Consider the following 54,638-nt stretch of genomic DNA (forward strand, 5'->3'; position numbering starts at 1 on the left):
TAAATTATTTATACCATGCTTTTCGCTTTGAATGAAGTGGTAAATCAACAATTCTCAATCTTTAAACCTATTTTTCCTTTTCAACTAGTACAAATAAAATGGCCACAAGCAACAATTAGATATTGGTACTAAGAAATATACTTCTATCCAATAATATACTATTTGATTCCTATCAAATACTACAGTTTGGAATTTTATATTTATATCCAATAATAACCAATTAAATATTACAGTACAGAATGCTACCAGCACAACCACCTCTAACAGATTTTTGCAAAGGAATAAAAGCGAGAAGAGGGGTTACCAAAGCTTCATCAATCTCGGTCATCGGCACATGGGGAAGACACGTATGTAGCGAGAGTAGAGGGGTGGTGACGCAGTGCACGGGGCCAGAGGTGAGGGGTTGGGAGGGCTGCAGTGGCACGGGGCTACATTGCAGGAGGAGGAGGGGCTGCACTGGCGTGGGGCGCCGGAGGAGGATGGTGTGGGTGCTGAGGCCATGGGGCGCAGGGCTGCAGAGGCAGGAGGAGGGGCTGTGGTGGCACGGAGCGCTGGGGCTACAGGGCACACGAACGAGGAGAGCAGTAGGAGGAAGGAGAAAGGGGGTGAGCAGATCGGGAGGAAGGCTGGAAGGAGATGGGAACGATGAGATCAGGAGGAAGGAGGGCATCGCTCTTTTCTGTTTTAATCGCTAGATAAATTTTAACGTGCTCCGTTAGCCCTCCGCCTCTGTACAATCAACGCTAATCTAAATCAGATCTAATGGTTGAAACTGATGGCAGCATTTGTTTGAAGTGTTGCCGAAAGCACGGTAGCCGGACTCTATATATATATTAAGAATCATAAAATTTTTAATACGGAATAGAAGCAATATACGATAATCGTGACTTTTCGCTATCTATATCATATTTTAAAGAGTTGGTTGTTGGGATAAATTGATTAAAACCATTTTATTCTAAATAATTCCATTGACTCACTATCAATGCTAGATTATAGTGAAAGTTCTGTTTATTGAGACAAAGAAAACAGTCACACACACTCTTACGGCCAAGAACCAGAGGAGAAGATCACAAGGTTGGAGGCCTAAGGCTGGAGGCCCGACTACCGGACTGTGGCCAGGGTCCTAGGTTTCAAGGTCCTGAGGCCTTCGAGGCCAGTGTCTCGAGTCCGGGTACCAGGGGCTGAGGTCTCAAGGCGTCAGTTCGATCGAGAACTCAGCGGGTTCATGAGAACCTAAATGAGGGCTCAAGGTCTCAGGACCTGGCTAGGAGCATGTGTGTTCGGTTGGATGAGGTAAGAGATTATTCCACATAACGACCGAGTGTGTTAATCATGCATGAACCCAACTATTAAGGAATTAACGATCAGTGAGTCAATGACCCACTAACTCCTTATGCAAACTTTTCTTTCGATTATAAAATGTGTCAGAACCTTCATGGGTAAAGATAGAGACAAATACAATCTATTCTTGAGCTGCCTACTTGCACTCCCCGGTTCCGTACACCCGCGTGCATGGGTGGGTGGAATGAGCTGGCCTCCGAAGCTCCGTCCACCAGCGTATCTGCACGGTAGGTGGGTGATCAAGTTTCTAGGAAGCGTCTCAACGCGACTGCTCCGAAGCTCTGACCACGGCAATGACTTCGACCCCGGCGATGACTCCTACCTCAACGACGCGTTCTCTCGGCATGGCAATGACTTCAACCTCAGCGACGACTCTGACCCAAATGACGCCATCTCTCGGCGCGGCAACGACTCTGGCCCTGATGACACGATCTGTCGACTCTCGGTGATGGTTCAATCATGTCCACCGATGGCAGCAACAACGATGGCAATATAGGTGATAGCAACGGTAATGGAGGAGATGCCAACAACAACACTGCCTCATCAAGTCAGAAAACGGAGGATATAATCTTTTATCACTCTAGTGCTAAACATTTTTATAGTAAATGCTCTTACTATTTATAGCATACTTATGTTTAGCACAATTAAAAGATCATTTTATTAGATGCCATGCTCAGTATTTCTTTTCTTTGGATTAAAATATGCTAACTAATGACCATATTTTTAACATGGGTGACTGGATTACACTCATCCACGTGATGGCCTGGTTTGGTTCAAGGTCATATACGTATTGGCATGATTAATTTTGATAAAATAAAATTGTTTTTTAATCTTAAATCCATAATAGTTTGAGATAGATTTTGACTTTAACAAGTATGTTTTGGCATCATCCATTTTGGTAAGCTAAATTTGTGTTTTCATTAAATCCAAAGTAGACTAAAGTAAATAGAGTTAATCTAAAGAAACACTCAACACTATTGAAAATTATCAAATATTGGTAATGACAATTTATGCAAACTTTTTCCTCTTACGGAGAAGACGTGAGTATCAGGAGTAATTAATTTGGTAGGAGTATGACTTTTTACTAGAGAAGTGCAATTACACTATTATATATATATATATATATATATATATATATATATATATATATATATATATATATATATATATATATATGTTCTTGTTAATGTTTAATCTGTTTCTCTCGTTCTTTCTCTTGTTTGTGCAGTTGAGAGAGAGAGAGAGAGAGAGGAGTGAAATTGCTGGCGCACAGTTTATACCTAATCCAGTAGAGGATATGACGTTGGTACAAGTAGACCACTAATAAGACATGGGGAGAGACAGCCCTCACAGGTCAATTGTGATATGTACCCTTCTTTCACAACCATCCAAGACCTCAGTAGCCTTAGATCATGTCTGGGAGCTTAAGCCCCGGCCCCATCTTTTTCTTTAAGATTATAATTATAACCTAATTTAAATTTTCAAACCTAAATTTAGAGATAATTTGAGGTTTTTTATCGTAACTTATTTTTAGTATTTACTTTTAAATCACGAAGAACATGTATGTAAAAGTTTTATTCTTAAATTAATTTTTTAATCAGCAATAAGATGTTTTTTATGGTTATTTCAAGTGAAAAATGATGTTGTAAGATTATAAGAAGCAGTCGGTGATAATATGGCTTCTTAAAAATCTAGAGAAGTTAGAGAAGTTGGGTTTTCCGGTTTATGGTTTCTAGATTATTTTTTGAATTATACAATTGTATATTCCTAAAAGTTGAGTATTGTTAGGAAGAAAGCTAGATATCTGTGAGAAGCTGCAGCTACCATATACTCCCAAAACAGACTCACTAGTGAATGACTAATTAAGTACTAGCTATTGCAAATTTAAGAATAACTTAACATATATTTTAGCATTTTGGGGAAGTGTGTTCATAGGAAACGAGTTCCCTATCGCTTCGAAACAAACTCAGCCTATGAAATTCCAACGTTAGTGTTTTTGTGCTTGAGAGTTCATAACTTTCTCATGCTGAAGAGAAGATCAAGCAAGCCAAATATCCATTTAACTTAACATCAATCCACAAAACAATGGAAAGGAAAAATTCTAGTGCACAACTTTTACATGTCAGATGGACCATTAGCTCTAGAATGGCATCACTAAACAGATGAGGATCCATTCAAAGTGCTTTTGTCTCATCTTTTCGCTTTTGCTTGTAAGTTAAATTTTAAATTTAGAGTAGATTTTAGGGTTTTCATCATAATTTATTTTCTAACATTAGATTTTAGATCGCAAAGAACATATATATACAAGTTTTATTTACAAATTATTTTTTATTTATAAATATGTCGTTTAACTTTTTTACTGAATAAAGCCAAACAATCCTCTTTTTTTATATGGATAGCTTGTGATATGTATACATGGATCAATATTTTCCTCAACAAGACCGTAACTATTTGAACCATGGTAAAAGAATGATGATTTAACCGGTGCTACTAGTGTTACACTGCACCTGAGCCCCTCAACAAACTTGTCAATTGTCATCGTATCTTTTCGGTTTTGAGTCATATAGTTGTGTTGTGGGCTAAGCCTGGGAGGTGATGAACGCCCGTATGGATAATCCTAGAACGTCTTTGGTCATATATATTTAGTAGGCGTCATTGAGTTGGAACAAAGGTTTTGTTAGATTAAAAGTTCGCCATTGCTAGTTTGCTTGCAGCATACGAGTCGGCAAGATCGCCCATATGTTTATCTTTAGAAACCCACCTTATCGAGTGTTTTAATATATCATGGGCTTTAGTTTCTATTTGTAATTCAAATTGATGTTTTTTGTGCTTTTTAATTTGCTTACAAGAATAATGTTGATTTGTACTGACAAGATCAACAACTTATGGAGATGTGTGCTAAGGCACAATACAACAATGTCTCGTACAATTGAAGTCAGATTGATAATTTTTCTCATAAATCATAGGTATCTTGACCTCGCTGAAAGATCGGGATACCATTGTCCATATCAGTGTGCATAACAACTACTCAAAGTTGAGTCTTAGTATTATTGAAGAAATTTTGGTTGTATAGAGTGGACAAAAATAAAAGATGTGTAATAAAATATATTTTATTTATTAATTAAGAAACCATAACTAACTATATGTTTGTACATGCTCTCGTCTCTAGATGATATATATTGATTAAGAGACAATATCAACTATATCTTTACACATGCCATAAGACTTCATAACTTTATCTATAATTATATATATGATAATAATTTAGATAAGAATAGAAAAATCTTACAATATAAAACGGTATTTCATCGGATGTTATACGTATGTACGTATGTATGAACACATCTTTTGTGTGGCTATAAGCAACATATTTAAATACAAGTTGGTCACTAGTATAACCAGGTGTGTGTTTTGCCCACCGTAGTTAAGGTTAAATATAAGGATGGTCACAGGTTGATCCGAGATGAGATGTTTGATATAATTTAATATATTTATTTAAATTAGAATCGGCCACGGATTATTTGCAGATCATCCATGTCCATCCCCATTTAAATGCACGTACTTACCCACACCATACAAGAATTTAGCGTCCATTATCAATTTTGTTGTTGATTTAGTACGTGCTCCAAATTAATAATTAATTCCTACTGTTGGTGGCGACGGCGGCACCGATCAACACCGTCGTCGCCGGTGAGGGCGAGGTACTTGTCCCTCCTCGTCAGCGCCGTGCAAGTGTAGCCCAGCGCCTCCGCGATCCGCCGCTGCACCTCGTTCGCCAACTCTGGGCCGCCGCCGCTTTCCACGGCGACGGGGTCCAGGAGCTGCACGACGTACGCCGGCGTGGGGTTCATGAGCAGGTAGAGCGGGTCGAGGACCTTCCGGCCACCCGCCGTCGTGCCGTGGAACATGGACACCGCCGAGTGCATCGCCACGGGCTGCACGTCGGCGCCGAGCTCCGTGAACAGCGGGCTGAACCGAAGCAGGAACGGCTCCCGGCAGGTCGTGCCCTCGGGGCACACCACCAGCCCCCCGCCGCCGGAGCGGGACGACAGGTGGGCCTGCATGGCGGTGCGGTCGGTGGCGCGGTCGCGGGTGAGCCGGAACGTGCGCATGGGAGCCAGGATCTCGGAGAGGCGGCTGATGCTGTAGGTGGCGGCGGCGAGGTCGGCGCGGCCGGTGGCGGCGGAGACGTAGAGCGGGTCGACCAGGGAGCGGTGGTTGCTGACGAACAGGTTGTGAGCCGACGAGGGGGGGTACTTCCCGATGATGCGGCGGCTGTGCATGCCGAGGGCGGAGAGGAGCGGGACGGAGAGGGAGAAGGGGAGGAGGAGGAAGACGGCGGTGCGGAGCGCGGCGAGGGGCGCGCCCAGCGGCAGCCACATGAACATGGCGAGCGTCGCGGACGCCGTCGGCCGGAAGGCGGTGCGGGCGTCGTGGAAGACGAGGGGCTTGGCGTAGCCCCGGGGATGGAGCGGCCGCCATCGCCGCCTTGCACCCTTGGTCGCCACGTACACCTCCTGCATACACATTCATTGCACAATTTCAGAATAATGATTATGTGAGTAAACGAAGTAGTCCCGTTTTTTCGTTTGTCACCGCTAACTAGGTCCATTTTTAACTATTTATTATCTTATTCGAAAACTTTATATAACTAGTAATTATTTGGTTATTATTTGATTTATTACAAAAGAAGCTTTAAACATTACCTATAATTTTATATATTTACGAAAATAATTTGAATAATCCTAAAGATCAAAATCAAATTTAAAAATTGACAACAATCGAATAAAAAAACAAAAAGAGCATATCACTTTTCTACGGTGAGTTTTACGTGCTTTCATTTGCATTGATTAAGGTACGGTTTTAACTCCTTAAGAGCATCCTCAACAGCTCATCTAAATTTATTCATCCATATCTTTATTTAGATGATTATCTAAAATAATTTTATTCTTCATATCTCTGCGTACTCCACCAGATCATCTATATGACATCCTCTATATCTCTTTAGAGTATGGAGAGATCATCTAAATATGAGGTTCTCTCCTAATATGGATGACATCCAAAAATAAATGATAAGATAGACATTCTGTTGGAGCTTAATTTGTAGTCTTCATCCACTATTTTTAGGATAGAGGATGGAATAGATGAGCTGTTGGGATGCTCTAAAGTAACGTATGTAACGGAATCTAGAGTTGAGCTGTAGACTGATCTGATCCTCTTGTCTACAGTATTCCTCTAGTACATTTGTTACACCACTCTATTCTACTCCACTCCTTCTGTGATGATAAGGCTGAAATGTTTGATTGGCTCTACTATCTCCATGAAACATGGGTATGAATCTGATCAAGAGCTGTAGTCCTGCCAAATAGACCTTAAAATACATGGATAATCAAAGTTAAAACATTTTCTCAAGTCTATAGCAGATCGCACGTACACTGGACAACAGTTTACTACTTAAATTTTACTATATTTTTACTTTGCTCTTGATAAATTTATTATTATGAAGATTTAGAACATTCCGAACGACACTTCTTGCCATGTCAAACATCCTTTTCGCTAAATGTATGAACTGTATATAGATAAAAGGTCGTCGGTATATCGAAGCCGAGGTGTTCAATTAAGGTCGTTGATATATACATAATTTTTTATTTGGATGGTCTTAATAGCAATAATAGCAAACTATCTGGTACATAATAAAAATATATGTTTAAGTGTGGACCAAAGTAAAACATAGGTAATAAATACGGCTTTTGCAAACTTGCCACTGGTATTTTTTTTAATTGCAAGGATGCCACTCAAATAATAGTTCTAGTGGCAATTTCAGTTTTGCAATAACAATTCAATTCGATGGCAAATTTGTAATTGTCCCTAATAAATATGGTCTAAAGTACAATTAAAAATAAATTTTGTAATTCTGTATGTGCACATTCATCTGCAGTTTCCTGTGTGTGCGTAATCTATGGATTTATGGTCGACAACGACGTGTAGAGAACGATCGTTAATCGGTAGTTATTTGGTAAACTAATTGAGCAGTACTGTCTTAATCGATCTGTAGATGATTAATTGACTACTCCGGTGTCTTAATTAATTAATTGGTCCATTCTGTTTACACCGGTGCGCATTGTGTCGTTTTGCAGCACTAGATTTACACATATTTTCGTTTTTTAGTTGGTGTATTTTAATAAGGACTGCCTGTTGAACATTTCAAAAAAAAATTCCACTAATAATAGTCACTTTGAACGGCCGATATCACTTTTAGATTCATGCACTATAGCAACCCCATCTTACCTCTTATTCCTATCATTTCTCCTCGTCCATTTCGTTTGCTCGAAGCCTCAATCCAGCTTGTATTGTAATTTTACATGACGGAAAACATAATTTACACAAATTTTATCTATGGCAAAGATCGAATAACCGGAGGTGTAAATCGATCAGCGACAATTCCTTACATTACATGCCTTCGAATATTCGTGCCGTCTCTTATGTGTTCTTGAATTTTGTCTTATCCAAAATTCATAGCTGACTTTTCATTTTCATCTCTTATCTATGCTAATTCCATTAGTCAAACATAAGTTGACCACAGGAGAAAATAGATCTGGATGATAAAATAAACCACCAGAGAAAAATCCGATCTCTCCTGCTCCGAATTATGTGCATATTAATGCAAACAAAATAAAACTAAATATTGCATCGTATCTCTCGGTTATCATTGATCACTAATAATGTTATCTTTTCATTTCTACTTACTGTTATATGTTAAAATTTAAATTTTTTAACGTTAACTTTAGAGATGATTTTCAGGTTTTTCATCCTACCGTAAAAAAATATTTATAAATTATTTTTTATTATAAATATATTGTTTTGCTTTTTTTTTGGAACAAACAAAAAAATATCACCCAACGCTAGCTAGAAATGCATCCATGCATATGCATGCTGACGTGGTGACGTACTTGGGCTAGCTAGTTTGTGACCAGAGGGCTGTGAATTCAGTGTGGGGCTATGGAGGCTCGAGCTCTCCTATTCGCTTAATCCCATAAAAAATTTTAGAGAAGAAGACAGAGTGCAGACCGAAGGAAGAAGAGGGTAACCAGCTCCAGCTCCTCGTCCTGTGCTTTCTGGATTCGTGACCGGTGACACGTGCATGCATATATCATATGTACGTTGAACTACTAACCTTGCAATACTTTTGGAAGAGCTGATTGAACGATCTCCCAAGTCCGCCGATGCCGACGACGACGAGGCCACCACCACCACCGTCGCCGCCGCCGCCCCCGATCACCTCCTCCATGTTCAGCCTCCGCAGCACCTCGGCGTCGGACTCCATGAGGCCGAGGAAGTACCCGCCGAACGACCTCAGCTCCGGCGCGACGACGGCGTCGACGCCGAGGTAATCCTTCAGGAACGGCTCCACCATCTCCCTCGGCATGGCGCTCACGCACACGCACCGGCGCCGCCGCCGTCCTGGTCCCGCCGCCGCCGCCTCGAACACCTCGGCGCTCACGTCCTCCAGGAGCAGCTTGGGCATCACCGCGCCGCCGAGCCGGAGCCCGTCCTTCCTCACCCCGGCGAAGCTCACAGCGGCCATGACCCTGATCGCCCGGTCGTGGCCGAGCAGGCGCAGCGCCGGGTACAGGAGCAGGAGCAGGAGGCCGCGGAGGAGGCCCCCGGGCCCGGCCTCCAGGGCGGCGAGCATGAAGTACTGGAACGTGGACGGCGACATCAGCAGGCCGCCCTCCACCTTGCACACGCACACGGTCGTGGCGCCGCCGTCGCCGTCCGCCGTCGTGTCCGGCGCCGGCGGCAGCTCGTCCGACGTCGATAACCACCTGATGCTGCTGCTGTCAGCTGCTTTCCTCTGGCCGGCCAGCGGCTCATGGACGAATGGTCTGATGAGGCTCCTGACGACCTTGTTGGCGTACAGGAGGAGGGGCTTGGCGAAGACCTTCGCCATGGCCGCCGGCCGCGCGGAGCTCGATTCCATGAAGCGATCGAGCGATCGTGAATATTTTGCACCTGAATTATGCGTGTCGCATGCGAGCGTATAAATTGCATACAGACGGGTAGGTGGTCGGTGAGACGAGGATCGATTAATTAATAATGGAAAAATATACTAATATCATTTTCACGTATGTGCTAAACCTAGCTTAGCGCCTTCTGCAAGCAATATGTTTTAATTAGGGCATAAATATTATGTGACGTTTAACGAGAACCTGCAATATTTTTTTTACAACTTTTACCCTCATCAATTTTATGTTAGAATAATTTTATGATATGATGGTAGTATTTAGAGCACATTTTGCATATAATTTATTTTTTTAAACCAAGCATTTGTGGGTTATTGATGATCAAAATTTTAAATATTTCATTAATTCTTATACTAAACGTCAAATATTTAGAATTTTTTAACATACTCTCAAATTATTATGAGTCGTTCGTTGCTTTAGTTCCAATATAGGGATAAAATGGGAACTAAAATAGATGAATTGTTGAATATATATTACCAAAGTTTCAAATAAAATTTTTAACATACTTAAAATATATAGTTTATACTACTACCAGTAGTAGTGTGATGTATCGTAACATTGCCCAATATTTATGACCAAAGTTAGAATGAATTAGTAGTATTATTTTGAAATTTAATTTATACCTATTTTTGAAATACCATCTATTCAACAGCTAGCAGAGAGAACCATATCTTATATCCAATAGCCTTCTGGCATCTACATCTCCTTCCCTTAATCTTCAGCTCCACTAAACAGAATATATATTCTCATTCTAGATTATCAGACTTGCAGTTATATATGTAATACCTAGCTACAAGCTAAGATTATCCAACTCTTCTTCAAATTAAATTTTCACCAGCTAGCTGAATATTTAATTACCACGAGCATCTCAAAATCCCCATCGCCGTCTTAAAACAAGACCAAAAAGTATGAAATGACATCGGTTTAATATAGACGATCGATGTGTACCTGTACTGCTGTACATGCATTTGTTGGAAGGGCCTGCGCCGTACGTCGGACGGCAGTTGAGCCCTATATATCATCTTTTTCTCATCTTTCATATGATGATGACGACGACGATGATGATTAATACCGTGGTAATTATAACCATCAAGGATGATGAATTGGTTAAAATTGGAGCAAGTATTAATGAAGAAAGATAAAATGAGTTTTATGGAGATAAAAACCTTGTATATACAGTTATCTAGACAGTTTATGTCTTACATGTAACCTAGAAAACAATAATAGATGAATATATGCATTGAGAGAGATGTTTTATCCTAGTTTCAAATATTTTTATGACATGGCACCGTTGGTAATCGTTTCCATAAAAATTACTTTTGAGAATAGCCTAAATTGGCGGCAATTAAGCACCTTTCTAGCTATAGCTAATACGTACTCTCCTTTCTAGGGTCATAATTATACGATGTTGAGATTACAATTAATTTCTGATCGGAATGGGCAGTACATATATATGTGTACAAACAAAAAAAGGACACGTACACTGGCTGTAACAGCCCGGTTGTTAAATTCACTACGTCGACGTTACAAAACGGGTACAGCTGCATTGTTGTTAAGAGCTTTTACGGTATTTGTGGCAACTTGCAATGCTACTTCTAGCCCTGTTGTTACGTTGGGTGGTCATGGATATAATGAACTGGATTTTGATTTGGATTTAATTTGGTAAGGTGTGGAAATAGACAGTAAAAGAGTACATAGCTGAGTAATTATACTGACCTAAGTAGCACTTAAGATTATGGGAGGTCTCGCCTGACCTCCTCACCTCCCCTGCCGATCGCTAGGCCAACGACCATGCCTCCCAGTCCTATCTCACATGACTGGGTCAACCTCGTCTGGGACAGTGTTCACATGGCCACTTGCGAGCACGATAACAAGTTGTCTCCTAATCGTGTCTGTCTCTAAATCCGTGGACACCAAGCGTGCCTCGAGTTTATCATGCAAATGACTATCGACAGCCACACCGAGCTCTAGCACATCATTATCATGGTAGCCCTCGCAGAGAAATGCCTTAGAGAAGCTATCCCTCACCAGGTGGTCGACATCATGGATGAACACATCGTTGACGTCGGTGTCATGCATCCTGGCGTGTGCCGCCATGCCGGTGGCATAGATGGTGCCCATCCCTCTTAGGCCTTGTTCAGCTGTTTGGAATTTAATCCCAAATGGAATCTATCCAGGAGGGGATTGAGTGAATCTATGTCACTCAAACCCTGTGGAGATAAAATCCCTTGCTTTCTCTAAAACCCTCCCTATAAACCCTGTGTTTGGTTTTGGCTGGGATTTTCCAAATATATAAACAAACGTATCCCTTCCGCAATAAGAATAGTCTCCGTGTGACAGAAACATATTGTGCTGCGAAGTTTGTAACGTCTTTTCAGTCTCAACCAAGTAACATACACAAGCAATATCCTGTGATTACATCAAACAAATTCTGAGAAACGGTTGCTTAGTAGCTAGCTTATGAGAATCTAGAAAAGCTCATAAATCCAGCTTCTGGATTCTTAGTTCATTTTCTAGAATTTGTAACTACAGATTCTCAGAAGCTGTGAATTATTCGGGACAACATCTGATAGAAGCAGCTTTTGGAAAAAAAACTGCAGCTGGGAGAAGCTCCTCCAAACATGCCCAAAGACACATTTGTTTCTAGCATATCACAGCACAAAACAAGATCAGTAAACATGTTCGGATGCTACAGAAAGTCTGAACATGTTCAACTACTACTGAAAGTCTGAACCAACCATACTAAAGTCTGAACAAAAAAGAGCATTGAAATTCATCTTACACATAGTTACACATTTACACTACGAATTAAACAGGTCCAAGATGAGTGGCATGAGCTGATGAGCAACAGAAGGTACTACACTTGCCTTGAATTTCACCATACAGTACGAGGTAATAAAGCTTCTGAAACAGAATTTGAGTGCAGAGAAAGAAGTGGGCATAACCTAAAAAACATAAGCAGTATAAAGCCTGGAAGGGAAAAAGAAGTTTCCTTTAGTTTTCAATTGTAAATCAATGATATATTCTACCTGGGAAAAAAATAAGAGAAATATCTAAACAACAATCAATCAATACGTAGATTTTAGAAGGATCTTTGGTAGCTACATGGTGAATTTTTATTGACTGAATCAAGAAGGTGAAGTAGCAGCCGCAGCCACCTGATTGCTGAGCTACTCCCAACTTTAAATGTGAAGATTCCAAACCTTTTCTGATCCTGTTCTACAATTTCTAAATTCTTATCTACATAATAAAATGCTAAGATTTGCCTATTGTTCTGCAGCATAATAAAAAAAATTTTATAGCAGAATGTAAAAATTTATTTTTGATGAGAATCACCTACACCTTCAGAACTATCAGCTAACTTTTTTTTTTTTTGGTAAAGGATGGCAGTCATAAATTAGAGAGTCAAAAGAAACAAGAATCACTCTACTAAAAAAATCATCAATCAGCCAAGAACACTATCATCATTCTTGAATGTTGTAGCTGCCTTCAATTACCCTCCTGCAAACCCCAGATGACTGTTTTTTTTTCTCAATTGTGTAACAATTTATATTTCTTTCCAAGTTATGTTCCTGAGAGAAGGTCAAGGATAGTGTCACAAAACCCAGAATCATATACTCTTCCTACCAATTCAGACACCAACAACAAATTAACCAGCTAGGGAACAAAATTCATAGCTCTAACTTGTCAGCATTGAAACAACAGCACATACCACATATGACAACTCAGAAAAATCCTAAACTGATGAATTATCCAGCAGATACTGCTATACAATGTTGACACACAGTTAGTAAAAATCTGGCATGAGGCATTCAAACACTAGTGCAGGACAAAGGTTTTATCTTCCCGAATGGTCATCCTCCATCATAACTGAACCAAGAAATGACGAGACAGCATGACTAACTAGATGAAAAGTGTAAATCACATAACTCGTGAGATTAGCATTTGCATTGCAAGCATGTGAAGCTTTGAAGGACAGCAAGGAGAGGTTGCAACAGCTAAACCTTGGTCTTTCTAGAGAAGTACTCCCTTATATATTTTTATGTATGACACCGTTAACTTTTAGAATTACGTTTGACCATTCGTCTTATTTAAAATTTATATCCAAATATGCAAAATTATAATGCATACTTAAAGTTCCTATATAAATCATATTATAACAAAATAATTAATAATTATATAATTTTTTGATTAAGACGAATGATCAAACGTGGACCTAAAAGTCAACGGCGTCATATAAAAAATATGGAGATGGAGGGAGTACTTAACATAAATCGTTCATTGTTTGCAGGAAGAGTTTCTTTAAGATATACATTTTTTTGAGAATTTGAACAAAGAACATGCTCCAGCAATATTCAGAAGTAAATATGCAAGACTTACATCAGAGAAGCCTCAAAGGACAGTAAGGAGAGTTTGCACCCTTCAGTTAATAGTCAAGATCATTTGACAAAGCAATGTGGTAGCTCAGAAATGCAATGCAAGGTGCAGTGGCACCTCGTTGTCGACGGGGACGTCGTCTCCTACTGAAAGCACAAAGCCATTAGAATGCTGAACAATTCACTCCAACGAGGGCTCCAACGAAAAGTTGAACCCAGGAGCTTAGGTGCTACTAAGATCTTATGTAACCACTAGGCTACAGACCCTTTCGCTGAACCCATTTTTTTAGTTTGCATTAGCTGTGCACCTGGTGTCGGTTGGTTTGGATTCTGGCAGTGCCAAGTCAATTTGGATTGGATTGATAGTTACTGTGTATACAGAAAGAGTGAGCCCGGTTTGATCTGGATGTTCATCCATGAGCACCCTTGAATGCAAGATACCCAGTGATACAAAAATATCGGTGGAGCAGTGTTGACAGTAAATGAACAGTTAAGGTACGTAATAAAATTATCGTAACAAATGGAATTACATCAATTAACTAGTAGATTAATTAATAGTAATTGCTTGAATTAATCACTACTACAGAGGAGGCATTTGCAGGCGGCCAAACGGGGTTTTCGCAAGCGGCCATCCACAGCGCCAACAACTAAGGCCCTCTTCGATTTGGAGGTATTTTACGAGAATTTTGGAGAAATTGAATTGTTTTCTTTAAAATTCCTTAAAATTCCTATGATAAGCCGTAAAGGCTAGTCAAAATTACACCATTTTCCTGGTGGTGCCTCGGGCACCAGAGAAAAAGAAACGCCAGCGATAAGGATTTTCGAGGGGAAACAATTACCAAATCCACATTGCAGAAGCCAAGCGCGTGCCTCCGCGACCATCGTCGTCGCTCCCCTTCTCTGCCAGCCGAGGCCCAGTTGCCGAGTCTGCACCGGCAGCGGATCTGCTACTCCTGCGCTCGGCGGAGACGCAAATCAAGCTCTTTTTTTTTTCCTTCTCATAGGAGGAGGACTGTATGTAGGCCTGGACGGAAAACACGAAACTCGATAGCTCGTTTGGCTCGCGACCGGCTCGGCTCGACTCAAGTCAGCTCGTTAATATAACGAGCCGAGCCAAGCCAGCATTTTAGCTCGTTAGTATTATCGAGCCAACTTGGGCTGGCTCGCAAGCGGCTCACAAGCCAAACGAGTTTGCAAAAATTAAAAATTGGCCCACAGCGACATGAGACAGCCCACAAGCAAGTCACAGCCCAAACAGCCCAAGCAAACCCTAATCAACACAAAACACCGTAGACAGCCACACATGCACGCACACACGTCCACACCGCCGCCGCCCCCATCGCACCCTACCTACTGCCGCCGCCAGGTAGCACGCCGTCGTCCGCCATCGCCGCTAGGTAGCACGCCATCGCCTCGGCAGGAGGCCGCCGCCGTCGCCCCGGCGCCCAGGCAGGACGACGCGACCGTCACCCCAGCGCCTCAACAGGACGTCACCGTCGTCGTGGCCCTGGTCTCCACCGCTGCGGCACGTTGTCATCGTCGCCCCGGCAGCACGTCGCCGCCTTCGTCGTCGTTGCAACATGCAGCACGACGCCGCCGTCGCCCCGGCCGCATGCTATCGTCGCCGCTGCAGCACGCTATCGCCGTCGCCCAAGCCTCACGCCGCCGTCTTCTTCCTCCTCTTGGTTGCTCTACAAGCCGCAGACCCACAGGTATAGCAGCAACCATAATCATAGCTCACGAGCCAAACGAGCTGGCTCGAGCTTTTAACGAGTCGAGCCGAGTCAACGCTTTAGCTCGTTATTCATAACGAGCCAGCTCGTTATCGTACCGAGCTATAGCGAACCGAGCTGAGTCAGCTCATTATCTAGCCCTAACTGTATGTAAAAATAAAATTATTTTTGTAGACAGTCCTTTTGAGAGAATCGTATGGAAAAATTGATCTTCACACACGATGATGATAGATTTATAGTACTTAACGTTATCTTGTTGACGATCTAAATTGTTAGTAATACTACGGAGTGGCTAACGAGCCGTCAAAATCAATAGTAAGCTGTAGACAAGAGGTTACTCAGGTTTAGATTCTCAGTATATAAGATAATACTTTACTCCTGCTTAAATATTGTATTTATTACAGAATAAATCAACTATGAGATAGTTGGTCTGAATATGAGTTGTTTCTCGAGGTGAGCTCATGCGCCCCTTATATACTGAGAGATAGTGTTAAAGATATAGACCTTGCAAATCTCATAAAGTCAAGAACTAACTCCTAGATACCTAAGATTTAAGTAATCCTAACATATATAATTTAGATGTAACCAAACTCTAACCGACCTAATATAATATATATTGCCTTTATTATATGGTATCCCTTTTCTTATATGAATATGTACCTGTTAAGGATACCTAGTGTATGGATATCCCACACCCATGGATCATAAAAATTCGTTTTTTTAAGTAGTGTATCGATACCTTTGTATCTTTGTATCTGATCTGGTCATCGACAAAGGAAAAAAAACGAGATTGGTTTTTAATCCTTGTACTATAAAATACTAATTACCTTCACCATGTTTATTTGAGGGAGACGATGTAAATTTGAACAAACCATATAAACTTAGCGTTTTGAGTTTCGACGATAATTACATATGAACGTACTAACCAATGATATTTTCTCTAGGTTTTATATTCTTTAAAAATGAATTGTTATTCAAGTAATAACGTAAACCATTGATGATATTTCAATCGATCATGTTACAAGCTTCTTAATTCATCAAGTAATGCGTAAGTACGGAGTAGGTGTGGGCCATCTTGATTCAAAGGTATTCAAATGTATAACCAAGAATTTTGGATATATATACATTATATATCCTCAAATTTATTTTTAATTGCTAAATTTCCTTTTTTTTCTTTTATTCCTATATTCTAAAATTTCTACAACATATTAGGAGTTTATAGGTTTTTCCTATTGGTACATTCTTAAGCTTGAAACGTTGTTGGAATTATTTTAAAGGTTTTTTCTATTGGTAAAATGGCTCTTTCCTTTTAAAAAAATGCCCCCCCCCCCCTGCAGGGGATGAGGTATAGACCCGTATAACTTTCTAAAAATATAGTTTAAAAATAATACTTTTACTATTATAAAAATATAAAATGATTTCGTCGTACACCAATTCATTCGAATTCGTGACCGCATAAAAACCTCAATTTCTACATTAGTTGTTAGAAGGACTGGGCGGGGAGGCGATACTAGTTATCAGGTCAGAGAGAGGCCTGGCCCGTAAGCTGGCCCCCTTTAAAAGCTTGTGGCACTAGTGGTACACAGAAGTCATGGGTGATCACTGGTCCGATGCTTCGGGCGAAACCAATTCCCAGGGTGTGACAGGCGGTGTGTACAGGGCCTGGGTACATATTCACCGCGGCATGCTAATCCGCGATTACTAGCGATTTCAACTTCATGTTCCCGAGTTGCAAAGAACAATCCGAACTGAGGCAATCTTTTCGGATTCGCTCCGCCTTACAGCCTTGCTTCCCATTGTCATTGCCATTGTAGCACGTGTGTGGCCCAGCCCATAAGGGCCATGCGGACTTGACGTCATCCCCACCTTCCTCCAGTATCAAATCCTTAGACTCGGACAAGAAGTCATCGCAATAGGAGAAGAGGTCACTATAGAAACGGCCGAGACGAACATCGGTGATCTAAGCTTCTCTCAGCAGCACACAGCTACTCGACATCTATGTCTATTCCTGACTCAATGCGCAATTTATTTTCAAAACCTATTGTAGTTTGGATTATTCAAATTAATTTGATTTGGAGCAACACACGAGTACTTTTGCGAGTATATACTATGAGTTATGTGAATAATAAAAATAAATCATGTTCTCATATTAATACAGGCTACACAATTCATGAGATATAATTTAAAGCAATAATATAAAACATCATTGTATAAATCTTTTAATAATCTACATAATTCTCTTTTTCTTTGAACTGTTTCATCTGTCTAACACTATCGCACCATCACTTTTTCATTTCCTGTTGCAACACACAGTCATATTTTCACACGCACACTTGAAGTATTCTTAGACTTCATCTTTTAACTTATGTTTATACTTATAAGTTAAAATTAAAAATTTAAAACTTAAAGTTAGATTAATTAGGGTCTTTTTATCGTAGTTTATTTTTCAGCATTTACTTTTATATTGCCAAGAACACATATATAAACGTTTTATTCCCAAATTATTTTCATTCAAAAATAAACAGTTTCACATATTTTATAGATTCTAACTTGAAACCCAAGATTATTTAAACCTGATGTGCTGGAAACACAACGGCACCAGATTGAGATACACACTAGGGCCGTGTTCGATAGATAGGGGGTAAGATAACTTATCCATGACCCAAAAAACATAGTAGTAGATTAGTATATAATTAATTAATTATTAATTATTAAAAAATATATAATATATTAAGATGATTTTTAAAACAACTTTTTTATAAAAAAAACTTTAAAAAAATATATCGTTTAGTAGTTTAGGAAGCGTGTGTATGGAAAACGAGGAGGGGCAAAGAACACGGCCTAGGCAAATATTGCAATAAAACCGGCATCCAACTCATTTATATCATGATCACTTCGTGTTCTAGCCGGTTTCAGTCATCAGCATCCTGTTGATCGAAGATGTATCAACTAATTAACGACGGACGCGACGAAAAAGGAGATGATGCACACATACATATTTACTCCCACCTACCAACCTACCAGCCAAGTGTTGGACTGATCGATATGAAGCCCCCTGATGCCACTTGTCAGGTTGAGAAATTAATGATGGATGATTACACGGTAATTAACGCAGAGAGAGAGAGAGCAAGCATTCAGCAACCAGCTGCTCTTTTCACTTATACACATGTTTATAAGCCAAAATTTAAAGTTTAACATCAAATTTGAAGTTAATTTTAGGGTTTTTTATGAAGTTTATCTTTCAGCCTTCGCTTTTAAATCGTTAAGAATACATATATAAATTCTTTTATTTATAAACTATTTTTAATTTATAAATATATTGTTTGACTTTTTTTAATTTAATGAAACACTTAAATAATCATCCCGCTATAATAACCAGCTAGAGCCTGGTAGAGCATCAAAGCTACCCGTCTTCATGCCTTTCACCTGTGATGAGCTACAATTGTTTCTTTTTTTAACAGTGCGAAAATCGCAACACTGAGCATCAAACTAAAAATATAGAAAGATTTTCAGCAATTAATAATAGGATATATTTTCTCCATGTGTAAATATATGACGTTGGTTACCAACGTCAAATAAAAAAATAGGAGGGAGTACTGTTTGGTCTGTATATATAAATGTTAACCGAGTTAGATAAGGCTGCGTTCGGCTGGTGGGCATAAGTTAACTTATGCCCTGGCACGAAAAACACACAGTAATAGATGAGTATATGATTAATTAATTATTAATTATTAATTATTAAAAATATAAAATTAATTAATATGATTTTCTAAAACAACTTTCCTATAGAAAATTTTTAAAACAAATTTAAGGGTATTATAAAGGGATTTATTCCACACCTATTATGATGTGGAATTGTTCCCCTCAATCTTCTCCAATCCATCTTTCTTGGGAAATAACCGAACAGGGCCTTAAGTTGTTAGTAGAGCACTCATCCATTAAAGGTAATCGGTCTCGCTCTCTTAGACCTAACAAGTTATACTAAATTTGACATGTACTACCTCAGTTTCACAAAGCACAACTTTCTATTATCACCTAGATTTATATTGATACTAATGGATCTAAGACATATATAAACAATATGCATGGATCTAGACATATAGAAAAAACGTCCTACAATACGAAATAAAACAGATGAAATATATGCCTTCTATTGAGTGTACTTTTGAGATTTTTTTAGTAATTTTTTTTATGTGGGCCTTAGCCCATATAATACTTTCAAGAACTAATGCGCTCGTAAATATAAGCCTCATTCCAAACTAATCTCTCTGTGATGTCATTGATAACTGGTCTTATTTAGAAAACATACATAGCTATCACTTATTTTGTTGAGTTTGGATTTATTACTAAATTTATTGTAATTATAACTTGTACACATTTGTATTAATTTTTAAATAAAAGTAATTATCAAACATGTGTTTAAAAGTTAAATGTGTCATCCATTAGAATACGAATTTAAAGAGCGTTGATTTGCTGAGATCATTTCCAAAGAGGGCAATGAACGTATCTGTTATCATGTAAACAGGATTTGAAAAGAAAATTGGATAGTCAGTCCTAATAATGCTGTAATGCGCTTGCAAGAGATAACTTATACTGAGTTATTCTCATTAGCATGCCGTGTTATATATATAAATATATAAACCTAAGAAAATAATGTAGTTAGATAGCATCGCTAGCTCAACAAAACAATCGAGCTTAACCACGTGCTTCACATTTCAAGGGAAGATCACAAGCTGGTCCTTTTAAAATCAAACGGATTATAGTAAACATAATGTAATTTCCCTGTCAGCTAAACCAAATTAATGGAGATGGCAGCGCTGCCTACAAAAGGCCCAGCCAACGCGCGGTAACATCCAAGCAGACAACGGTAAAGATGGCCAAACAAAACAGGTCGCCTGGCCCTGAAGGCCCAGGGCCCAGGCCCAAGATAATCGGCCCGGAAGGTATGAGTCTACTGTGCTCCTCTTAAAAAGTTTGTTTTGCCTTCCTCATCTCTATGGGCGGTCACTTATACGGCTAAGGGCCTGTTTGGAGCAGCTTTAGATTCAAAAAAACAGCTGCTTGGTAGCCAGCTTCTGAGAATTTAGAAAAGCTCATAAACCCAGCTTCTCCAGCTTTTGGATTCTTAGTTTATTTTTCAGAATCTGTAACTATAAATTCTCAGAAGCCGTGAACCGTTTGAGTCAGCTTCTGGTAGAAACAGTTTTTGGAAAAAGCTGTAGCTGGGAGAAGCTCCCCCAAACATGCCCTAAGTCTACTCCCTTGTCTCTATGGGCCATGCCTTATATAGCTAGGCTAAGCCTATTTTTGCTCACTTATTTTAATGTTGACTCCCTGATATTGAACCGTGCTGCCATACCGTGTCAAGGCAAAACATATATTGAACTGTTATACTACATTTGATATGGTAGCCAAAAGGACATAAAAGATATAAGGATGCGTGTGGTTGCAGGGATGGGATGGATTGGGATAGAGCCAATCATTTCTAATCCTATTTGGTTGGTGGATAGGTGGGATGGATTAGACCCAGGAAAACAATATTCCTCTTAGATCCAGGTCTAACACATCCCACCAAAACGGTGGGACGGATAAGACCATGACGTACAGAGAGGTGTTCATTTTATTTATTAAATTTATTTAAAATATATTACTTGTATAAATATACATCCAATTACTTTAGGTTATTCATATATTATTAATATTTATTTTTGAATATGAGAGATACCATTTATCACATCTCATCCATTCGACCAAATAAAAAACAGGTCCAACCCATCCTATCTCATCCCTCCCACCAAACAAAAAATAGGGTCTAATCCATCCATCCAACCATAAAGAAAAATAAAATCAATTCATCCTACAATCCAAAAATAGATTCAATCCAACTCACATCTTCCACGCCAAACACATCCTAAATGCTCTTGAGAAGTGTTCCATGTCTTTGTTTTATAGATCATCCACAAATTCAGTCCATCTCAATTATTAGTGGATTAGACCAAATAAAAAGAGACCAACAGCAGTGAGGAGCAGCCTACGACGCACTTGCTTTCGTGTCTTGGGCCATTAACCTAACGTAACTTGGGCTTAACCAACAGCAGTGAGGTCAGCAGTAACCTAACGTAACTTGGGCTTAACCAGCCTCCGTCTGGCCTAACAAAGGCCTACATGCTGGCACGGCCCATTAAGGCCTCACTTGGATTGTAGAAAATTTAGAGGGAAATTGAATGATTCAATTCCTATAGGATTTGTTCACTGTTCACTCCTTTGGATTAGAGGGAAAGGGTATAGGAAATGTAGATAAAATTTTGCTTTGCCCATGATTTTATAGGAATTTCATATGAATTTAGACATTCATTAGAAACTCTTTTTTAATTTTCTTTGAGAAGTCCAAGACAAATCAATGCATGTGTCTTCAAATACTCTTAGTCTAAATATCCATCGAAACACCAGAAACTATATTTTATACTAAATTAGCAAGAATCTTGCGTCTTATCTATTCATGTGTTCCAAACAACATGTATGATGTTTTCTCTATGTTTTTTAATACTATGTTTTTCATATGTAATCATATTATACTCTTACGTTTTTTTTTCTATTCATGTTTTTTTTTTCATTCATGTGTCACTAACATACATGACTAAATCAGTTTTTTTTTTTCTCCGGCAAGGAGGGGTAAGATCAGATTTTGATAGGTTGTGCACTTGTGTGGAGATCGATGAGCTGTTTTCCTGGTATAATATCAGATAGCAGCAGACTGCAGACGATGCGTCGAGCTTCTGAAGTTACCCGTGACGCTCACGAACAAAAGAAGTTTCAGAGAGATACATGAATCTTATTCAGAGATACACATGAATCCGACTAGCTCTTGGCATTGCTGCGCCTGAATTCTGGCTCTGTACTTTGGGAGGACAAAAACCATTTCCAGCTCCGTCCATAGCACGCAGGATTGCCACATTGGCTGTATATATTACATACTATTGGCATACAGCCAGTGAACTATTCTTTCGTATTTTACTAGATGATACTGTTAACTTTTTATCATGTATTTAACTATTCATCTTATTTAAAAAAATACAAACACATATTAAAATGTAAATTAATATTAAATACATTTAGGAATAAATCCACCCACAACAAAATAAATGATAATTACACAAGTTTTTTTTTAAATAAGACGAATGGTTAATCGTGCAGTAAAAAGTTAATGGTATCACTGTTACAATACTCGTATTACATAGAACACTTCCTACTTACATCTACTGGGGGTTCTCTACAGTGATTTCCAATATGATACTACTAATTTTGACACAACAAAAATGATGCTGAATATATACCGGTCCCAGCTGGTGATCAATCAACCCCCCAACACCTGAAAACATGGGTCATGGTCAGAAAGAGTATAACATCATATTCAACCTATTGTTAACTTTTCACAAACTAATTCATCTCCCTAAAATGAGGCAACTTCTTCATCATAAAAAAAAAACGTCGTCTTTTGGGGGAAAAAAAAGAAAAAGAAGATTCCTTGTCATACTATCAGCTGATATATCCACAGGGTTGAAATCTGAAATAGGCATCCAAATGAATCCTACCAATACTCTATTTTCAAAGAAGAAATAAAAATGAACACTTCATGTTAATTGATTGATAGGTCGGCTAATACTCCATTTTTCAAAGAAGAAATAAAAATGAACACTTCATGTAAATTGATTGGTTCGGCAAACTAACACAGCAAAAGTGGTTAGGGTTTTGATCACGGGCTGTCTTAGATACACTCACCATGGATGATGGATTATTTTGCTTTAATTAGTTAGTGGCAAGGACATCATCCCTGTGTTTGTATATTAGGGAGACAGAATGAGATGGGAGCGAGTGCGTGTGTGTGTTATGTGCAATATTCTCTGTGTTGTTTGATCAGGGGAGTGTACCGTCTTCTGTCGCGTCCGGCGTACAGTGCAGATGGACGGCCAAAGGGTCACATGCATCAGTTCCGTTGGGTTTGCTTTCCTTTTCTCTATGGCGATCGAAATCGAAAATGGCTAATTGTATATTTGTAGACGAAAAGTATGGTATAAATAAAACTTTTATATAAGTATTTTTGGTGATGTAAAAGCCAGGTCTGAAAATAAACTATACTAAAGAAAACTTAAATCAACTCTAAATTAAAATTGAAAATTTAAAGTTTGGTGCATAAGTAGAAACATAAATGAAAAGACTAGGGTGTCTATCCCTAGACGTTTTGCTGCAAAGCTTTTCCTTCAAACAGAAAGTAAACTCGTTTTTGTAGCTGTATCTTGCTTAGGATAGGAGTTGGTCACTTAGGTTTGTTATGTGTAGGTTCACTGAATCTTCTCTTCTCCTGCCTGAGGTACTTGATTAGTGCTACCTCTGGTTCTGTTTATATGGTGTTGGTTACTTATCAGTATATTTAATTTGGAATGGGGAAGTATATATTTTTCAATATTTAGTCATTTTTAAAAATATTCTGTGGTTTTCTCAACTCTCAAAATCGAGTAAAACGCATTCCTCTGTTTGTTTGGTAGTGGTTTTGACCTAAGTGGGATTTAAGGTGGTTGTATCGCCCACCTGTCCTTGGAAGTTTTGGACCATAAGGCATTCGGATTGTGTCACAAAACATATCCAACTCCCTCATATTCTCATGTTATTTGACAAATTTTGACAATATTTCATCTTACATGACATTGCGTCTACCAAAAGCGTAGTATAATTGGTGGAGCCACAAGCTTTATTCAGTTAATTAAAAAGTTTGCTAAAAAACTAAACTAGGTTTGTATAAAGTTTTTATCCAGTTTGCAACAAATATATACGTCATCATATTTAGTAATCCTAATTTTTTTTAATTATCTGTACTAGTTAGAAAACTAGCGGTGGTAGTAGTAAATCTATCACCATCACCACTATCGTCACGTGGAGCTATGAGGTGTGCTATAAGAAATCATTTTGTCAACGTTAACGTAATCTATGCAACTATGCAAGTGCTTTCCAAAACCAACTTCCCGTCTCTTTGAACTTTAAATAGGAGAGGAGAATAGATCAGGCAGGCATCTCTTTAATTTTTCTATTGATACACTTCTTTTCATCTTGATTCAAGTAACATTTTAATTTTTTAATATTAATTTTATGATCTTGAAAAATCGGTTACGACGTACGGGCTATTGTCTGGTGACGTAGAAAGTATCAGAAAGATCTACAGTGGATTGAATATACAATTCCACAATCGCTAACTTCAAATTCCAGAAAAAAGTTAATGCAATTATATCGTTTTCTTTCTTAAACACTTAAAAAAATAAAGTTTTCACATATACATATAGCCCGTAGGATGCAGAATTTACCCACGAGTATATCCACTCAAAAACAAAATATATTCATTTCAAACGAAAAATAAAATTCATGAAGCTTAGCATTTACATGCCAGAACCGTCGCTGCGCCAGCGGCCAAGTGTACAGTATTTTTTGAGGTATATATATATATATGTCGCACCATCACAAGCTAAAATCGATCGACCTCGTGAAGGACTAGAAGCTTCCTTCTGGGTACAAGCGTGGAATTTATTGGCACCTGTAAACTAATCTCGCCGACTCGATCGGCTAAACTCATCTCGATCTCCCTGTCAATTTCATTCGTTTTCATGTGATCGATCGAGTCAATGCAAGTCAAGTAACATCAAATTAATTCAGCGACAATATGCTCCCGGGATCTTGTCGCTCATGAAAACTATATCAGCAACACAGCGTAGCACACATGTACTATATACATGAGTAATTAATTAAATTAATAACCAGTTATTTATACTACCTCCGTCTCTAAATATTTGATGTCGTTGATTTTTTATACATATTTGACCATTCATTTCATTCAAAAGATTTACATAATTATTAATTATTTTTATATCATTTTATTTGTTGTTAAGTATACTTTTATGTATATATATAGCTTTACAAATTTTACAGAAAAATTTAAATAAAACAAATGGTCAAATATATATATATATATATATATAAATAAGTCAACTGTGTTAAATATTTAGGGCCGTAGGGAGTACTTGATTAAGGCGACATCAGCATTAGTTAACAGCCATATTGCAAAGCTAGATACACAGACAAGTTAAGGCTAGCTAGCCACTAGTTCGAGGCAAAGCTAAGCCTAGGTTGATTACTAGCCTCTAGCATTTGCTGTGTCCTTGAAGCGTGTAAATGGCAAGTTGCAATTGGAAATGCAGAAGAGAGCATGTAATAACGACAACTTGTATGAGCTAACCTTAAATCTTCCCTTAACTTCTTTCGGCCATGGGTTCGCTACCAAATGCAATCTTTTCCCAGCACGTCGTGGGGAGAGTGAAAAGGGGACGAACAAACCAATAAGAGCTCTGAAAGAGTATATTAAGATAGCCTAAACCCGCAATGAAAAAAATACCGTATTAGAATATTTGGACTTAGATATAAGAACGTATGGATCTAGCATGGTGTGGGGGCTCCAGCCCCCACTACTGCCGTTAAGACTATATGCAGTGGCGAACCTGCTTCCCGCTTCCCGGGGTTCTCGGATCCCAGATAAATTATCTAATTCTTACTAGATTATATCTTATTAATAACTAGTGTATAAATATAAAAATTAGATAATTGGTACATATTGGATCTTTAGTAATTTTTTTCTATGTTCACCACTGACTATACGAGCATCTCGTAAGCGCCTCATAAAATTTTATGTTAAAGATTAATATTAGAAATGGTTTCTAAAGCTACATCTAGTTCCCTCAAACCCCTCTAGTATCGTTTGTTGGATCTAGCATTGCTTAGATAGGGAACTAGTTGCCAGGATCCAGCAAGCAAATTTGTGCTACAACAGCTATAGTGCTGCGGCTGTACAGCTAGGGATGAAAACGGATCGAATATGGTCGGAAACCGGCTCTATCATATTCGTTTTTATTTTTTTAGAATCAAAATCGAAATCAGAAACTCAGATATGAAAACGGAATCGAATATTATCGAATACAAATACGGAGTGAATACGGATCGAAACGAATACGGTGACAAATATTAATCGGAACACAAAAACCTCTTAAACTAAGCTTTACGTATCATTGAAGAAATATAACTTGTTATTTTTAATATAAGTATATAACTTATCAATATTTTTAAATATAAGTAATTACTAATACCATAGAAAGAAATATCCGTTGCGATTGTATGGTCGTGGACGCCTAGACTACTTGAAGCCAGTTAATCAGAACCAGCTAAGGTTAACACTAGTTTGGCCGTTGGGATGGACTTCTTTAGGTTGAGCTGATTTGATTGAATGGTTAATGCATAGGTCCCGATATCTGGAAAAAAATCCGGATACTATCCGACGGATATCCGAATCCGACAGATATCACCCGTACCGTATTCGTTTCCGTATCCGAAAAAAATATCCGAATCTGATTCCGAATCCGAAAATTTCCGAAACTATCCGACCGAAGCTATCCGAATCCGAAAAACGATCCGGTCGGACGGAAATTATCCGACTCACTTTCAACCCTATGTACAGCCATAGTCTAGCTTAACCGAGCATACCCAAAAGCGGGGGTAGTTGTTTGTTTTTTCATGAAAAAAGTTATACGACATATTTATAAATAAAGTATAATTTATAAGTAAACTTTTTAATTAGCTATTCTTAGTGCTATAAAAGCCAAAGCTAAAAAAATAAGCTTTAGTATAAAAAAATCCTCAAAATCAACTCCAAATTTAATGTTGAAAATTTAAATTTTAGCTTATAAGCATAAGTAGAAGTGAAAAGATTGGCTCAAAAGTTTGCATTGTTAGATGTCTGGTACTAAAAATGCTTGAAATCTATTTACTTTAGGCATTTCAAAAATTTAATATTTAGACTAACAATCATACTTTGCAGGGAGAATATTAGTTTTATTCTAATACTTGGTGATCAATGCGATCGCTATTAACAAATGCTAATGCGAGCAGAATTGGATAGGTCAATTATTGTTGCAAGGTTTTTGTGGTTAATAATGAGATGGGTACATACACAATTATACTCACAGATAAATATTAATTATATGTTTATCTAATAAATGCCTTACCAACCAACTATATCAAATTTACAGAAAATTCTGTCAGTACCAGCAATACAACCATGGGCCTTCCATTGTGGCCAAATAGTGGGATGTATGCTCTCCTATTGAAGGTACATGCACATATTTTATTTCTTATGCTTCTACTAAATTAATCAATATAATATTTAGGGGTCCCTAATATTTACTGGGTCACATTAATTGCATGTGCATCTAGATGTTCGAGACAACCTACTAAACAACATCCATATCCATGATTACTTGAAGAATAATGACATTAGACGTAGGATGCTCTAAGCAGAGAAGCACCACTTCACTTCATCTCCTAAAAAGAATTGATCTGGCAGTTAACATAAACGATGAAGGAATAAAATATTTGTGTATTATTTATTCTGTTACATGAGCATGACATAAGTGATACACTATTTAATTTAATCAACTCCATTCAATACATGTCGACATAACTTACACGTGCATTCACTAATAATTCATAAATATATAATTATGTCTATTGATTATTGTTATAAAGTGATAAGACTCTTTATATTTAGTTTCTCACTAGAAGCCCAAAAAGTTAGGACCGGGCCTGGCAGCCAACTAACTGCATAGGAGGCATCTTTTGTTGTTGTTGCTGCTAGAGTGTTATCGTTGCCTCCCTTAACAGCATCCCCTCCGAAGGAATAGGGATCTCATATTCCCATGCAGTTAGGGTGTGTTTGGTAGGATGCATATAGCCTCAACTAGGCTGATCAGATGCAGCTCACTGGTGTTTGGTTGCCTGCGCAGTTCGACAAGCCTGGCCAGACGTGTGCAAAAAAGGACGATGCGCCTGGCTGAGGTGAAACACAACTTCTTTTTGTTTCTCGTGGGCCTGGCTCGAGCTGGCGAAAAAAATGGCGTCAGGAATGTATCGCACGCGCTAATATTTTCTCTTTCACGCGTAGACTAGGATTTTATTAGGATAAGTCTTCCCCTTCCAGTGGCCTCCACTCCCACACTTCCCTCCATTTTTTCTAACCTGGCTCATGCGCTCATCTCCCTCTCTTCTCTTTGACTTGGTGATTTTCCCTCGTCAAGTGGTATTCATGGATTCATTCCTCTTTGCTCCCTCTCTACGTGGTTCATCTCTTTTCTCTTGTTTGTTGATTCAGTTATTATTGGTTCCGATCTAGATCTAGTAAAAAGTTTGGAATGGATGGTTTGAAGGTTGGATCTTGTGAAAATAAAAGCATGCGTATTGTGTATTATGGTATTCACATCTTGAAGTTAATCTCAAGTTATTTGATCAATTTCTTGGTTTGGTTTCTTACTCGGATGCAAATATTATTGGTTTGACGATGGTATAAAAATGTTTTTATGCAGATTTGTGGTAACCTCATCCAGCCATTGCAGGATCTGACTATTGTTGTGTCTATGAAATGGAACACCTTCTCTTTGAGTTGGTTGATGGCAATTAGAACAAGTCATGTACATGTGCAATTGACCAAACACCTGCTTCAACGGGTCTGTCTTCACAAATACATGAACCAAACATCATCTTGTATGTGCCAGGCAGGACTAGCTGGGCCTAGAGTAAACACAGGCGACCAAACACACTCTTAGGGACTGCAAGTTTAGCACCGTCTCAAGTTTTCCCCATCGTCAGATCAAAGATTTGCACGATCAAGATTTTTACTGAAAATACTGTTAATTAGGTCGGGCTATAGTGTTCAGTATGAGTTGTAGCCATACTGGCAAACAGCAGGTGACCTCAATTCCCTCTCAAACTGGTATTGTTGAACAGCTCCCGCTCTATCATGTTCGCTCCTCCTTTCCCAGTTTCCCTCTGCATCTGAAATTGAAATTTCACACCAGCATTTCATTTCAGCACTGAACTAATAATAACTAGTAGTAAAAAGAAGATCATTAGTTATTATTACTGCATCTAATCAAAACGGAGGAGAAGCCAAGGAATGTCGAGGCCAAGCGTCTCGCCCTGGCTTCGCGTTCCATCCTATCGCTATCAGCCGATGTTGATCTGAATCGTACAAAACTTGTGATCTCGTTGTTTGGTTTATGCTTACAATTAAAATTTAAATTTTTAAACATAAATTTAGAGTTAATTTTAAAATATTTTTATCGTATTTTATTTCTCAATATTTCTTTAATCGCTAACAACACGTATATAAAAGTTTATTTATAATTTATTTCTCAATATTTCTTTAATCGCTAAAAACACGTATGTAAAAGTTTATTTGTAAATTACTTTCGTTAGAAATACGTCGTTTGATCAGCAAATCTCCCCCGCACACACATCTACCATCGACTAATGCTAGCCACGAATTAACCGGTAGTTTGTGGGAAGAAGTTTTTTATCCCACAGGTGTATATACACCTGTTGCTTGTATGTCATTTAAATAGTCATTAAAAATATGAAAAAAATTGATAAAATAGTTTGATATGAGTTATATCACTTCACCAACATGTAAGTTTAAATTTAACTTCTACAAGTTGTAGCAAAAATAACAAAAACAATTATGCATATGCATATACTTAGTTTCAGTTTTGTTTTTTTTTGCTACAACTTGTAGAAGTTAAATTTAAATATGCATGTTTGTGAAGTGATATAACTCATATTAATCTACGCTATTAAATTTTTTCATATTTTTTATGACTATTTAGATGGCATACAAGCACACGGTATATATACACCTGTGTGCTAAAAACTGTTTCCTAGTTTTGAGCAGTACAACACAGTGGCACTTTTTTTTTTTCTTTTGCGTCGGTTATATACTTATATATACGGGTACAGTGCTTACTATAAAATTGTAACAGTACGTACGTGCATACGTATGATAATCTAACATGCATTCATTTTTTTTCCCATCATCAAATGCTAGCCACAAGCATACCAGACTACATACAACGGCGCAGTTTTGCTGCCTCGATATTATGCCGGACCTTATAATTACCCGATACTCCTTCTCTTTTTAATATTTATCTGCTAACCTTTAAATGTATTTTCAATCATTCATCTTTTTCAAAGAACTTATATAAATGTTGAAAATACATATCATGTTTAAAGTACTTAAATAAAAAAATCACAAGAAAATAAATTATTATTATTATTATATATTATATATTAAATAAGATAGATCTAACATTAAAAAATGCTAACTTTAGAGCCATCGCCGAATGGTAGCCACAAGTCTTGGTCGTATATAATGCATCTCCCGCTCTGTTCAAACTCCCTCAAGCAGCACTGGCTCAGCTCCTCCTATAGCTCGCTTCACATTCACAGCTAAGCACTCGCTCGCATCGCGGCGCGGCTCGCCGGGGGCACCGGCCGCCGCCGTCGTCTATGACGACGTCGCGTTGCATGGCGGCGGCGGCGGTGCTGTCCGCGTTGCTACTCCTGTCCACGTGCCTTCCTTGCGCGGAGGCGAGAGGGCTGCACCTGCACTACCACCGGAGGCACCGGAGGGCGCAGCACCACGGGCACCACCGCGCCACCGGAAGCCACATCTCTCAGCCGCCCGCGGCGGCGCTGCCTCCTGACGTCGACGGAGGGGAACCGCCGGCCGAGCCTCCGGGTCTGCCTCCTGGTCCGGGCGTCGACGATGACGCTCCGCCGCGGCGCGCTCCGCGCGACACGCCGTGTCCAACGCTGCGGCCTCCTTTGTATGGTGCCCCGGTGGACGGCGCGCCGAGGTGGCGCGGTCGTGCCCAGCCACCGTATCTGTCCCCCACTATGCCGCCGTCACCCTCGCCGACGCCGCCGGCCAGGGCGCCACGGCATTCTCCGGCGCTTCCTCCCACAAAGACACCGGTGATCTCGCCGGCCGTTCCACCTCAACTCTCCCCTGCGAAGGCCCCCTCGACGCACCATCATGCGAAGGCACCGTCATTGCCTCCGGCCAAGCCGCCAGTGCTCTCGCCGTCGCCGGAGCATCCACCGCACCACTCTCCTTCGAAACCATCGGCGTACGCTCCGGCCAACCCACCAGAATCACTACGTCCGGCGATCCCTCCAGGAGGAGTGGCAAAGCCACCGTCAGTCGCTCCGGCGCAGCCACCGTGGCCGGTTTCACCTGCAACGCCACCGGCACTTGCTCCGGCCAAGCCACCAGCAGCACTACCTCCGGCGATCCCTCCCGCGTCAACACAATCACCGTCAATTCCACCGGCCAAGCCGCCGCGGCTCGCCCCGACAATGCCACTACCGGCGCACGCTCCAGCCTTGACACCAGCGCCGCCACATCCGGCGATCCCTCCCGTCGCAGCGACACCGCCCGCTCTCCCACCGGCGGGGCCATCATCCAAGAACGGCTCATCACCTCCACCCTGCAGCAGCAGCAACGTGTTCGACGTGAGGGCGTTCGGCGCGTCGGGCAACGGCTCGTGCACCGACGGCGACACGCGCGCGTTCCGCGCGGCGTGGAAGGCGGCGTGCGCCGCCGACTGCGCGACGCTGCTCGTGCCGTCGGACGGCGTGTTCACCATCACCTCCACCATCTTCGCCGGCCCATGCAAGCCAGGCCTCACCTTCCAAGTAAAATAATGAAACCTCTGCTCAATCCAACCATTTCATGTCTCCTCCACTAACAGCTCGTGGCGCGTGTCGCTCCACAGATCGACGGCGTGCTGATGCCGCCGGACGGGCCGGCGAACTGGCCGGCAGCGGACAGCCGGCGGCAGTGGATCGTCTTCTACAAGGCCGACGGGATGACGCTGACGGGCAAGGGCACCATCGAAGGCAACGGGGAGGAGTGGTGGAACCTCCCGTGCAAGCCTCACAGGGTACGTAACGTAATTACACCACCTTAATCGCATCACCCGACACGCATTTTTTTTGTAATTAACCGACCTTGATCTCGTGACATGGCACGCTTAATCTTGTTCAGGGCCCCAACGGATCGACGCTGCCCGGGCCATGTGAAAGCCCTGCAGTAAGTACGCTACACGCTTCAGATTAGCTGCGGTAATTAAGTGTTAAATGGTAGATAAAAAAGAGGAGATTAATGTGCAGCTGATCAAGTTCGTGGCGAGCAGCGACGTGGCCGTGCGGGGCGTGCGGCTGGAGAACAGCCCGCAGTTCCACCTCAAGTTCGACGGCTGCGCGCGGGTGGCCGTCGACGGGCTCGTCGTGAGCTCGCCGGCGTCGAGCCCCAACACCGACGGCGTCCACGTGGAGAACACAACGGCGGTGAGGATCGCCAACTCGAGGATCAGCAACGGCGACGACTGCGTGTCCGTCGGCGGCGGGTGCTCCGGCGTGCGCGTCGAGAACGTGACGTGCGTGCACGGGCACGGCATCAGCATCGGCGGGCTCGGGGCGCGCGGGGCGCGGGCGTGCGTGTCGGACGTGGCGGTGCGCGGGGCGCGGGTGGTGGACTCCGACAACGGCGTGCGGATCAAGACGTGGCAGGGCGGCGCCGGCGCGGTGACGGCGGTGGTTTTCGACGACGTGCAGATGGTGAACGTCAGGAGCTGCATCGTCATCGACCAGTACTACTGCGACGCGCACGGCGGCGCCGGCGGCGGCTGCTCCAACCAGACCGCCGCCGTGCGCGTCGACGGCGTCGAGTACAGGGGCATCCGGGGCACGTACAACCCGCGCGGCGGCGGCGCGCCCGTCCGCTTCGCGTGCAGCGACGCCGTCGCGTGCACCGGCATCACCATGACCGATGTCGAGCTGTGGCCAGCCGGCGGCGGCGGCGGCACCAGCTCGCCGCTGCTGAGCGAGCCGTACTGCTGGAACGCGTACGGGCTGACGGAGACGCCGACGCAGCCGCCGGTGCACTGCCTGCAGGAAGGCCGCCCAGACTCGCTGCAAGATCAGCTCGCCGGTTGCTGAGCATACACCAGATTCTTGTTTCTTTTGACATAGATTTTTTTCCCAACGATTCATGCTAATCTATAGATTTATCTTCAGTGATTCACGCTAATTAAATTCGAAACATCTAAACAATCAACCAAATGAATCCCCAAAAAAAAAATCTCTGAAGAGGCTAGGCTATGAAGAACTACATTGCCAAAAACATACCGATGTTTTTCAGACAATGTGAAGAAAGTACTACATTAAGCCGCTACAGATTCCATTAGATTGGTTTGGATACATCATCCATCTCAAGGCCATACTAGCTAGCCAGCGAGAATCTGCTAAAAATGATATAACAAATTCAACCAAGTCATATTGTGGGAACTTGTTGCCTTATGGAGAGAGATACAAAAGCTCTTTGTCAAAATCTTTTATGAGCCGCGTACATGGTGCCCCAGTAGCCAGGGTAAACCTCAGGCCATTACATCCTGGAAGAAGCACCTTTAGAACTTCATACAGAAGCCTAGTAAATATTTACAGTGTATAGGAACATGTTAAGCTACTAACTTGCTAATCCTTTTGCTTTTGAAGAGAACAGTTTGCATCACCAAAATATCTTGACTGGATGATGTTACTTGCCAATTCCAATCTTGAAAAAGAACTGGCTAGATTGCCATCAGCCCGTCACAGATAAGGATTGTGGATCTTCAATATTTCACCATCTAGTTGGAACAGAACCCTCTGGCTTGACAGAGAGCCTCTCTGCAGGTGCAATTAAGAAAAGGGTTAATTAACCTGTCAGACCAAAGGGACTGATGGGTAATGAGCTGTGCTTACTTATCAGCTCATATGTTACGATCATAGATGTACCCCAGAGAGACATGTTAAGAAACCGTGGTCCAAACCCCCTGTAGAAACCTCTCCATCCATCTTCCTCAAGCAGCACCCTGGTTGTTTTCATGACAGATGGCCTGCCTCTGCCATAGTTATCCATCACCTGAGATAACAACACGTGAACAACGCAGATGGAACTCTAGCATGTAACTTGTAATTTGTATGTTACTATCTCCTTTGATATGGTAATAGGTAGATATGACGGTGGTATCATTGAAAAGACATTTCATTAACACAACACATCACATGAACATTTTGAGAATGTTAACATCAGCTACAGTTACAACCAGCTACAAGCAAATTGTAGCCCCAGACTGGAAATGTCCTTTGAATGTGCATGAACGTTCTTGCAAAATCTACAAGGTGAGATTTTGCACCATTTCAGGTAAATGTATCACAATGATGACATAAACACTCAACTGAAGATGACCTGAATACCTCAGAATCATGTCAATAGTCCTGAAATCAGCTGCTATGATGGACCCCAAAAAAAGGAAATTGCAATGCAGCGATAGCCTTGAAATCAAATGTTGCATATGAATGAACATAGGTGGTTGGAGACCAGAAGAGGGCATGGCTCTGGACATGGAGAAAGTCTAAGATGAGAACGTAGGTGTATTATTCTATTTGATGAGAACTTTTGTAGTTGTCCCTGAAACATTGAGATAATGGTTGCTATCCCATACAAATTAACAAAGCTATCACAATATTCACATCTGTCATTTACAAAGTCTGCAAATTTTGTTAGATAGTGTTTTTCAACAAGGCCATAAATACCACGACTTCTAAACTTATAACAGACTACACAACAGCAAGGCATTATTTATCATTCACTGCCTAATCTTATCTGCTAGCATAACTTTGTTCCATTTTGGTTTTGTCAACTGGAAGCTTTGGGGAAACTGCAGCCAGAGGAATTCTGTGACTCTTCTGATGCTGCAAAGGTGAGTTCATTCCCAACCCAGATAACTATCATGAAGATGCTAACTGTAGGATAAGTCTCCCAATACCCATCCACAATTCCACCAAAAAGCATGGAAAATCAGAAAAGACCAATGCAAATATACAGAGAACAAAAGTTACAAAATAAATGCTAATAAGTAAATTCTACAGATAATCAAAGATAAAACAGCTACATGTTCAGAAGAACAAATTTGTGGTTACCTGAAGTCGTGTCTTAATAGTATCAATTGGTGTAGTGATTATTGATGAGCAAGCACCAGCTATTGTTCCTGCTGTTGCTTGGACAACAACAAGTTCTGATTGAGATGGTTTCTTTTGCGAATCAATTCCATAACCCAAACTCCTACAATGATAACAAGAATATGAATAAAATAAGAACTGCATATTTGCACCTTTGAACCCAAATGAACAACAAATATTGAATAAAAACTAACACACCTCCAAATAGCATGTTGAGCTCCACCATATGCACTCCACCAAAGGGCAGAGGCCGGAGATTGAGTCAACATTGTGATTCCAAAACCTCGGTAAAGGCCACGGAGCCCCTCAGTCCTGACAACCTTGTTTATCACATCAAATGGTCCTCGGTATGTCGGCATTCCTGGTAGTCCTTGAACCATGAGTCTTTGGCAAATCTACAAGCACAGAAACACAGAGCAGTAACATGTAAACTAGCTAACTATATAGACACATCATCAGATTGTAGTAAAATCCTTTTGAATTTGTTGATATGTGAGGAACTATAACAAAAGTACATTCAGATTACTATGAGAACACTTAACCCTTGTCAGATCTAGAAAAGAGATGTACAGCAAGAGTATGAAAAGGAATTATGTGATAACAGGATGTGTCAGAAGAAAATTTTGGTCATTGAAAAACATAAAGCAATCAAAGAAGGAATCTCAAGAGTTACAAGATTTATGTGCACACAAAATTCACCAGTTAAAGGAAAGTTCTTATCAATGTAAATGTTTGTATGCTTTCATGTTTGCTGAACCAGAATTATCATCCCAAAAAAGATGCATTAATAACATTGAATTATGATCAAAGCATTACGTGGAAAGGAGAATTATGAACAAAGCATGAGAGTGGGAAAGAATGCTCACCACATCTAAAGGCACAAAATATGCGCTTGAGAACACACTTGACACTAGACCTGCTACACCATTAGCTACAGCAATCCTCGATGCCTCTGACATATCATAATGTTCGGAGTATTTGAATGCCATTTCTTTAGACACTTCCAATGAAGTCAAAGCTAAGACTCGGCCAGGCAGTGCCCCAACTGCAGAGGTGCCAAAGCCTCTGAAAATACCAGGGATACCATCACTTCTCAGTATCCTTCTGAAAACAGTGAAGCCAGACATGTGTGAAAGCCCTCCTTCTGCAACCTGCATCCTTGTCTTCACAACAGCTGTTGGGTGCAGAGCACCTTGCTGAGCAGTAAATAGGATAGCTCCAATGACATGGAACCTTGTCTTGTCCAACCTATAACGTGATGCAGAATAAGCAAAAGGGAAGCTATTTCAGTCACAGGAATATGTTAGCACAAAGTGGCACTTTATATGATTAGAACAATGTGAAAAACACAGTTGAGACACTAGAATTGAAACATGGCATGAATCTAGGCTGTGGTCTCCATGTTAAAAGATTCGTTAGAAGCAAAAAGATTAGTTAGAAGCACGTTATTCCAAATGTCAATCCGTGAGCCAACCCTACCCTTGTGACACACGATACAAGGTGTAACATTAAAACATTAATGAATCGTTACACATCCCAAGTGCTACGGAAATAGGTGCACTTAATAAAGTTCTTAGGAAAACATGCTTGTAGTCATAACATGTCGTATCAGATACATCGAGTCAAGACTCTCGAAACCTTCAGCATCGATCTCTTTAAAAATATTTAGATCAAATATATGAAAAATCATACGTGTCAATTTATCAAGTACTTTCACAGTATCATAACTTAAAAATGTATAACAACAGAAAACAGGGAGCCAGTTTGTATTTTGGAGACTATGTTGTCATGACCAGAGCAAGTAGTTACAGTCCTACTTTTGATACAAACAGGCACATCATTCATATTAACAGCAAAAGGTCGTCGTTGTAGTTTATGTACATTCAGCTTGATGGATTGTACCTAGCACCATTGAACAAGAATTCCATTTCAACTTGTGGAGCATACTATTCCGATCGAGAAAGGTACACATGAAAGTAGTTTGTGGAAGCCACACCCAAGTTGGCCTTTTGCTATAACCAAACACCAGAGCGCCTAACTTCTGTTCACCATCCAAACCGACAGCGACAATCGCGTGATCCTCGTGAGTGCACCCACGAGCTCACAAGAATGGTGAAAGAAAAACGCCTAACGAACGCAAATGTGCTCGTGAATCGACTTCGCCTCAACCACGAATCCCAACATTTTTCACCACAAAAACCCCGAATCAAGCACTACCGCAGGCAGATTTCATCACGAACAACCCAAAAAAAAAAGGCGTTGCTGGAAGAAGCTAATACCGTCCTGCAAGTGCAAAGCATCTAGCAACACGCGATGCCGCAGCCATCCTCCAAGCATGATCCCAAAAAAAGAACGACAACAACAACAACAACACTTTTTTTCTAAACTGGAAGAAATCAAGGGCGAGCGGCTACCTCTCCCAGTTGATGTTGGCATCCGCGAGCGCGAGCCCGGCCGTGGACGCCTCCGACGTCTCCGCCGCCGCCGCCGCAGCCATCACACCCAACCCCACCCCACTCCACCCAAAGGCCTAGAAGCAGCTCGAGTTGGCCCAACCCGCTCAAGAAGGATGCTATCCCTCCCTCCCTCCGCCCGTTTGGGTGCGATTTATGCGATGCGAATATGCGCGGGCGCGGGGGAGAAGAAGAAGAAGGGAAGGGAGGAGGTGGCGGCGGCGGGGTGAGGAGCGGAGGAGAAGAGAGCGGCGCAACAAAATTTTGATGGCGAGAAAAAATAGTAAAAAAATAATGGAAAGGCGCGCTGCCTAGCCTAGTCATCTAGGGGTCCCGAAGTTTCCAGCGTGGTCGGCCGCTGCCCCACACCTCACGGCGGAACGGTGGCTGACTGGTGGGGCCCAGGCGGGATCACGGCTTGCGGGGCCCAGGTGTCGGTGGCGGAGTGAGGAGAACTAGTGGTGGCCGTTTTTTTGTTGCCCCATTTTTGCTTGGGGGAGGGGGTGTCGAGTCACGGCGGGGTGGGAGGGAGGCTGTGCCAGCGAGGCGTTTGGGGGTGCCACGTGGTGGGCGGGGATTGAGCCTCGCTGTCCCATTCCCGGGGGCCTCGTGGTGGGGTCAAACAAAAGGGCTCGTGCCGACTCGTTGGTCAACACAAGATTCGACCACGCTTTCGACGACAATTTTATTTTTTAAAAGAAAATCCTCAAAAATGGAGTGACAGTGGGATAAATAAGGTACTCTAAAAATAAAAAATAAAGTCGTAGAGGTAGTACTCTATTTTATACTTTGTAAAGATTTTCTTTTAAAAAACTAGATAGTTCTTGTGTATGTTATAAATCTTACAGCCGTGTTGCCATCCTTTGTTTTTAAATTGAACCTTGGGTTTTAAGATAAAATGTTTCAGGTAGCATCGTAGTACCGTGTGCAAGCTTGTATTATCTCTTCGACTAATATAGTACTAGTAGAAAACAAACATTATTAGCTTGTCATTGAGCTTATCGTCACTCATGTGTGCACATAATTGGTTAATGTGGTGGTATTATCGGGTCCAAGATGTGTTATTTGCAATCGTTCACCGAGAAAATAAGGTAGATGAGATATTCCAATACTATTGAGGTGAAAAGAGACTTATCTATAACAAGGGGATTGTAAATTAAACATGGGACACTACCATGTAAAAAGAGACTTATCTATGCTCATTGGCTCATTGCATGTTCTTACATTCTTTTCTAAGTAACAATCAGGGGGAATGGTCTTTTAAGAGGGAAAGGGTTGTCATTTTAGAATTATAGTAACCATTATAGTCACATTACCATCACTAGAGGAAGAGGGAGCCCCCTAAAGTTTCAATAAAAAAATATTGAGTAAATAAAAGAGACAATGTTTTCGCTTCAACTCAAGGCTAGCAAAGTGTCCCATGAGTCGGGAGTATTGTGCTTACTATTTACAAAGCTCACTATGACCTAAGGGCAGACCTAGAAAAACCATAGAAGGAAAGGTAATGGAGTATAAAAGAGGCTCTAAGTGCAAGATTGGCAAGCCATAAAAAATAAAGCTAGTAATATAAAAGAGTAGAAGTGGGAACTAGTTTCTTATTGGCTTACATTTTCACTATCCATTGGCTCATAGTTGATCCTCTTCTCTCGCCCTTTGGGTTGAGGGTTTTTACCATCAACAATGAAGAAAGGACAAGATTTATCCCTACGATGATCCTTTTGTACCCCTTTACCCCAAGCATAGATTCCTCGAACACCTCAGAGTCATGGAAATATAGATCTTATATGTTGGCTTTAGGGATGCTTGAATATAGTTCATGGTATATGATATTCTTTCTTTAATTCATTTTTTCTATGTAGATGATATCTTGATCTAGGAGTTCTTTCTAATGCATTGTTTGAAAGTAAAGCCTGGTAATTTCCCAAGGAATCAAAGAATCCCTTCTCCAAAAGAGACATTAGTTTGGTTTTCAGTTAATCTAATAGTTAAACATAAAACTACACAAACCTCTAATCCAAACTAGTTTGTCTAGTCTAAAGGGTTGATTACACCAATGAATGACACATAATGTTCCATATGAAACCTTATCCTCATAGGATAGGTTCATATAAAGTGAGAACAAATTTAACAAAAATTGATTGATGAAACGAGTAGTATTGTAAATAGTGTTAAACATACTTACATTTTGGTATAATATCCAAATTTTTAGAAATGCTTACATTTTCAAACAACAAGAGTAATTTCATTCCAAATACTTGAAAAAAAAAGGTATAGATGAACCTTCAAATAGCATATAAAAATATTCCAAATCTACTACGACCTCATTTGGGTTCTGAACTCCAACTCTTAACTCAAAACTCTCTTCAATGTGACATGGACCTATAAGAGCTGGAGAGCAGCCCAAAACTGTTTGGCTAGCCTGGTCAACTTCAGAATGACTGAAAGAGAGGTTAGGGAGTAGGTTGATAATAATACCCTTTTGACTTATGCCTGTGACTCCACGTGCACCGCCAATGTCACTACTACCGATTTGTTCATCATAAATGAAGGATAATATAGAGAGATAGAAAGAAGATGAGTGATAACTTTGCATAATGACATAAAAAAAACTTAAAGGAAGTTGGTCTTCTAGCGTTGAGTGTAGTTATGAATCAGTAAAAGCTCAGCTATACCCTGTAGTTAGTTCATTTTTTAGGAGCAACTCCGCTAACTCTGTCCCCTAATAAACTAGAATCTGTACAGATTGATATAGCTTTGAAAATATAGGTAAGTTGGATTTGGGGTTGAGCATTGCTAAACTGGGCCTAAAGGCTCCACTACTTTGGAAAGGCCAATATTGGGCCAGGGCCGGGCTTCTATTTAAGGACACCGACCCAGCCCAGCCCGGCCAGCACCGCCCTAACCGAAGCCGCCATATAAAACTGCGACCCCTCTTCCCCCGATTTCTCTCGCGATTCCAAACTCGGATCTCTCCCGACCCTCTCTCTCTTCCCCCGCCCGACCCCGCCGGCGTCCGCACCTCCTCCTCTGATCCTCCCCACCCGCCGCCGCCGAGGCCCGCTTTACCCTCCTGCCACCACCGCGCATCCACCCCCTCCCCCCCTCCTCCTTCCCCGCCTCTCCGTGGTCTCCTCCTCCCGCAGGTTGGCGCCGCCACGTCCCCTCGCCTCACCGCGGCCAGGGAAATTTTTGATACGCCCCCGTGATTGCTCCCGGCAGCAGCAGCACCGCGGTCGCTTCAAGGTTAGTATCGCGTCTTATTAATTTTTGGGTGGGGGTGTGGGGCTTTCGCTCCGTAGATGCTCGCGGAAACGCCGGGACGCCGCCTTCTCCGGTTGTGCTTTGTTGTGATTAATGCTCGTTCGTGTGATTGTTTATGTTCAGGTTTCGTATTATTTGCAGGCTGAGATTGTAGAACCACATAGCCCGTTTCGTATAGGAATGCGTAGAAGAACTGCCAAATTGCCATGCTAGGGTGAATTCTGGATTTAGATTTAGGTTTCCTTCTTATCGCTTCGAATTATCGTTAGACTGCGAAGTTCCCTGTATTAACTAATTTATCTCAGTCAGGAGAGTTAGTTGTGTGAATATGGAGCGTTTAATTTATCAGGCATTGGGCATAATTTATTTTATTAGTTTCATACCTGTCTATAGAATGCACCGAACATTTATTTTGTTCCAGTAATGATGTTCAGAAGGCTTCAGACATCAAATTTCCTTCACCTGGGTGGCTCCGAGTTTTAGGACATGCGCAATTCAATTATATGTATTTGAGCCAAGCACAGGTCGGGTATTGAAAGGGCTGTATTTTCTGTCCTGAGCTTAGGGTTTGAACAGGTCTGCTAATCTCACCTTGCTGGCTAACGGGAGAAACGACCAACATATCATGATAAACTTGTAGTCTTGTACAAACATAAGATGAACACTATTTCTCCTCTGACATGTGTCTCGTGCAAGCAGTGGTGTATTCAGATGCTCAACATATCAAACAATAGTTCTAAATTCATTTCATCATTGTTGTTTTTGTTAAGGATATGCAAATATTGATTGGCTACTAGATTGGTATTCTGGATATCCCTCCTTATCAATCTCCCTAAAGATGCCACTCTTTAAACAAGGGACCTAATCCCCTATCCTAATCTATTCATACATGGTTGAGTTTCCCCTTGCTACAATGTTATGTCCTTTTCTTACATTTCACCAGTTGACACAAAGTCATGCTTTGGTCACCACTACAATCTTCGCTCTGTCAAATGCTCCATGTGATCAATCTCCCTAATTATGAAAATGTTCCATGTGATGCTTCTTGTCCTTTATATCATGGTTGTAATGTTGATGTGATCTGTATACCTTAGGATAGTTGAAGCCAAAATGAGCTTGAAAACCTTCCCACTATCATGTGATGATGATAACATCTTTATAGTCCATGTGTAAACTGTAAAGATCTTCACTGGAGTTTTCCAGGTTACTAAAATTAGTACAATCTCATTTTCTATGGATACATTTTCTATGAATGTACTTATTTTGAAAATACAAATACATCCCTGTCTTGTCTAGTTAACTTTTGCTATAGTAATAGCGGTTGGATTTTTTTATATTCCTTTTCAATGTTTGTCTGCTTGTTGGTTAACTTACTGCATATAGGCGTATTCACTGATTTATTTTTGTAATTGTAAAGTAACAATTAATTAGACCGTATAAAGCTACGGATTTGGTTGTTGCATTTTATGCAGTATTGCTATGTTAATTTCATAATTTTCATTACGCCTGAAGCTGTGAAACATATAGTTAAATTGTTTTTTAACTTCTCTAAAGTTCTGAATACTGCAGTAAAAAAAGTGACTTACTCCAAACTGTTGAACTGTATGGAGATGGGAATGACCCCAGAACAGATCTATGGACAAAGTGTGTATGTTCCAGCTGCAAATACCTATCCGTATGGTTATACAGGTAAAAATATGAACCATCACAGATTGCTTTCTTTCATTGGATGCATTCTCTCTCTTTATGCCATCAGATGGTAATACATTCAATAAATGCAGAAGTTGGATCACCTATTGAATGGTATAGTAATCAAAGCTCTTTAGGATATGATGGCCAAGACGTTTATTTTCCGGTTAGTACCAAATGACACATTTCCTTGATACTTCTCTTTCCTAGTGAGCTTTTTTACCAAGTTTGTTTGATTACTTCACAGGGTTTTCAAACTGAAGGCACACAGTGCGTGTACTATGCGGCCACTGACAATGGATCTATTCACCCTTCCTTCAGTCCTTACCCTATAAATTCTTCATTCATAGTCGACGGTTCATATCTGCCCCAAGAATATGTCGCTGATGCTAGTGACCAAACACGCCAAATAGTTCCCTCATCCTATTATGTTCCAACAATTCTTCCTTGCACACCTGATAATGTTATGGGAGGCACATCCGCACCTCTTCACCCCCCAAATGTTGCCTTCGTTCCTAGTTTGCCTGGCTATAATGCAACATCAACAAATCACGATATTGTCACAAATCCACCTGCACAATCTACTATTGTCTCAAAGCAATTTCTGGATCATATGAGTGAACCCAAGGTTCAATTGCACAATCCGGTTCCACTGAAGAAAGAGCTGGCAAATGGTTCCTTAATGCCTGTTAAGCATCCTCATACTTCAGTGTCACAGGTAGGCAAATCCATATGTCCTTGCAGGGCTTCTGTTAGTTGACTTGTAGTCCTGTCTTTTGTCTGTCACTATGCTTTATTTTAGGGTTATGTCTTCTGTATGTTAATTTAAAACAATTACAGGGTTTAGCATTGTCTTCTTCTTCCCTCATAAACTCTTATGAAATGAAAAAAAATTAGAGCAACATGTTAGTGCCTTTGAATCTGTACTTATCGTTATAGTAGGTAATGGCTCTATATTGTGGCCAAAGCATAGTTTCTATCTTAATTTAATATGTATTACTAATGCAAAGTTCACTAGTAAATTCTTTTCTAAATGATCAGGGTCCTTTTTTATATTTTTTTTGAAAGTCAACACATTAAACTATACTACAAAGATTTGCATGCTGAAAGATAAAAACAAATCTAATACTCCATTTCAAATATAGGGCACATTTTGTTTTGTTAGGACAAATGTTTGACCAAAGATTACTCTATTAATATATCATTTATGTTTGACCAAAGAGCAAGCTTTTATAGCAATTTGAAAATCCACACATGGCTAGTATTTTTTTTTGTTAAAAGGGGAAAAAAAATCCTGAAAGGCTGTTTGTCTTTCAGTACTTGCTGGAAACTTCTCATATGTTGTTATTCTCTGTGCTTAATTGCTTAGGTTTGTAATGGGATTTCTTCCCTTCCTGAGCTGACAATTCTTGTACTAATGATTAGGCATCTACACATCCTTTTGCAATATCTTCTGCCAAGCATTCACCACAGGAGAAATTGTCTGCAAACAATCGCTCTGGTTTTGCTGGATCCGATGTTCAGAGGTGGGCTGCAGCTGAGAAATTTGATCCTATTTCAAATTTGAGTGGCCATATGGTTAGTTCTAGGCCAAACATGAATTTATCGAAGGATGGTGCGGAGAAACCTAGCAGTCAGAAGTCTGCTGCTGCTGCCATAATAGGAAAATCCTACACATTAAGTCTCTCTGTTGGTGATCCAGAAGGGACTATCGTTATACGACCTGACCAATATAACCGTGATGATCTCCGAGTGGACTATTCCTTTGCAAAGTTCTTTGTTATCAAGTCAATTGGTGAAGAAGATGTCCACAAATCAATCAAGTATGGTGTATGGTCAAGCTCTTCTAGTGGAAACAGCAAACTGGACAGTGCATTCAGGGATGCTGACAGGATAGCTAAGAGGAATTCTACCAAGTGCCCTGTTTTTCTGTTCTTCTCTGTGAGTACCTCTAATGATTCAACCTCCGTTTATTCAATGATAACTGTGCTTAAATATTAATTTTGGGATTTTTGTTTATCAGGTCAATGGTAGTGGGCACTTCTGTGGCATGGCCGAGATGGTTGGTCCTGTTGATTTTCATAAGGACATGGACTTTTGGTGTCAGGATAAATGGACCGGTAGCTTTCCAGTAAGATGGCACATCATTAAAGATGTACCTAATTATACCTTGCAGCATATTTTGCTGCGGAACAATGAAAACAAGCCTGTCACACATAGCAGAGATACACAAGAAGTAAGCATTTATGACAAACTACTCTAGGTGTAACATTTTGCTTTACTATTCTCCCTTTTAATATATATATATAGACACGCACACACACACACACATAATGACAATGAATTTCATTTCCTACGTTTTATAAAAAATGATTGATTGCCAAGTATTTTATTAGTAATTTTATCATTGAAGTATGACGTTTTTGAAGTCTTTGTTTCATCTCACATCTTTGTTGCTCAATGTTGAATTGCAGATACCATATGTTCCTGGAATATCTATGCTGAAGATCCTTAAGGACATTAAAGTGAAGGAATGTTTGTTTAATGATTTCATGAAATATGAGGAGGATGAAGCGAAAAGTAAACCTTATTTCAGGAGGTCCAAGTTGAGCCATAATGCTCCAGATTTTGTTCCTGTTGCTCAGCGCAAAAAAGACGTCTCTGATGTTCAGCCACCAAAATCAGGCAATGTACTGATAGACAGAACATCGGAGATACAGAACATGTCAGTGAAGCCACTGGTTAGTAATGTTATCAAGCATCAGGATCCATGCCTACAAGTTGTTGAAAAACAAGGGATCGATGATGGTAAAGAAAACGGACATCAAGAGAAGTGTAATGTCAAGCAGGCTAATGATAAAGTGGTGAAAACTGTAACTAAGCAGCCACAGGCATCAACTATGAAGACAAGTGTGGATGGTAAACAACAGTATTGGAAGAAGGTTGAGATCCCTCGTCAAAACACTAACCAAAACACTAACCGTATTCATGGCTCATCGATAGCACCTGAAAATAATCTGAACGGATCGGAAGCTCCTGAAAATAATCTGAACAGACCGGAAGCACCTGAAAAGCATATGAGCGGATCGAAAGCACCTGAAAAGCATCTGAACGCAGTCAACCGTAGCTCAGCAATCGTCAGTTTGAAGAAACCGAAAGAGGAAACAATCGTTGCTAAAGTTGGTTCTCTTGCTATCAGCTCTCAGAGCAAGGTGGCCGCTGACAAGAATGCCTCAGTTGATGTCGTGAAGATTGGCTCAATGCCGGTCTTGGTTAACACAGCTAACCTGTAGGTGGAGAGTTCCTTTTTTGTCTCGATGCCTTTTTCTTTTTGCGTCTAGCAGGGCCTGCTCCTGGTATTACTTATCATCATAGGCTGTCTGTGTTCTGTTTAGTGTTGCTCGTCTTAAACGTGGCAAAGAAAATGGGAAAAAAAAGGAAGAAAAGAAGAAAAAAAATTATAGATTCTAGTGGTTTCCTTGTTGAGAAATTTTGCTATTTCTTTTGAAAGGAAAGGAAATGACAATACAAGATATATCCTCTCAAACATTAAGAGAAGAAGAGAAGCAAATGATTGGGGACTGAATGAATTCCCAATTTTGGCAGTTGATTTGCCTTTTACGTTTTCCCTGCAAAGCTTGGCAATGCTTTGCTACGGTTTGCTGCCTGTTTTGTGCTTGTGTAGCTCTTCTTCTCCCAGTTACTCTCTACTCTTTGAGAGATCGTAGACGTTGGCGTTGGTGTTGTATTGCCCATTCAGATTTGAGACGTGCTAGCTACCAATTTGTTTTTATTCTCTAGCAGACAGCCAGACACCGCATGCATCAATCCATCCATAGCTTTTTTTTCCTCCTGAAATCTCATATCAGTTGCGACTTGCGAGTTGAGAAAGCTATGTTTGTAGAGCCTGATGGGACCCAAAGGGGGTGTCGAATTGGTAGCGTGGTACAGTGTTCTCTCTATGTACCCCAGTCGGGCTGTGCCATCAGTTTTCCAGATCTCAGGGACACTGAACAAGTTGTAGGCTGCATAATGTACATGTCGGTCCATATGCTGCTATGTCGCTTGGGACGGTTCAATGGAGAAAAAGGAAAAAAAAAATGGCAATTATACCTGTCGTCCGTCCGTCGGTGCGGCATCCACCGGGGGGCCGGGCTGAAGTTGAGGCCGCGACGCGAGCGACCGCGCAACCTGCGCTGCTCGTGCGGTGCGACGTTTGTGTGTGTTGTGGTTTGGTGCACAGTGCCAATGGTGGTCACCGCCCGCATCTTAATTTGGTCCTCTCATCTCACCTCGCTCATACTTAGACTTTCACGCCGTCCTCCTGTGCTCATAAGTCCACCTCCAACGAGTATCTATAAGCGGGTGGCGGGTGGGTCTAATGAACAATCGGTCGCTGACGAGCGGATCGTATATACCTCTATCTCCTCATTTATATACACACACATAAATATAAATATGTATTTATACACATAAACTTTATACATGTAAACTTTATACACATAAACTTTATACATGTAAACTTTATATACACATATATATACATATATAAATTACATATACATAAAAATTAATAGATATAAACTTAAATATAGAAAAATCTTTATACATGCAAACTTTATACGCATAAAGTAAAAAACTTTATATTCATAAAGTTAAAATTTATACATGCAAACTTTATACCCATAAAGTAAAAACTTTATACATAAAAAATTATAGATATAAACTTAATATAGAAAATATTTATACATATAAATTTATACATGTAAACTTTATACATACAAACTTTATATACATATACACATATATACAAACTTTTCATATAAAAATCTACATAGATACAAAATATTATATACACATAAAAAGTATAGGTATATATAGAAAAAATCTTTATACATATAAATTTATACGTGTAAACTTTATACCTATAAAGTTTAAATTCCTATTTATAAAGTAAAAGAAAAAAAAGGCCGCAATAGCAGGTCGGCCGTGGTTGGGCCGGCAGTGCCGCGCGGTCGCGTGACCCGCGCGCATTAGCCTTTTCGTCTATAAGATATCTTATGATGCACTGTATAATTTTTTAATAGAAAAGAGATAAAAAAGAGATAGTCTCTTAATGTCAACTGAGAATAACTTGTAGGGTCATTTGTCTGCCTGAAGAAGTTATCTTTTAGAATGCTTAGAGATAGTATACTATCTCTCTCTATTGTTTGAAGTGGCCTAAGGTGGTCACCCAATAAAATGCTAGGCATACGATTAATCGTACAAAAATGACCGCACGCACCAACAACAGCGGGGCATTCTTTTATCTTTTACATTCGTCTTTTTCTTCGGTTTGTATTTATACTGTCACAATTTGAATTTTTAGTCTTTAATTTAAAGTTGATTTTAAGGTTTTCACCGATTTTTATTTTTAGTATTGGATTTTAGATCATATGTTGTTTGTTTTTTCTATAAAAAATCCAAATAATCACTCTTTTTATAAAGTTTTCAGTATACATTGACTTCGGTATCAGCGTAACAAAATTCAGATGATCCACTTATTCTCGTTGCCAAGTTTACGTGCGAAGGTTCGAATGACCGTGTTTTCGCTCGAATTTTGTCCAAGGGTATCAGATCAGACCTTGTGCGATAAGAGCAACCACACGCATAAGAGCAACCACAATGTAGTAGAATAGCAGGTAGTAAGCAATAACTATTATAGAAATAGTGAATAACTACTACTAAAATCATAGTAGTACTAACAGGTATAAACAAATAAATAATGTTTTCTTCTCACACATCAAGCTGCTTACTCCTAGAAAACTTGCTATCCTTTCCAAAGTGGCCCTCACCTTACTTCCCATCTTCTTGGAGTGTGTATGCAACTACTACTGGCTGTTACTATGGCCCACACTAATGTCAAATTGAGTGACATACATAGGCCGTGTTCGGCTGCCAAGACTAGATATCTTATCTCCATCTTTTTCACGCGCACGTTTTCCGAACAACTAAACAGTGTATTTTTTACAAAACTTTTCTATAGGAAAGTTGTTTTAAAAAATCATATTAATCTATTTTATATTTTTTTAATAATTAATAATTAATTAATCATGTACTAATCTATTACTACGTTTTCAGCGCCAAATAACTAACCCACTCACACCTGACGAACGGGGCCATAGAAGATGCCCTAAAGAGTTTCCTGCCGGTCGATCAGTCGATTCATCCGTACACACATACTTAAATCGCCGAAAGAGATGTGGGAGGGAAGCAAATAAAAACTGATGGTCACGACAAGATTAAACAAGATCCTGCCACGCCTTGCGCACGGTCCTTTAAATCACTTCCCCCCAGTTTACGCCACAGCTTCGTACAGACAGCGATCAATCCATGGGAGTCGAACAATGTGGAAAAAGAAAAACAAAACAAAATATTTACGAACCAAAAATAATTTATGAATACAAAATTTATATATTAATTTAGAAAGCAAATATGATATAATAAACTACGCTACGATAGAAGTCTTAAAATAAAGATAAATATGAATTTTAAAAATTTAATATTAACTTATAAATATAAACATAAATGATAAGACGTGCTGAATAGGCTGTATATCTGACTGATGCACACGCAGACACATAAATAGTGGTGCCGTGTGCCCCGTTATTACGTAGTATTAACTCTGGCATGCATCCCCACCGATCAAACCGAGACCACACATCATCCAGTAGTAGCATCATAAGACGATCAGTAATATGCCCGTACACGTACACGCCCTCTCGATCGAGCTCTCTCAGTAGCTATCGCCACCTACCATTCTGATCGACATATCAATGCCAAGGCTAAAACTTTTTTAAAAAAACATTGCATCGAATTTTTAGACATTTAATAAAACATTAAATATACGTGAACACTAAAACATTCAATATGGACTAATAACAGATTAATTAGACTCAAAATTATTTCCAACTAAAATCTAAAATTTATTATATAATTAAACTACGTTTAATATTTTAGATATATCACCATACTCATCAAATTGACATCTAGGAAAGACGGAAAAAACCGGGCCGATGCGGCGTCGCCGTTCCGGCCACCGCGCGGCGAAAGCCTCCCCTCCACCAACCACCCCCTCCCCATTATATTTGCTCCACGCAGCCTCGCGCGTACGACGTCGTCGTCCTCACATCGCCACCTTTTCCACCATCTTCTCCTCACATTGACTATTAGCTAGCTAGCTCGGCGACAAGTGAGCTCCCGGAGGTGAGGAGCGAGCGAGGACACACACCGTCGCTTCGCCGCAGCTCCCGGAGGTGAGGAGGAGGGAGACGGTGGTGAGCGCGAGCTTATTAGGTGTACTGTGTGACGGGACGGACGGCAGGATGACGAGTGGGTTGGGGCTGGGGAGCGGCGGCGGCGGCGGCGGCAAGGTGAGCCTGCGGCTGCAGTACTACGTGGTGCTGGCCGGGGTGGCGGCGGTGGTGCTCTTCGCCTGCGTCAAGTACACGCCCGCCGCCGCGGTGGCCGCCGTCGGCGGCTACGGGTTCTGGAGCGGAGGGCAGCATGCTGCGGCGGCGACCGCCGGCGGGTCTAGCACGAGCGGTGCTGCGGGTGGTGGAGGCAGGTCGTCCCCTTCCCCCGTGGTGATCTTCAACTTCGGCGACTCCAACTCCGACACGGGCGGGATGGCGGCGGCGATGGGGATGAACATCGCGCTGCCGGAGGGCCGCACCTACTTCCGCCGCCCCACGGGGCGCATCTCCGACGGCCGCCTCGTCATCGACTTCATCTGTCAGTCCCCTCACCCCCATCACCACCTCACTAGCTACACATTTCTCCAACTTCACCCAGCTCAAATAAATCACTGTAAAAATTGCTCATTTTTCTTAACAAAAAAAAAATTAAAACTTCAAACTCGTGAACACTATAGTAGCTAGTGAATCAATCCAAAGGCAGTTTATTTTATTTCTATTTGAAACTTCTCTTTTGACGAAAAGAGAGAGACTGAGGGAGAGAAATAACCGCTGAACTGAAACTGAAACCGCTGAGAAAGCAAGAGGGGGGAAAGGGACGTGGGAATGGGATTGAGGTGAGGTGAGAAGAAAGAAAGGTGAGGTTGCTACTGCGGAATCACGAGAAAAGCAACCATAATGTAGGGCGTTCGTGCAGCGAAGCCGGCCGGGTGTCCCCAAGTGGTTGTGGGGGCGACATCCAGTCCAGTGCACAAGTTACTGCGAGTTATCAATGCCTGGCGGTCCTTTCCCCTGCACAATCAGTGGGCCTCTTCGATTCGAAGAAAAATTAGGGGAATTAAACTATTTTCTCTAAAATTTTTGTGTTCCGAAGAAATCTTACACGTGGACACACCTTTTCTTTTTGGATGCCGTGGCACCCAAATTAAAATAAAACATTTTTGCACACCACCATATGAATACACATACAGGAAATTAGCTAATATAACATTTATTATATTATCTGATTAGCTATTATATACACATATAGGAAATTAGTCTGCAATCTTTCCCTATAAGAAAGATTGTCTGATTTTTTTATAGCTATTTGATGATATAATGATAAAATTAGCTAATATAAATTTTTTAAAAAATACTTTATAAAAGTGAGACGATGAACTTTATATAGAATTTTTTTATAAAAAACATACAGTTAAAAAAAGCATGTGCGTAAACAGTTTAAAATAATATAGGGATAAGATATACGGACCCAGCCATTACGCTTAAATACATCCTCTAAGGCTGCGTTCGGCATGAGGAATGCCAGGGTTAGATCTTCTGTGCAGAAAACGTAGTATTATATTAGTATATGATTAATTAATTTTTAATTATAAAAAATTGTAAAATAGATTAATATGTTTTTTAAAATAACTTTTATATAGAAATGTTTTATAAAAATACACAGTTTAGTAGTTTGGAAAATGTGTGCGTGAAAAACGATTGAATCTAGGTTACTAGCGGGGGAGTCGAATGGGTGCCTTTCAGCTCACTACCAATCTATTAGAACATGTCCGTATACAGGTAATATTCGTAAAGTCATGCGCTCACGGCTGCACCATCGTTATCCCGAAATCATCCTTGTTTATCACGAATGCAAATCACATAGACGCAAGTACTTTTGTTTTGGTAGTCGTGGATCTCAAGGTTCGAGATGCCGTGTTCATAATTTCAGGACCTAAGTGAAAATGTTATTCTGACAAAATCTCAAATTTATATGAACTCAACTTTTCTTAAAAATTCAGTAGAAATGATCGAAATTTCAAAACGTTTTCTTTTGATATTTGTGAAAACTGGCGATTCAGACAAACATAGGCGTGTTTCAGTTTGGTGATGATAACTCCTACCATGTTGCATATATCATGCAGGCGAGAGCCTGAAGACGCCTCATCTGGGCCCCTACATGAAGTCGCTGGGCTCCGACTTCAGCAACGGCGTCAACTTCGCCATCGGCGGCTCGACGGCGACGCCGGGAGGATCCACCTTCTCCCTCGACGTGCAGCTGCACCAGTTCCTCTACTTCAGAGCCAGATCCATGGAGCTCATCAACCAAGGTCTGTCCATCGATCGATCATGGCCATATTCTGATATATAATTTCCTAGCTTCATTCCACTGAAGAAATTAATCAGTAAGGTCACAGTAACAAAACGATGATGAATAATTTGGTAATAACCAACTACAACTATGATTGGGAGATTAACAGCCTAGACATTTTTTTTCTTTTTTGTGTGTGTGTCGCTTTTGGAGGGAGAATAGTACGGATTATTCAGTTGTTGGGGGCGTAATTAAGTTGGGAAAATTAATTGTTAGCTTTCGGTCGAGCCTCCTTGACTTTAAGCATAAACAAATTTAAGCTACATATCTCCACCAAATTCTCAGCTGGATTCTAGATGAGGAAAATAAAAAAAAAACCATTGATGTGACATTGCACATAGTAGGAAAATCTATCACATGGCCCGCACTTAATTTCTTCAGTTTCTCTGTACTAAACCCATTTTTCAAGTCTCTTCTGCAACCATATGTAGTACTACAAAAGACAAATTACATCGAATCTTCAGGACAACAACGAGATGTAAATGATTAACCGTGCGTACGAAGAGCTACTACTGTAAACACACATGTTAATTCTGACATGACAGGCTCACTGATTGTTTTGCTGGGTTCGATCGAGATGTGTGATGCAGGAGTGAGAACACCGATCGATCGCGACGGATTCAGGAACGCCATCTACGCCATCGACATCGGGCAGAACGACGTCTCTGCATACATGCACCTCCCCTACGATCAAGTTCTTGCCAAGATCCCCACCGTTGTCGCTCACATCAAGTACACCATCGAGGCAAGTTCGTCATCCGATTTGCTGATTAATTAGTGAGAGATCTGATTTTTTTTACGCTTACGTATGATCGAGATTCAATTATTTGATATTCTGATCTATTATCATTGATTTAGATGGTTCCATATATTATAAACATAAATAAAAGCATCAAATTTATCTTAATTCAGTTAGCATACATAAGTGCATAACTAATGACATATGAATTGTTTGATTAAGTAAGTTGGATTAAATTAAGTGGGGGCGATTAACGGCGGTGCGTACGTGCAGGCGTTGTACGGGCACGGTGGGCGGAAGTTCTGGGTGCACGGGACGGGGGCGCTGGGCTGCCTGCCGCAGAAGCTGTCCATCCCCCGCGACGACGACGGCGACCTCGACGGCAACGGCTGCCTGAGCACGTACAACGCCGCCGCGAGGGAGTTCAACGCGCAGCTGGCCGCGGCGTGCGGGCGGCTCCGGCAGCGGATGGCCGACGCCGCCGTGGTGTTCACCGACGTCTACCCCATCAAGTACGACCTGGTGGCCAACGCCAGCCGGCACGGCATAGAGCGGCCGCTCATGGCGTGCTGCGGCAACGGCGGCCCGCCCTACAACTACAACCACTTCAAGATGTGCATGTCGGCGGAGATGGAGCTGTGCGACATGGACGCCAGGTTCGCCAGCTGGGACGGCGTCCACTACACCGAGGCCGCCAACGCCATCGTCGCCGCCAAGGTGCTCTCCGGCGAGTACTCCACGCCGCCGGTCAGGCTCGCCACCCTCGTCGCCGGCTCCACCAAACCCAATTAACTAACGACGACGCGTATCGTACCCTCCATTGATTTGGCGACCGATGCAATTCGAATGCAGAGGATTCGTGAGTGGATCGATCGAGCAGCTACCAGCTTGCTAATCTTGCGGAGCTCCCCTCACGATCGAGAGGAGGGGAGGTAGGGATCGGTGATGATTAGGATCGGCCACCACACTGAGTGTGTTGTTTGTGGGGGGTGGGGCGCTATACAGTAGCCTTGCATATAATCAAAACATGTAACGTGTGTGTGTGTGTGAAGTGTAATTCTTTCAATAATTGAGCAGGAAATTGATGGGAGTGCACAGCATTTTGATTTGCATGTGTATACTTATGCCTGCTCACTTTTAGTTTCATGATTTTAGTTTCATGATTGTGTGTGTTATATACTACTTCTTCTGGGCTTTTTTTTTATATTTGACACTGCTGATTTCTAGATCTATATTTGGTTATTTGTTTTATTAAAAATATATCATTATTATTTTGTTATAATTTATTTGATTATTAAATACGCTTTAAGCAAGGCTGGGGACCGGTCGATAACTAGAGGGCAACACCTCATAGCTAGAACGGTCAATGGAGGCTACCTTCTCATGGGTTGACGAAGTGGCATGTTGGTGGTGGTGGTGGTGGGGTTTGTGCGCGCGTCCGTGTGTTAGGGGGA

At 40.8% G+C, this 54,638-nt stretch overlaps 5 protein-coding genes and 1 long non-coding RNA gene across 7 annotated transcripts; 3 read left to right on the plus strand and 3 right to left on the minus strand.

The window, feature by feature from the left end:
• Positions 1-4,645: 4,645 nt before the first annotated feature.
• Positions 4,646-9,339, minus strand: LOC102708111 (probable glycerol-3-phosphate acyltransferase 3). Its single transcript, XM_006645778.2, has 2 exons — positions 8,516-9,339; positions 4,646-5,858 (listed from the first exon to the last, which is right to left on the minus strand). Exons 1-2 carry the CDS (start codon positions 9,320-9,322, stop codon positions 4,986-4,988), a joined length of 1,680 nt encoding a protein of 559 aa, XP_006645841.2. The 5' UTR covers positions 9,323-9,339; the 3' UTR covers positions 4,646-4,985.
• Positions 9,340-12,232: 2,893 nt separating this feature from the next.
• On the minus strand, positions 12,233-14,797 carry LOC107304874. Its single transcript, XR_001550949.2, has 3 exons — positions 14,581-14,797; positions 13,746-13,888; positions 12,233-12,335 (listed from the first exon to the last, which is right to left on the minus strand). It is a non-coding gene; the product is annotated as an uncharacterized LOC107304874 (long non-coding RNA).
• A 12,825-nt stretch (positions 14,798-27,622) lies between these two features.
• On the plus strand, positions 27,623-33,518 carry LOC102708393 (polygalacturonase At1g48100-like). Its single transcript, XM_040519954.1, has 6 exons — positions 27,623-27,673; positions 30,841-31,623; positions 31,663-32,091; positions 32,172-32,339; positions 32,444-32,488; positions 32,569-33,518. Exons 1-6 carry the CDS (start codon positions 27,623-27,625, stop codon positions 33,394-33,396), a joined length of 2,304 nt encoding a protein of 767 aa, XP_040375888.1. The 3' UTR covers positions 33,397-33,518.
• LOC102708934 (solute carrier family 25 member 44-like) lies at positions 33,459-38,140 on the minus strand. Of its 2 annotated transcripts, XR_001550027.2 has the most exons (7): positions 37,872-38,140; positions 36,324-36,705; positions 35,656-35,852; positions 35,419-35,560; positions 34,198-34,357; positions 33,928-34,122; positions 33,459-33,848 (listed from the first exon to the last, which is right to left on the minus strand). XR_001550027.2 is itself a non-coding variant. In XM_006644070.3 (6 exons), exons 1-6 carry the CDS (start codon positions 37,952-37,954, stop codon positions 34,076-34,078), a joined length of 1,011 nt encoding a protein of 336 aa, XP_006644133.1. In that variant the 5' UTR covers positions 37,955-38,140; the 3' UTR covers positions 33,620-34,075. The 2 variants fall into 2 exon arrangements, 1 of the variants encoding a protein (XP_006644133.1); XM_006644070.3 differs by having other exon boundaries at positions 33,620-34,122.
• Positions 38,141-40,916: 2,776 nt separating this feature from the next.
• LOC102709215 lies at positions 40,917-46,465 on the plus strand. Its single transcript, XM_006644071.3, has 7 exons — positions 40,917-41,153; positions 42,741-42,860; positions 42,953-43,026; positions 43,108-43,578; positions 44,286-44,801; positions 44,884-45,096; positions 45,335-46,465. The coding sequence occupies exons 2-7, from the start codon at positions 42,776-42,778 to the stop codon at positions 46,151-46,153; spliced, it is 2,178 nt and encodes a 725-aa protein (XP_006644134.1). The 5' UTR covers positions 40,917-41,153; positions 42,741-42,775; the 3' UTR covers positions 46,154-46,465.
• A 3,538-nt stretch (positions 46,466-50,003) lies between these two features.
• LOC102708671 (GDSL esterase/lipase At1g09390-like) lies at positions 50,004-54,302 on the plus strand. Its single transcript, XM_015832994.2, has 4 exons — positions 50,004-50,633; positions 52,219-52,404; positions 53,036-53,190; positions 53,458-54,302. The coding sequence occupies exons 1-4, from the start codon at positions 50,225-50,227 to the stop codon at positions 53,974-53,976; spliced, it is 1,269 nt and encodes a 422-aa protein (XP_015688480.2). The 5' UTR covers positions 50,004-50,224; the 3' UTR covers positions 53,977-54,302.
• Positions 54,303-54,638: the final 336 nt, after the last annotated feature.

The sequence above is a fragment of the Oryza brachyantha genome, chromosome 1 (genome assembly GCF_000231095.2).
Source record: "Oryza brachyantha chromosome 1, ObraRS2, whole genome shotgun sequence".
Classification (NCBI taxonomy): Eukaryota; Viridiplantae; Streptophyta; class Magnoliopsida; order Poales; family Poaceae; genus Oryza; species Oryza brachyantha.

Coding starts and splice junctions, on each gene's coding strand:
- LOC102708111 (XM_006645778.2), bottom strand. CDS start 9,322: ATGGAATCGAGCTCCGCGCGGCCGGCGGCCATGGCGAAGGTCTTCGCC. Junction 5,859..8,515: donor TCTTCCAAAAGTATTGCAAG/GTTAGTAGTTCA, acceptor ATGTGTATGCAG/GAGGTGTACGTGGCGACCAA.
- LOC102708393 (XM_040519954.1), top strand. CDS start 27,623: ATGGGCCTTCCATTGTGGCCAAATAGTGGGATGTATGCTCTCCTATTG. Junction 31,624..31,662: donor CGGCGCAGCCACCGTGGCCG/GTTTCACCTGCA, acceptor GCTCCGGCCAAG/CCACCAGCAGCACTACCTCC. Junction 32,092..32,171: donor AGCCAGGCCTCACCTTCCAA/GTAAAATAATGA, acceptor GTCGCTCCACAG/ATCGACGGCGTGCTGATGCC.
- LOC102708934 (XM_006644070.3), bottom strand. CDS start 37,954: ATGGCTGCGGCGGCGGCGGCGGAGACGTCGGAGGCGTCCACGGCCGGG. Junction 36,706..37,871: donor GCCAACATCAACTGGGAGAG/GTAGCCGCTCGC, acceptor ATCACGTTATAG/GTTGGACAAGACAAGGTTCC. Junction 34,358..35,418: donor CTATTAAGACACGACTTCAG/GTAACCACAAAT, acceptor TTGTTATCTCAG/GTGATGGATAACTATGGCAG.
- LOC102709215 (XM_006644071.3), top strand. CDS start 42,776: ATGGAGATGGGAATGACCCCAGAACAGATCTATGGACAAAGTGTGTAT. Junction 42,861..42,952: donor CTATCCGTATGGTTATACAG/GTAAAAATATGA, acceptor CAATAAATGCAG/AAGTTGGATCACCTATTGAA. Junction 43,579..44,285: donor CTCATACTTCAGTGTCACAG/GTAGGCAAATCC, acceptor ACTAATGATTAG/GCATCTACACATCCTTTTGC.
- LOC102708671 (XM_015832994.2), top strand. CDS start 50,225: ATGACGAGTGGGTTGGGGCTGGGGAGCGGCGGCGGCGGCGGCGGCAAG. Junction 50,634..52,218: donor CCTCGTCATCGACTTCATCT/GTCAGTCCCCTC, acceptor TATATCATGCAG/GCGAGAGCCTGAAGACGCCT. Junction 53,191..53,457: donor ACATCAAGTACACCATCGAG/GCAAGTTCGTCA, acceptor GCGTACGTGCAG/GCGTTGTACGGGCACGGTGG.